The sequence below is a fragment of the Eretmochelys imbricata genome, chromosome 3 (genome assembly GCF_965152235.1).
Source record: "Eretmochelys imbricata isolate rEreImb1 chromosome 3, rEreImb1.hap1, whole genome shotgun sequence".
Taxonomy (NCBI): Eukaryota; Metazoa; Chordata; order Testudines; family Cheloniidae; genus Eretmochelys; species Eretmochelys imbricata.
Window position 1 is genome coordinate 148764213 of NC_135574.1, and position 69146 is coordinate 148833358.

General features: G+C 53.4%; 4 protein-coding genes and 1 long non-coding RNA gene across 10 annotated transcripts in view; 3 read left to right on the top strand and 2 right to left on the bottom strand.

Moving 5' to 3' along the window:
* Positions 1-4289, top strand: part of HSP90AB1 (heat shock protein 90 alpha family class B member 1) — a 9358-nt gene extending 5069 nt beyond the window's left edge. Inside the window, exons 8-12 of the mRNA XM_077813589.1 lie at positions 33-223; positions 626-773; positions 1324-1592; positions 2198-2531; positions 3715-4289. Coding sequence (XP_077669715.1) covers positions 33-223; positions 626-773; positions 1324-1592; positions 2198-2531; positions 3715-3824 — 1052 coding nt within the window. The 3' untranslated portion in view covers positions 3825-4289. The remainder of the gene's footprint in view (positions 1-32; positions 224-625; positions 774-1323; positions 1593-2197; positions 2532-3714) is intronic.
* A 3969-nt stretch (positions 4290-8258) lies between these two features.
* On the bottom strand, positions 8259-23663 carry SLC35B2 (solute carrier family 35 member B2). 6 transcript variants are annotated; one of them, XM_077813590.1, is made up of 5 exons: positions 23528-23663; positions 20307-21684; positions 12743-12936; positions 12032-12192; positions 8259-10473 (listed from the first exon to the last, which is right to left on the bottom strand). In XM_077813590.1, exons 2-5 carry the CDS (start codon positions 20399-20401, stop codon positions 9535-9537), a joined length of 1389 nt encoding a protein of 462 aa, XP_077669716.1. In that variant the 5' UTR covers positions 20402-21684; positions 23528-23663; the 3' UTR covers positions 8259-9534. The 6 variants fall into 6 exon arrangements, with proteins under 6 accessions (XP_077669716.1, XP_077669717.1, XP_077669718.1 ...); XM_077813591.1 differs by lacking the exons at positions 20307-21684; positions 23528-23663 and adding an exon at positions 18442-18549; XM_077813592.1 differs by lacking the exons at positions 20307-21684; positions 23528-23663 and adding an exon at positions 18442-18540 and having other exon boundaries at positions 12743-13713.
* Positions 21733-40132, bottom strand: NFKBIE (NFKB inhibitor epsilon). Its single transcript, XM_077813596.1, has 6 exons — positions 39316-40132; positions 26403-26505; positions 25590-25812; positions 25272-25360; positions 24617-24865; positions 21733-24250 (listed from the first exon to the last, which is right to left on the bottom strand). Exons 1-6 carry the CDS (start codon positions 39669-39671, stop codon positions 24185-24187), a joined length of 1086 nt encoding a protein of 361 aa, XP_077669722.1. The 5' UTR covers positions 39672-40132; the 3' UTR covers positions 21733-24184.
* LOC144263024 (uncharacterized) lies at positions 29345-30713 on the top strand. Its single transcript, XR_013345696.1, has 3 exons — positions 29345-29436; positions 30388-30481; positions 30624-30713. It is a non-coding gene; the product is annotated as an uncharacterized LOC144263024 (long non-coding RNA).
* Positions 40133-64490: 24358 nt separating the features above from the next.
* TMEM151B (transmembrane protein 151B) overlaps positions 64491-69146 on the top strand; it is a 13564-nt gene continuing 8908 nt past the window's right edge. The window contains exon 1 of the mRNA XM_077812183.1: positions 64491-64580. Coding sequence (XP_077668309.1) covers positions 64491-64580 — 90 coding nt within the window. The remainder of the gene's footprint in view (positions 64581-69146) is intronic.

The window sequence follows — 69146 nt, forward strand, 5'->3', positions numbered from 1 at the left end:
TCCCTGGTCCTTGGCTTCTTTCCTCCCCTCAGATTTCATCCGGGGTGTGGTGGACTCTGAGGACCTGCCTTTGAACATCTCCCGGGAGATGCTGCAGCAGAGCAAGATCCTCAAGGTTATCCGCAAGAACATTGTCAAGAAGTGCCTGGAGCTCTTCTCTGAGCTGACAGAGGACAAGGAAAGCTACAAGAAATTCTATGAAGCCTTCTCCAAGAACCTCAAGGTGAGAGACAGCCAGCTAGCCCAGCACCTGGGGGCAAAGGGGACGCTGCTCTGCCTCAACATGCTCCACAGGCAGGCACTTGAGGATCCAGAACTAGTCTATGATCTGTTCCAAGATGGTGACTTCTCTGGGTTGGGCTCAAGGCTCAAACCTGCTCTTCCTGGCTGGGCTCTGGAGCGGAGGGGCCAAACAATCTGTTGTCTTAGCAACCAAGAAGGGCAGGTGTGCCCCAGGGTGCTTGAATGGAAATGCCTCCCTAACTGCATCTGCTCCCAACCTCAGCCCTTGGGTGTGGGTGGGGTGTTTGCAGGGAGGAGCTAGATTTCCCAGCTCCTGAGGGCAGGAGAGTGTTAGTGAGCCACTTACTGGAGCCTGCATATAAATCACCTCCTCTGCCCCCAGCTTGGGATCCACGAGGACTCAACCAACCGGAAGCGCCTGTCGGAGCTGCTACGCTACCACACGTCACAGTCTGGCGACGAGGTGGCCTCCCTCTCTGAGTACGTGTCCCGCATGAAGGAGACTCAGAAAAGCATCTACTACATCACAGGTGAGGGCTGCTGGCCGGGGGGGCGAAACCTCCCTCCTCCCCCATCACCCAGGCAGAGACTGTCCCTCAGAATGGGGATCTCCTCAGCCTGCTAGATTTGGTGTAGCTAATGCAACACCAAGAGGGTTAGATTCCTGTGCGGGCCCCTCCTGTCACCCCAGAATGGACTCTTCTGCCGAGTTACTGCCTGGCTCCTCTGGTCGCTGGTGTGACACGGGGAGTTCCCCTGGCAGGTGGGCTTGTATGGAAAGGGGGAGTCTCCTCCCCAAAACTCTACTTCCTAGAGAGAGGCTCTTGTTAATCAGGTGCTTTGGGATCCTTGGCTGGGAGCTGGGTATGCAAGTTTTGTGGTCTCATTTCTCTAAGGGAATGGCTAGGCCCTATCCCTGGCACCGTGGGGCCTGTAGACCCTTGTAAGAGGTCTTCAACATCAGCCTCGCAGGGGCCATGTCTCAGCCGAAGTCTAGCCAGTCCCTACCAGGGGACTGCTGGAGACCCCAGAGTGTAGCCAGCTCCGAGCCCTGGTGACCGCTTGTTTCCCCCAGCACAGGTGAGAGTAAGGAGCAGGTGGCTAACTCCGCCTTTGTGGAGCGGGTGCGGAAGCGCGGCTTCGAGGTGGTGTACATGACGGAGCCCATCGACGAATACTGTGTGCAACAGCTCAAGGAGTTTGATGGCAAGAGCCTGGTGTCAGTCACCAAGGAGGGGCTGGAGCTGCCCGAGGATGAGGACGAGAAGAAGAAGATGGAGGAAAGCAAAGCGAAGTTTGAGAACCTCTGCAAGCTCATGAAGGAGATCCTGGATAAGAAGGTTGAGAAGGTAACTAGGGGTGGGGTGAGGATCCCAGCCCAGGGCCAAGTCCTGGCTCAATGGGGAAGGAGAGTGGGGCCTCACTGAATGCAGACAAGGATTGGACCCTGGCTTAGTGCATGGCCTCTGGCCTCCCTTGTCTCCAGCAGAGGATCAGCTGAAGGAGACTACAAGTCCCAGCATGCACTGCAGCATCTTGCTCTAAGCTTTTGGGCTGCAGGTGAGGGGCACTGACCCAAAACTTTGATTGTAGGGGTAGTGCTTTGGGAATGTGTACTGGGTACAAGGGGTTGGCTGAGCTGCTGGAGCTGTTCCAGGCAGTGTTCCTGAAGCTGGCTGAGAGATCCCTATTTGCTTCGGGGCTGTCTGTCCTCTGGATATGGTGGTGACGATGTGGCCAAGCCAGAGGGAAGGTGCTGTGCTGTGGAGAGCATCTGTGCCCTTCCCTGCAGCCAGGTCTCCACTGCCTGTGGCTCCTCCGCCATTTGTGGGTGTCTCCTGCTGAGCATGACATAAGGGCTGGAGTCCCTGCATCTGCTGTGACCAGACCCAGTCAGAAGCACTAGACCCTGCTATTTTTTGTCTGGCCTGTTAACCCTGGGGTCCCTCTGCAGGTGACTATCTCGAATCGGCTGGTCTCATCGCCATGCTGCATCGTCACCAGCACCTATGGCTGGACGGCCAACATGGAGCGTATCATGAAGGCCCAAGCGCTGCGGGACAACTCCACAATGGGCTACATGATGGCCAAGAAGCACCTGGAGATCAACCCTGACCACCCCATCGTGGAGACCCTGCGCCAGAAGGCTGAGGCTGATAAGAACGACAAAGCTGTCAAGGACCTGGTGGTGCTGCTCTTTGAGACAGCCCTGCTCTCCTCTGGCTTCTCCCTGGAAGATCCCCAGACCCACTCCAACCGCATCTACAGGATGATCAAGCTCGGCTTGGGTAAGTGCCCCAGTTGACTGGGAATCACAAAGAGTTGGCATTTGATGGTAGACACTGGGGAAGGAGCTTTTTCCAGCTCTTCAGTGTCTGGGATCCAGAGACCTGTTCATGGTGGCTTATCCTGAAAGCTAGAAGTCAGGGGCATGTTAGCCAGTTGAGCTTGTCTTTGGCTTTAGCACAGAGCAGGCCTCCTTGGGAACGAGTGGTAATAACACTTATCCTGCTCCAAGGACACTCATGCTGGCCACTAGAAGGAGCTCTGACTCCTCAGTCCTGGCTTATCCTTTTCTCAGTTTATGGAAGGAGTGGTCCCAAGGCGAGCTTTACTGACCTGGCTCACACAGGAAGTGCAGTGGAGGGAACAGCCAGCAGGAGGCACTGTTTTCTGGCATGAATCATATCCTAGTCTTAAGTCATGACAGGAGGGTGTAAAATGTGCAAGCTAGAGTGGCATGCAACCTAATCAGCATGGTAGGGCCTGTGCATTAGCCAGTGTGTGGAAGGCCAGTGGCAGGTGTTGGCAGCATGTGAGTGGAAAACTGGTTTGAAAATGGGCTTTTTTTTTTCAAGTGGAAAACTGACTCTTCAGCAAGAAATTGAAAACCCAAAACGTTCCATGGTAACTTCTGATTCAGCAATGCTGCCACCAGGGCCTCTTGGAGTTTGTAGTTTGTATGTCATGCCTCCATTTGTCTCTGTGGGTTTCACTACATCTCCCACAATGCATCGCTCTCCCATTAGCTGCTGTGGTGCATCATGGGGAATGTAATCCCTTGGCGAGTTTGGCCCATGGAGGAGAATGGGAGCAGGAGGCACCACGGCAGCATCTCTGAACTGAAGGGTGGTTTTCAGGCCATGGCTTATTGACAGGCAGTGTGCGTTTTTCCAGGGAAAGCAGACATGCTTTTGGCATGCACGAAAGAGCATTGATAGAAAGCTGGTTTTCTGCTGCAACTCGATGGGCTGGAAATGTTTTGCCCAGTCCTCCAGGAGAGGGCCCTGGCCTAGCTGCACTCTTGGCTTACTGCCCTTTTGCTGAGAAGTAGGGGCCTGTTCCTCCACTCAGACCATGTTGCTCTTGTGGCTGCCCCATCCTCTCTGGAGGTCCCCTTGCTGTGCTGTGTGTGTGATCCTGGGGGTGGCCCTCAAAGTAACCAGCCTGCACATCTCCCTCCCTCCCCAGGTATCGATGAGGATGAGGTGATTGCAGAGGAGCCCAGCGTTGCTGTCCCTGATGAGATACCCCCACTAGAGGGAGAGGAAGATGCATCCCGCATGGAGGAGGTGGACTAAAGGGGGCCATTCCCTCTCCAATCTTAGCTCCCTGCATCATCTCTGCTTGGAAGGGGCAGGGCCTGGCCTCTACAACTGCTACTGACTTCTCGGCTCCCCTAGTGTTGTGTTTCCCCACTTGTTTCCCCCTGTCAGTAGGGGGTAGGGCTGCAGGGTCCCAGCCCTGTCTGGTCCATCTGTCTTTCTGCTTGTGTTGAACCAGCTGCTTGGGGCGGCAGGTTGTGCTGATGGGTTCTGATTTTTCCCCCATGGGGGGGTCTTGTGCTGCTCCTGGGCACCAAGCACCCACCCTGCCCCAGCTGGGGTGAGCACTGAGCTTGAGGGTCCGTGCCCCCTCCCCCCCAAGCACAGCAGGGAGCCCAATACCCAACCCCCTGGCAGCTGCCTGCATCCTAGGGTAGGATGTTGTATTTTGTCGGCCGTTTGGTTTTTTGTTCTACTGAAATTAAAGTATCAAATAGAGAATGCGGTTTACACAGAGCGGCTGCCTTGTCTGTGCCAGCTCTACACAGTGTGGGGAGACTGGGCCCCAGTATTTCCCACTGGGGTGGTGCCCAGGGTCCCTGCAGCACCCAAAGGGAGTGATGGCAGGTGTGGGGGGGAGTCGTGGAGAGCAGTGCTCTGTGGAGGCTGAGTGCTGCATTCAAAACACTGCTGTGCTTGGCCCTGCTCTCTCTCGGAGAACTACTCAGACCAGTTGCAGCGTAGCCCCTACCCTTTAATGAAAGGCCCTGGAGCAGGAGCTGAGGCTGGGGTTTGTGATGCTGTTGCCCCTGCTTGGCACATGTGTATCTGGCTGCTAGGGTAGCACTTGCTAAACTTCAGGCTGTGTACCAAGTGCAGGGAACTGAGTGTGTCCCTTCAAAGGGAAGGCAGGGTTTGAGGCTGCAGCTCCTAGCCACTTCCATAGTCCTGCTCTGTTGCTTACCCTCCCACTCCCATGTGGAGGGCACCTACCTCACTTTGACAGTGTCTTCCTGAGGAGCTGGGTTAGCTCACCTCTGCCTTTTTCAGCAGTGGGCACTGCACATGTGCAAATGCTGTGGAAGGCTAAGGCAGAGGCCAGCAGGAGTCCTGCCTCTGTTGCGATTTGTGTAAGTCTTGTCCCAACAACAGAACTAATCTACACTGCCCCAAAGTCTCTGGGCAGCAACCTGTGTCCTCAGCCTGCTCTCCCCAGGAGCTTTCTTAAGATCCCATTCCAGTTTGCACAACCAGCAATGCCCTTAATGGACCTAGAATTCAGGGGCTTTCTTCCTGGGCTGACCTGGATCCTCTGAGGTGGTGGTTGAGTATCTACTGGTTAAGCTAGCAGTTGCTTTCCTTGCCTGGGCAGTCTAAAATGTACACAGTGGAAGAGTTGCTTCTGTGTTCTCCTGGGCTACCTTCTTGGCTCTGATCTTGGTCCTGGAACGCACATGTGGAGGAAGTGCCAGCTCTGACTCGACTTGCTGCCTTCAGCAGGAGGCCTGATGGAGCCAGTGTGGGATGAGTTCACCCTTCCCCCTGGGCCATGTGGCAGGCTGGAGAGCTGCTCCTGGGTTGGGAGTGTCCCTGTGCTTCTCTCCAAGGGGGTGGAAGAGGTGCAGGACTCCAACCTTGCCACTAAGTGGCACCCTCTTCCTGTCACAGCCAAGGCCCAGTGGTGGAGCCAGCACACTCCTGGGTGAGGTAGTCTTCTGGGGGTTAATTCTCTCCCCGTAAACCCTGTTGTAGCTTGCTCGGCTGCCCCTTCCTCCTTGTGGGGCAGACTGAGAGCCAGGACCTAAATCAGATGGATGGACCTTCAGGACTGAGCCAGCTTGGGGGAGGGTGCTAGTAGCTGCTGGACCTTTCTTAAGCTCTGGCCCTCAGGGCTGCTGGTGGTCAGAGGGCAGCTGTGAGGGGCTAACTGATCTAAGGTTTGCCTGGTGTGCTGAGTGGGGCGGAGTCTGGGGAAGAGTCCAGCCCTACCCTCAACAGGAGGGGTAGGAGTTTTAGCAGTAGGGGACTGGGAGTAAAAGCCTGGGTAGGGGCTGGTGGTTACCTACCCTCCACTTTATGTGGTTGTTTGCTCTCTATATCCTACCACCTGCAACTCCAGCACCTGCCTCTGCTCAGCAGGAGCCTCCCACCATTTGCTTCTGGGCTGTAGGTATAGTAGGGCTGTAAGCACCTGTCTCCTGCTTGGTCCTTCTAGTGTGGAAGTAGGGGAGCAGTGACCAGCTCACAGGTGGGAGAACTCTGTCAGGTCTGGAAGCTATAGGGAGTCTGGGTGTGGCAAGGGGTTGGCCACAGCTGCCTGCAGGTTTCTGAGGACTTAGCAGGAGCTTTGCAAGGTTTTGTCAGAGGAAGAAGTAGCACCACCAGCCACCTCTATGGTCCTCAGTGCCCAGTACACTTATACCTACCCCAGCTGCAGCCCCCAGCAACTCTGTCCACCTGAGCCAAATGCTTAGTTCGTTACTTGCCAGAAGCCACAGCCTGTGCCATACTCGCACAAAATGGAGCTATCTCCATCTTCAACACAAAGGAGCAGAGCCTACAGCTCCCAGCATGCAACAGGGCCTGTGCCCCAGAGTATAGCCCTGGGGTTGTCTGCTGCATTGCATGCTGGGAGTTGTAGTCCTCCACTTTCATAGTGGAGCACGCTCAGATGTTCAGGGGGCTTTTGCTGAACAGCAGCCCTGGCCCAACAGTTGTGGGGGGGCAGGCCCCTTTTCTTCAAACACAAAATATTTCACATGCAAAAAAAAGGATCCATTCCAAAAACAAATATCACTTCCCCCTCTTAACAAAACATCAACTTGTAACCCCCCCCTTTTTCCAGGGGCAAAGTGGAGGGGGTGAAAAGGGTGAGTCAAGGTGGGCAAACTTGGGCAAAACCACCCTGTGCCTAATTCCTCCCTTCTTCTACAGCACCTCTTGTGGGTGACTCACCAACCCAGCCTGCCACTACCCTGCAGCTTCTCTATGCCTAGGAAGGGGCACTGAGCTGGGGACAGGGATTGGTAGCCTGAAGCCACACTAAAGTGGCTGCTCTCACCTAGGCAGGCTATTACCATCAGCTGCAGGGGACATGCTCTAGTTTGCACAACTGCACTATGGCAGAGATGGCTGAGCAGGTGCAGGCCGTTGTACCTTAAGGAACAGGGGCATTCTCACACTGGATTTCTGTCTCTGACAATGGGCAGTACCAGATGCTTCAGTGGAAAAGGTAAAGAAACCAGAAAGGACAACATGCCCACAGGCAGTGGCTGGCATATGCTCTGAAGCAGGGGGCATTATAACCTTTCTATTTTTAACCGCCAGTCTGAATGGGGCAGTTCTCGTTATCCATACAAATGCCTGCTGCTTTTCTGAATTCTGCTATGCTCTTCGCCACTGTAGAACATTGTGGCAGTGAGTTCCACAAACAGTCACTACCTGAGTGTCTCCTTTTATCCAGTTTGAATTTGGCACTTTTCAGTGTCATATTGGTATTTTAACAAAGGCTGAAGAGCAATGCCCAACCTACCTTCTATAGACCACTCACGTCCTCGCTTTTCATCTTTCCAATAAAACAGCCCTGTGTTTTTCAGTCTTTCCTGCCTTGGAAATCTCACCCAGTCTCTCGAGTATTCTTGTCACCCAGCTCTGACCACCTGCCTCTCTGGCTGCTTAATCTTTTCTGAGAGCAGGCAACCACAAGTGAACAGAGTCATCTGAGCACTTTATGGAACAGTGTTAGCCTAGCAGAGAGGCTCTTCCCTGGCTCTTCAAACAGCTTCCCACTCTGCTGGCTCTTGACTAACTGCTCCCCACAGCAGGAGGGACTACACTCCACACACCTTCCTCCTCTAGGGTGGAGGGTCTGAAGCTGGGGTTTGGCACAGAACACAGCTCCATGAAGGCTTTACTCCCTTACAGACTGTTACAACAATGGAGACTCTGGGTGGCAGGTGCTCAGCAGGGCTTCAAGTGGCCCCTACCCAGTTGTGGAAGGCAGAGCTAGAAGAGGCCAGGGCTGAGCAGAGCATACTGCCCAAGAACAAGACATTCATGCAGCCAGACTCAGGGCACAGAGAGCTAACAGCTGCCCTCCCATCCTACAGAATCCCTGCACCAGCCACACAAACAGGGACAGTGAGCAGCCAGCGTGAGCAGAGGGCTCAGGTTGGAACACAGTGCAAGCCCAAACCCGGCTCTGCCTACAACGGAGGGAGGATGGCCTTATGGGTAAGGCCCTAGACTAGTCTAGGTTCAGTACCAAGGTCCACCCCACCATTCCTGGGTGACCTCAGGCAATGCCCTGGGGCTAATAATGCTACCCGGCCTCCCCGGGGGAGGTGGTGAGACAGTCAGTGTGCCCGCCGCTCAGCCACAACAGCATCCAAGTCCCCAGCCAGAGAGCGCCCAGGAGCAGTGCCTTTCCCCCCGTGCGTTCAGACCCCAACATTCCACCCCGGGACACCGTTTGCAGCAGCTTTTTAATTTAGTAAAATAAAAAGAGACCAAGTTGCATTTTAAAAGTACCCAAACCATTCCCCTAGCAAATGGGGGGGCCCGGTCTGTTTGGAGACAAAACAGTTACTGCCTCAAACCCAGGTTCCCGAGGTGTAGCCAGGGCAAGTGGCTCCCTGCACCCAGGATTGAGAGCAGCCCCGTGCAGGGAAAAGGAACCTGGCTGGGCTTTGTCCTGTCTCTGGGATCGCTGCATATCACATAGCCCTCGCCAGGCTGCTGAGTGGGCTGATGCTGGCACCTCCTGCTTGCAGGAAAAGGAGAAACAAGGAGGGATATTTCAGGAAGGGGATCTTTGTGCTTTTCTAAACGGTAGCAGCCAATTCCAAATTCCCAAAGCCAGAGAGCAGAAAGCACTCTCAGGGGATCCTGGGCGTTCTAGTTCAAACCCATGACAAGAGTAAACGTAAACGAGAAAGGAAAAGCAGCACAAAATGCAAACAGAATGGAGCCTGCGTGCATCACAGCGTAAGAGCCGGGCCAGGAGACAGAAATGGAGAAGGCTCCCAGCAGGGACAGCGTAGTGCACTGACCTGCCACAAATCCAGACTGTTATACAGCAGCTCTTTTACCAGCCCTGGAATGGGATGTGGCTAGGGAGGCCCCACGCTCCTGCCCCATTCCCTACAGTGCCTCCTGTTGGAAAGGCTGGGACTGACGTAGCTGGGAGCCCCCCCCGCATCCAGCCAGCACTCCTGCCTCACTCCCTACACCACCTGCTGCTGGGGCAGGCTGAGACTGGAGCTTCCATCCCAATCATACATATTTGTAAAGAAAAATGATAGTGTTTTCTTGCCGTTCCCTGCTATCGGCTCTGTAGTGAGGAAAGAAATGGGGAGTGAAGCTGGAGACAAGAAAGTGCCAGGGAATAAAGCTCCGTTGTTCATAAATAATCTTAAAGAGAAGCCCCAAGTACCAGATGGAGCTAGGGCAGGAGTTAACCCCCCTGCACTCCTGGGAACTAGACCTGCCCCTGCTCCCTTCCTGGGGCCATCTCAGGGAATTGAAATACTCAGACCTATTAAGGCAACAGGAGAAAGGTGCGGTGGAGGCCCGGAAAGCACCTCGCTTTCTCCAAGCCCACTCCAGCTCCTTGTCCAGGAAAAGCAGTTGGCAAAAGGAGTCATTGTTTCTCCCCCACTCCTCAGTAGGTTCATGAAGAGAAGAGAAATAAAGCAAGTGCCCTGCAGTGGGAGAGGGGAGGAGGGCACAGTCTGTGCCACGGCCCCTAAACCTTCTGTACTGGGACCTCGCTGGCGGGCAGCTTCTTGCTACGCTTCTTCATGCGGCTGCGAGCATAGACACGCAGGAAGAGAGCCATAAAGACCACGGCCACGCCCAGCCCACCCACCACGGTGATGGCGTGCCCGTAGATGAGGCAGGAGAGCAGAATGGCAAAAGCTTGGCGCAGCGTCATGATGATGGTGAAGACGGCCGCCCCGAACTGATTGATGGTGTAGAAGATGAAGAGCTGGCCAAAGGCGGAGCAGATGGACAGCAGCACGGCGTGGACTGCGAACTCGGAGTGGCGGGCCATGAAGCGGGCTGATTCCAGCAGGGCGCCCTGCTCCAGCAGCGAGCCCATCGTGAAGAGGCAGGAGAAGACGTTCACCCCAAACATCATCTGCACCGGGGACATCTTGTAGGTGAAGAGGGCGTCCTGCCAGTTGGAGGTGAAGCTGTCGAAGATAATGTAGCCAGCCAGGAGGACCACGCCTGAGAAGGTGGTGACGGTGGAGAGGTGCTTGTCGGGGGCGCTGGAGAGCAGGAACATGCTGACCCCCACCGAGATAAGCACCGCCGTTAGGTACTCCCAGTACTCATAGCTCTTGCGCGACACCAGCTTGCCCATCAGCATGACTGGGATCACCTTGGAGGCCTTGGCCAGCACCTGGGTAGGGAAGCTGATGTACTTGAGTGCCTCGTATTGGCACCAGCTGCTGAGGATGTTGGAGAGTGAGGCAAAAGAATACTTGTACATGGGGGCGCCGTGGCGCGGCTGCTTGGTCAGGGCACAATACAGGCCTGCTACGGTGAAGGCCAGGATCCGGTTCATGAAGACCAGGAACTGGGAGTCTTTGAACTTCTCGCCAGGATTGGTCTCAGTGGCCCCATACGTCCGGGTCATGACACGCTCCTGGAGGACACCCCACGTCAGGTAGGAAGCCTGCAAGGCACAAAGAGCAGAGGGTGAGTGAGGAGTAGGGATGGCAGCCAGCAGCCACCACATGCAGGGAGGAACAGGCCTGTCTGAGCATCTCTCCATTTGCAGCCAGCAGGGACCTGGCCCCCCCACTGCATACCCAATGCACCCAGCAAGGAGATGGTGCCTGCCGCCACCATCACGTCAGCAGTGAACCAGCCTGCCCAGCTACTTCATCCTCACTCCCACTGCCCCGACCAGAGAGCCAGGGGAGAAGTCAGCCTGGCTCCTGCCCAGCTGTGTGCAGAGGGATCAATGGGCAGCATTTCATTACGCACAGATCTGGAGAGCACTCTCCACCCAAGGGCAGCTCCCCCTACAGTTAAGGCTATAAATACCCAGTGAAAAACCTGTTCTGGCTCTCCAGTGCACAGCCACAAACTCAAACAACACAGGAAGTGACAAAGCAAGCATCCCAGCTGTCGCATTAACTCTGCCCTTGTACACTTTATGGGATACACTTCACAAGATAAACAGTTCTGTATTAAGCTGGCCGTTTAACCAGAAAAACAGGAACAGACAACATGGCAAAGACGTGCCCAAGATCCTGATGTCAGTGGAACCTTCACGCTGCAGTTCCTGCTCTTTAACTCTGTAGCCTCGGTGGTGTATTAACACAGGTTTTTGCAGGTTTTGTATTAACACAGGTTTTCCTAGGTCATTTCTTAAATAAAAACCAATTCTAATTGCAAACCCAGCAGAGGAAACTGCCCTCCATGACGGCTATCATCTGTCCATCGATGTACTTACATGGCCCTGCTGCCACAGTATCGGAGCTCCTCACAGACATAATGGAGTTATTCTCCTACCTCCCACTGTACCGCTAGGAAACTGACATACAGAGAGATAAAGTGACTTGCCCTAAATCACACAGCGAGTCTGTGACAGAACCAGGAACTGAACGTTGATCTCCTGAGTCCCCATCCAGTGCCTTCACCACGAGGCAGTTCCTCCTCTCATTGTTCAGGCGGCATTTTGGGCATTTTTCCCGTAGCTGTGACTCAGAGAAGCAGGATCACAGTTTCCTATTCATCTCAGCTGAACTCAAACACCAGAGAGATTTTTTTCAGTTTCCTAATAAAATCTACCTGTGGGCAGAACCTGAGCTTAGGACATTCCAGTCCCAGAGGTGAGAACACGGGTTAAACTGTGTAGTGCTCTGATGCATGAAGCACAGTGCGGGGGGCCAAACAGCATTCAAAAACCACTTCTAAATGGCAGCAGCTCACCCATCCAGGTGTGTGGAGAGCAGATAGACAATAACTTCCAACCCACCCGACGCTGGCTGAATGGTTCTCCAAGACACCCAAAGGGCCACGCTGGCAACCAGCCTGGAGCACACAAAAAAGGAGTGCCCCACAGAGACTCCGTGTCCCAGCATGCAATGCTGCCAGGCAAAACTCCATGAGAACACTGGATGCTGGGACTCAGTCTCTTGAGGCCACCAACTGGCAACCTGTGCCAGGTCATAGCTCCATCTCCGCCCCATGGCAGGATGGCCATGAACACGTCAGGGCTCTACCTGGAGGCCAGCAGCACAGAAGAGCAGCTTGAGGACCTGCTGGGCCGTTGAGGACTCCATGGTCTCATTCCGGGCTGCCAAGGAGACATCATCTGGGTGTGCGGACTTGGCCTCGCTGCCAAAGACGCATGACTTGATGATGGGGAAGCAAATGCCACGGCCTGGAAAGTTGAGAGAACCAGGGAGGTCACGTTAACTCAGGAGGAAGGCTTTCTTCCCACCCACCCACCAACCTGTCTGGGCTGTCGCAAGGTAGAGCCTGGGGCCTTCTGTGGGCTGCATCTATAAAGCACCTTCAATTGGCTTGCTCACCCCCCCCCCGCAATCCTCCTTTGCCAACAGGGCCCTTCCCAGCTGAGAACAGACACTAGGCAGGTGCCCAGAGCCGAGAGCTCACCCATTCGCAGATCTGAGGGGCTCTGCACATTACCCACAGTGCTCTATGTTGGTTGCCTTTAACAGATTCCAGAATATCTAACAGGAAACAGCCACAGTTGAGATAAAGCCATGCAGATGAGCTAGATGAGTTTAGCCGTCTCCGGGTAGCCCCTAGCTGGCACTGAAGCAGCGAGAGAGCTCTGCAAGGGGCTCAGGGCTGGAACAACAGAGAGGTAGAGAAGCTGGGGTTTGGAACTGAGGTGCATTGGCGGAGGTCTGAGGCGAGCCCAGGGGGACAGAGGCTGGAATTGAGGTGCATTGGACCCCTCTTACCTGTCTCCAGGTAATTCTTTCTCTTGAAGTACTGGATGAGCAGAAACCCTGGTACCATGATGCTCGCATAGCCCGCAGCATTGAGGAAGAACCGGAAGAGCCAGAAGTCCCCCCACGAGTCCTGTAGGGCGGCTGATACGACGTCACTGGCAGCCATGGTGGGGACAGCAGTCAGCACGACAGCCAGGCACAACCTGCCAAGAGATGGCAATCTGGGCGGGGAGCTGCAGGGGGGGCCACTGGCCCAGCCAAAAACACTCAGAATGTGCCACAGCACATGCGGCCTGTGGCAGATTTCCCCACCCCCTACGGCTCAGGAGCCATTCAGCACACCAACGAACACAGAGATCAGCACTTTCCTATGGCTTTGCGAGGATTCCTACCACCTTCCCAGTCACCATGTCAGCAGCAAGCTGGGAGTGTAAGATCCCCTTCCCCTGCTTTGAGAGTTACCCAGGTGCACCTTCAACACGGGACACTGTGATCAAAGTTCACCCCAAATGGAACATTGGTGTAAGTCACCAGGGAACACGGGAAACTTCTCAGTTTAAATGTGTCCTGGCTAAATTCCATTCAGCCTCCCCAGTTTCAGCTGGGCACAAGAGTCTTCCTCCCTTCTCATTCGGTGTTGCTGTGAGCCTGCCAAACAGTTGTTGCGTCCACCACCAGGGCGACGTTTTGGGGTGGGTGAAGCAATTCCAGTGTGCAGGGCGCTTGGAGGTCAAGGGCACAAGAGAAAGGAATGTTGTTTGCTCAGGATTTCGGAGCCAGGATGTTTGCACCTCTGAACATTCAGGCTCTCGGAGTGTCTGGGATGGTGCTAGTGACATGGCTTTAGACACACACTAGCTCCAAATACTTTTCCTCTTTGGGGCTCTCACTGGCAGGTGTTTCATCTTCAGCCAATCTTTTATTGGGAGGAAAGGGGGAAGCCAGGAAATGGAAGCAGCAGCTCCTGTTTCAGCACCTTCCTGTAAAGCAAACAACAGCTGTGGCTCAGGGGAGGGCCCAGCTGGGAGTTCCCCCTCACACATCCTGCTGCAGCAGATGGAGGTGGGACTGGGAGGGGGAAGAACTTCTGGGGCTCTCAGGGGACAAGGGGAGAGCGGTGACCGGACACACACAGCTTAGAACGTGCAAGGCCATTCACTAGAGCTGAAATCACCAAGGCTCATCCTCAACGCCAGAGAGAGCGTCTGGGCATCTGGGCTCAGGAACTTTCCCATAGGCATCTGGGGTGGGGATTTTAACACCACCCTCCTTGGGAGTATCCAGCGTTCACACAACACTGGCTTAGCCACTAATCTGCCACCATTAACACAGTCGGGGTCCACAGGGACCGACTGGGGTTCTCCCCTCAACAGGATAGGCCCAGTATTGCCCTCACCTCTAACTCATATCCTGGGACAGCGTTACATTACAAGAACAGGAACAAGGCCTGCATGGAAGGTGGGGATCTGGGTCAGCGGATGCTGGGGTCGCTGCATCCCCAAAACGATGACTTTCTATATACACATCTGCCCATGGCAATTAGACTGGGTCATAGCCACCTACTAACTGAGATCAGGGCACTGGAGGGTCAGGACTCCTGGGTTCTATTCCTGGCAATTGCTGACTCAATCTATGGCCTTGGGCAAGTCCCTTCCCCGGTTCACGCCTCAGTTTCCCTGGTTGTAAAACAGAGATGATGATAGTCTCTTCCCTCAGGGGCTGCAAGCCTGAATTAATGTCTCAACTGCTGCAAGGTCCTCTCATGGAAGGGGCCAGAGAAGGGTAAAGTGTTCATTATAACAGAAGTGCATTGACGGGTCCCCTAGGGAGCCTCCTTAGAGGACACTGCAGTATCAGGGCTATGGGGATCATGGATATAAATTTAACCCTTAGCAGCCTAGAGGAAAGACAGGAAAGAAAGTTGCCTTTGACATCCCACCACCTACAACCCCTCCCTTCCCTCTCAGGGAAAGACCTGTGTGGCATTTCCCTTCCCCAAACAGCCTTGGGAAAAACAATGAGGAGTCCTTGTGGCACCTTAGAGACTTAACAAATTTATTTGGGCTAGAACCCACTTCCCAAACTGTAAGGACCTTGTCAAGATAGACACCACAATTTGCACAGAAAATTCCCTTCCTCATGTGACTAACAATACAGAAACTCTCAACCCAGAGAGAAGTTCAAACCACTGCTCCTCTCTGGGACTGCCTGGTTCACATACATTAGCACAAGCTGCAACAGCTGGGTGCTGACAACAGGGGGACAGTTCGATAACCCTGGTTTCCCTAAGGAAGAGGGCCCTGAGAACATTTCTGTGCAGGCTGGGTTCTCGCTAGTGACACTGAGGGCATCACTGACTTAGCACCATCCCACAGAAATCCCACCTCTGCTCCCCTCATTAGCATCTCCTGCAGCAAAGGACACAGACACATGGGGTTCTTGTAATTTAACCCCTGGGCCCAACCGTAGACATGGGGTGAAAGTACATATACACCCCCACCTGATTTGTCTGAATTGTCCTCATTCAAAATTAAATCCTCATTGATCACAGTGGCCCTGGTACTGTGGGCACTGGAGCGGGGCCAGCAGGAGAAGTGCCCCCTGCTTCATTGAGGTCAGATTTAAACTAGATTGAACTGCAGGATTGGGGTCAGGGCTAGCAGACATGGTGTGCCCCTCCCACCTGATACTTGGCCCAGCAGCTGTGCTGAGGACAGCAGGAGGGGTCAGCTGGGGCGAGAGCTAAGGTCAGCCTCCACCACTGGTAATCCCTAGGACTGGGGAGATTTCAGAGAGGGCGAGTGATAAATGGTTTGGTTGTTGGGTGGTGCCTGCTGATGCCTCCCTGGCCCCATCCAGGCCCCCGTGGGAGGAGTAACAGCTCTGGTATCCCAGGCCCACAGCCAAGGGGTGGGTGCAGCCGGACAATGGCTCGCTCTATCCCTGCAGCTAGCAGGCCCCACCAGACAATTCCACACACCAGGTCCCTCCCCTCTCCAACAGGGTGGCTAGTGTTACAGGTAGCACCACACAGCCGCAGCTCGACAGCACTCACCAGGCATGAAAGGAGCTTTCATAGGCTCAGGCCCACAGAGCAGCCAGGAAATTGGGCGGACAAACTCAGCTACTGTTCCCCTTCCCAGAGACGGGGCAGCTTTCTGACGCACAATCCCAGAGCCAGGGCGGGACAGAGCCCCTGACCCTCCCCTCCCGCTGGAGTTTCTAACTTAGCCTTTCAGGCACCTCAGTACTTGGGCCCTGGACTAGGAGTGCAGAGTAAAATGCACCTAACCTAGCTCAGCTCTAAGACCACAGGGAAGGGGAGAGAGGAACCCTTAGAACATAACAAATCCCCTTGCCCCATGGGCTCCTCAGTCACAACCTGCAGGCCCCACCCTGCTGTTCCAGCCCTGGGTTCCTCCCACCCCCAGCTCAGCCAGTGCTCCATAATCCTGACCCACAGCCTCCTACTATCCCCATGCTGGGCTCCTCACATGCAGCTCCACCCATGCTCCTCACTCCTGACCACCCCATGCCTGACACAGCTGCTGATGCCTATTTAGAGAGGCCAAACCAGATGTGAGTGCCATTTGCAGTGACTTTTCTTCAATTCCTTGTGGAGTGGGAGATCTCATGACCGGTTATGTTCATCCGCCCAGTGGGAGTTCCCATCCCACCCAACGGATGAGCCATAGCCCCTGGATTCCTTCAGCTGACTGGCCTTGGCAGTGCCTGATCTGCCAGCAGCACGGAGCCTGGAGTGAGGGGGTGCATGGGCTGCAACAAGTCTCTCCCTCAGCAGCCTTCAGGGCCATGGTGAGCTTGGCAGACCTTATCTAGCTCCCTGTGCAGAGTATTACCAGCAGGACACTCTTGCGGTGGTGGAACAGAGGGTGTCAACATCACTCAGTCAACAAGGGAAGGGCCTGGCTCCAGGAGACCTTGGGCTTCTCTGGCCTGTGAGGGGGCACTCTGATCTGGGGGGACCATTTCTTGCTTCAAAGGTTTTAAGGGGGTTTTAGGCTTCCCCCCCCAGAACTAACAGGTGGTGCCAAGTTACCAGCATTCTCCCTTTTTTGATTTGTCTAGTAGGGCCAGATTTTCCAAGAGAGCTCAGTGCTCTATAGAAAATCAGGCCATGAGCATCACAGTGGGAACGGAGTGCTACAGAAAATATGCTCCTGACTCTGGTGCCTCAGTGGGAACTGAGCACTTGACAATCTGGCCCCGAATGAGCATGCTGAGCTCTTTTGAAAAGAGCTGCCCCTCTGCAGTGATCAGGCCTGGGACAGTCCTAGCCAGGCCATGGGGACTCTGGAGAACACCTTAGGGGAAGGGAAAAGCTTAGAAACTAAGGGCTGTGACTGGCGGCTGAGCCCAGGGAAATCTAGTTCCAGCCAACCCTGATCTAAGTGTCACATACCACCAGAGGACCCATTCTCAGGGGGATCCCCTGAATTACTCCTTCCTCCAGCAGAAGGGTTCTCAACCTTTTCCTTTCTGAGGCCCCCCCCCCCCAACATGCTATACAAACTCCATGTCCCACCTGTGCCACAACAACTGGTTTTCTGCATATAAATGCCAAGACCAGCATAAGGGAGTGGCAAGCAGGGTGACTGCCCAGGGCCCCGTGCCACCAGGGACACCATGAAGCTAAGCTGCTCAAGGATTTGGCTTTAGCCCTGGGTGGTAGGGCTTGGTGCCCTGGGCTGCAGTCCTGTGCAGCGGGGCGTTGGCTTTCTGTCGTGGGTCCTAGTGAGTCTAAGACCGGCCCTGCTTGGCAGACTCCCTGAAACCAGTTGGCGGCCTCCCAAGGGGGCCCAGACCCCTCATTGAGAATCACTGCTCCAGCATACTGGAGACATTGGTCAATTTGCCCAGTGAGACCCAGACCCCGCAGACACCGAGCACCCCTAGAAAGCATGGAACCTACCCCCCACGCACACACACACAGGCAACTTCCAGGGAAAAACCTCTTCACTGGCTCAATCCCACCAGCCTCTGGGGGCTCTACCCCAAAACCAGAGCCCTCCTTAGGGACTGCTGCTAATAAAGGCCTCGTCCTGAACACACATGGCCACAAGGACCCTGCAGGCCAGAGGCAGATGCCCTGCGCTGTTCCCACCACGCCACAAACGGAGATGTCACCACAAGCAAGGCATGGCTGCCCACTTCCCCAATTCAGGCTTGGGCCAAGACGTGGCTCAGGGAAAGGGCCCGCAGGGGCTAATCTAGTCGCCGGCTCCTCTAGGCAAGTGCCAGCCCTGCCTCGGGCAGCTGCCCAACCACCCACCTGTGGCCTGGGCAGGCAGCAGCGCTCGGGGCCCGCTCCCGCCCCAGGGGCTGCTGTACGGGGACACGCTGGGAGGGTGACAGCCAGGCTGAGCGCCCCGCTCCAGCACGGACTCGGGTCTGCCCAGCCCCCTGGAGCCGCCCAGCCCTGCAGCAGGGGCCAGCCCGGGCCCGGATCGGGACCTCCCCGGGGAGCCTGCCCCCGACCCCGGGCTGAGCCCCGCTGCAGGAGGCGGCTGCCCCACAGCCCTCCCCAAACCGGCTCCGCACCGTGGCCAGTGGGGCTCCAGCCGGGGCCGGCCGCTCCCCACACAGAGGCCCCCACAGCCGCTGCCCCCCGCCCCGGCGGGGCCCGGGCGCGGAGCCAGCGCTGCGGCCGGCGGGATCCAAGCTCCCCCCGGAGCCCCCGCCCCCACCTGCGGCCCAAGCTGCCGGCCGGGCCGGTGCGCGCGGCTCCGCGGCCGCCCCGCGCGCCCATGAGCTCCCCGCGGCGGCTGCGTCCAGTCCGGCGTGCGGCGGCGGCGGCGGCAGAGACAGGGACCGCGCCGCTCGGCCCAGAGCGCAGCCGCGCCGCTCCCCACAGCGCCGCCCGGCGGCCGGGAGGGGCCCCGAGGGCAGGAGCCTCGGGGGAGTGACCCAGCCCGTGCCTCGGCCAGCGAAGGGGAAACGGCTTGGGGGGCAGAGCGGGGCAGCAGGGGGCTGTGGCTGGGGGTCGAGGGGCAGCAGCGGGGAAGGGGTAGTGGGGGGCAGCAGGGGGCTGTGGGTGAGGGTTGAGGGGCACAGTGGGGGGGCAGCAGGGGGCTGTGGGTGAGGGTCAAGGGGCATCAGTGGGGGTGGGCAGAGTGGGGCAGCAGGTGCGGTCGAGGGGCATCAGTGGGGGGGGGAAAGAGTGGGGCAGCAGGGGGCTGTGGGAGGGGGGTCCAAGGGCCTGATCAGTGCTGCGGGGGACAAAGTGAGGTAGCAGGGTACTGAGTAGAAGCAGGTTTAATTTTATTGGGGCCCAGGACACAGAACATTTGGGTCCCCCATACCCAGGGCCCCCGCGCACAGGCCACATGGGCCCCTGTGTTAATCCATCACTGCATAACTGCAACTCGCACAGCTGCTGGTGTCTCCCTCTGGGTGCAGGCTTCAGGAGCAGGAACAGCCTCCTGCTGCCTCCCAGCACCGGGAGTGGCTCCTTCACGCTACTAGCACAAGCTGCTTGGGGCTTGGCAGCGCCGACAAGCTCATGAGTCAGAAGCAGCCGCAGTTAGGCCAGAAGATTGCCGGTCACCCCCATTCAGTAGCTTTAGTGGCCTTGCAGCCAGAGCGAGCCCCTCAGGGGCAGAGACTGCCTCCAGCCCCCCCAGGCCCTCGAGGGAGCACTGAGGCATGCAGGGAACATGGAGATAAAGTTCAGTCCAGAGCCTCCTGCACTGGGATTCAAGCTCCAGTGCCCACCACAGCTCCAGGAGGCGGCAAGCATGGGATCTCTTACAATGGGGGCTCATGCCTGGGGCAGGGAGCGGCTTTCAGTTCAGTCACACACCTTTCACCAGAGAGCTGGGCTGCAGGCAGCGGCTGCCCCAGAAGGCACATGGAAGCCCGCCCTGGGAACAGCATAGCCTGCGCCCAACCTTGGCCCAGCAGCCTGGGGCAGCAGCCCAGGGCCAACAGAGCTCAACTGGGGTAAGGTCACACGCTGAAGTGGATTTGCCTTAGAGAGGCACTCGGATCTCTCCCCCCATGTGCCTGTGCCTCCCTCCACAGCCCCCTGGGGCTGCTCCCTGAAGGACAGTCCCAGTCTGTTGGAGACAAAGCAGGGCTTCCAGGAGGTTGTAACCCATCACTTGCTCCCTCCTCCTCCCGGGACAGTGAGTCCCATCTCCACACACTGCTGTAGCCAGTGCAGCTTGGTGTCAGCTATCCACCAATCCCTGCCCCATGGGAAAGCGGGGAGATCAATCTCTATGTGCCACTCAGTTCCTGGCTCCCAATTTGTCAGCAGTGAGGCCAATCAGTGCCCCTGGGGATGGGAACCTCAGGGAATAGGACCCTCCCTGCCCTTCCCAAACAAATTTCAATTAGGCCACCAAAACAGCACCAGATCCCACTCTGGTTTCAAACCCATGGCCTAGAGATGAAATGCACCACAGAAGAAAAAGCCTTTGCCCTTTCCTAGCCCAATCACAGGATTCCAGGGTGCTTTACCCACTCCACTTCAGGAGGGGGAGGGCGTCCATCGGTCTCCCCATTGTATAGAATAGGATGCTGAGGCACCGAGGAGGAATTTACTCACCTAGGAACATCATAAAGTAGTTGCAGAGATAACTGAGGGATAGAGGCCTGAAGCCCTGGCTGCCAGTCTCCTCCCCTAGCCATCAGAATGGCCATTCTGGGTCAGACCAATGGTCCATCTAGCCCAGTATCCTGTCTTCCAATGGTGGCTGGTGCCAGATACTTCAAAGGGAAGGAACAGAAGGCAACTATCAAGCGATCCATCCAGTCAACCAGTCCCAGCTTCTGGCAGTCAGAGGCCTGGGGACACCCAGAGCATGGGGTTGTGTCCATGACCACCTTAGCTAACAGCTAGTGATGGACCTAGCCTTCCATGAATTTATCAAATTCTTTTTTAAACCCTATTACAGTGTTGGCTTTCGCAACACGCCCTCAACAAGTTCCACAGTGTGACTGCGTTGTGAGAAGTACGGTCCTTTTGTTTTAAACACGGTGCCTGTTCATTTCATTGGGTAAATAACACTTTCTTGTTTTCTCCACACCATTCATGATGTTATAGACCTTTATCATAACCCCCTTAGGCGACTCTTTTCCAAGCTGAAAAGTCCTAGTCTTTTTAATCTCTCCTCCTAGGGAAGCTGTTCCATACCCTTAACTATTGTGTTGTCCTTCTCTGTAACTTTTCCATTTCTAATATATCTTTTTTGAGATGGGGCGACCAGAACCACACACCGTATTCAAGATGTGGGCATACCATGGAGTTATAGAGGCATTGTGGTATTTTCTAATTTATCTATCCCTTTCCTAATGGTTCCTAACATTGTTAACTTTTTTTGATGGCCGCTGCACATTGAGCAGACGTTGTCTGACAGCTATCCACAGTGACTCTACCATCTCTTTCTTGAGTAGTAACAGCTAATTTAGACCCCATCATTTTATATGTATAGTTGAGATTATGTTTTCCAATGTGCATTTCTTCGCATTAGCAACACTGAATTTCATCTGCCATTTTGTTGCCCAGTCACCCAGTTTTGTGAGACACCAGTCCACACTCCCCTCCTGCAGTTGAGAATAGAGCCCAAAAGCGTTGACTGCCAGGCCTCTGCTCTCACCACTTCGGTCCTCTGAGCCACACAAGGTCCTGCAGAAAGCTGTTTGGAATGATCCAAGTGCAACTCGGCCAACGAAGGCCCCAGTTTGTTTGTTTGCCTTTGGGACAAGGACCGAATGGGCAGCGCTCCAGCCTGGCACCCAGAATTCTCCAGGCCCTGTCCTAGCACACTGGTGGTCAGCCTCCACCAACAGGCTCAGGGCACATGTACTTCCAGAACCACAGCTCCAGCGCTTGCACCATCCTGCTGCCATGACTTCACCCCAGCTCCCAGAGCGCCTCCTTTGGGGGCTGAGTAGTGGCAGCCCCCCTGGGCTGGCTGCTTCCTCTGCACAGAGCCATGAGAGGGGGAAGAAGAGTGGTATCAATACCGAGATAATTTTCTACAGGATTGATCCCTTTATTCTTTAAATAACATTTGAATGCCCCCTCCCTAACCACCGGCAACAGCTCAGGCCATAAGTGCTTCCCTAGCATGACACCAGAGCTCCCCCGTCACCAGAGCATCCAGCAAACCACACCTTGCCAGGGGCTCAGGACTGAGAGACCTAGCCACGCAAGGAGCGCTGGCAAAACACCAACGTGGGGAGGTGCTGCAATACCATCAACAGCCACAAGGGGGCAGCACAGAACAGATTATTACTTTTTTCCTGAGACCTTGTTTTAAAAAGGGAAACCAGAGTATTTTAAAAGGCTCTTACATCCCACCCCCTACACTGTTCTAGTCCTGGGCCTTTCCTGGGCAGACCCCACCAATCACATCAAAATGAAGATGGAGCTAGTTTGAGCAGCTCCAGAGCCATTGCCACTAGATTTTGGCTGAGGCCTTTAAACTCAACTCATTTGTGACCACATCAGGGTGTAAGTCCTAAAATACCCGGGGGGGGGGGGGGAGAAGAGGAGGGAGAGAGATAAAGACAGCCAATGATTTGAGCTGCCCAGAGGAGCCGCAGAGGCTGCGGCTAGGCTCACGAAGTGTTTGCTAAGAAGTTTTGCAGCTTTTCCTGGCAAAACTATTGCAGCTGCCCTTCCAAGAATTCAGGAAAAGGGAACAGGCTCTCCAGAGCATCCCAGGCGATTGCGCCATCCAGGACTTGCCCCCCACACAATAAACAGCCATTCCAAAGCGGTGAGAATGTCACCAGCTTACATGGGGTCACAGGCACCATGGCTCCCCCCCTGGCTCCCAAATGCTACACTAGCTACACCAGGGGTGGCCAACCTGAACCTGAGAAGGAGCCAGAATTTACTAATGTACATTGCCAAAGAGCCAAAGTAATACATCAGCAGCCCCCCAGCAGCTCCCCCTGCCCCCAGCACCTCCCACCTACTGGCAGCCCCACCGATCAGTGCCTCCCCCTCCCGATCAGCTGTTTTGTGGCCTGCAGGAGGCTCTGGGAGGGGAGAGGGAGGAGTGAGGACACGGCAGGCTCAGGGGAGGGGGTGGGAAGGGGTGGAGTGGATACAGGGCCTGTGGCAGAGCCAGGGGTTGAGCAGTGAGCACCCCCCGGCACATTGGCAAGTTGGCACCTGTAGCTCCAGCCCCAGAGTCGGTGCCTATACCAGGAGCCGCGTATTAACTTCTGAAGAGCCGCATGTGGCTCCGGAGCCAGAGGTTGGCAACCCCTGATCTACACACCTGCCACAGGGAGGCAGCCATGCTGGGGGTGGGGTGGGGACACACATGGCAGCCCGAAGAGGGGAAGTGGCTAATCATCAGGGGAAGAACCCTGGGCCCCTCTCCAGCCTCTTCCATTGGAGAATCTCCAGGTCCTTTACTGATGTCAGTGGATTAAGCTCCTCACACACAAGCGTGTGTGCACTGCTCTGCAGGGTGGGTCGGTGTTGTTAAACCCTTTCAGAGAGGGAAACTGAGGCACAAGGAAGGGAAAGGCACTTTGTCCAGGGTGATGCAGCCACTCAGTAGCAGAGCTGGGGATAAAACACCAGGTCTCCCAGCCCCTCCCTCCTCTGAGTCTAGCTACAACTGCAGCTGGGAGTGCAAGTTGCCTGGACGGAACTGCCCAAGCAGGGAGCAGCATTAGCTAAGCTGGGCTCACATAGGGAGACAGACAGGGAATCTCAGGGAGCAGGGTATGGGATTTCCTTGGGAAGAGGCAGAGGGGCCCCTGCACTGGGTTCTGCGCCCCTCTCCAGAAGGAAACCTGTACCTCCCATCCAGCTCCACCCACAGGAGGAGGGCTCCCTCCTCTTCATCTTCATGTCCAGTCTGGCCCCGCTCCCTCCTGGTTGGGGAGGGGCTGGCTGGGGTACAGGGCAATTCTGCTCATGGGGGTGCTGAAGCCTTCAAGCGGCAAGAAGTCAGAGCGTACAGCCCCCAGTGGTCACTGAGGGAATCACGAGGTCCTGATCTTGAGTGTACAGAAGAAGGGTTTATGGGAGTCTGCGTCTCCTGGGGAAGGGCAGTGGGAGCCCCTGCAACTGCTCCAGCAGCGTCTGGAGGTGTGGGGGAGAAGCACTCCCTACTGCACAGTCTGGGACCAGGAAACACCCCCTCCCAGCTGCTCCTCCATGCAGTCTGAGACCAGAGCCCCCTGCTGGCCACTCCCATTGCAGGCAGGGGAAAGAGCAGCAGCAGCCCCGACGCATCATCCGAGGGTCCCATGCAGCGCATGCAACTTCCTCCAACTTCCACCTGCTCAGGGAAGGGTGTTTGGGTGGAGAGTTGGGGGCCACTGAGCCCACTACAAGGGGAAAGATTTCCTGAGCCGGCTCCACTCCTGCAGCTGTAGTGCCATGGCTGGGTGAGTCGGGTCCCATCGGGCATAGGGAGCCAGGGGCGGACCCCTCAGTCAGAGTCTGGTCGCTCAGTCGGAGAACACCACCAGCTTCCCCGAGATCTTCAGGTCATCGAAAGGCAGGAGGGCGAGGAGCTGCCAAGGCAACAGGCATGGAGAGGTCAGGGTTAGTGCCAGAGAGGCCAAAGGAGAGCAGGTTCCCTGGGGACTGAATGCATCTGGAGCCAGGGCCAACACAGCCCAGCCATCCCACGCACCCCAGGGGAAATGCACAACTAATGGCGAGTTAGCGCTGATGAGAGTACACAGCACACTGCCATGCCCCTCTAAGCAGGGTGGGGAGAGATAGGGCAACTGCACACTCCCCCTGAGAGCCCTATGGCGCCTCCTGCTGGACTGGAGCAGCCACCGTCTCCAGCATTCCTGTCCCAGGGCCACGGCCTCCTCCCTGGACACCCCATCACATGTTTCCCCCACAGCGGAGCACACGGACAGACTCACATCATCATTGCCGTCGGCCAGGTCCTGGGCAGTCTCATCTTCCATGTTCCTCAGCAGGGTGTCAGCCCCTGAGTGGTACAGTATGGCCGCCATGGCAGCATCCTTCCTGCCCACGGCCAGGTGTAGCGGGGTGCAGCCGTTGTACATCAGGGCATCCACGTGGGCCCCCTTGCTGAGCAGGTACTGAACTGCCTCACGGTCACGGCTCTCCACTGCCAGGTGCAGGGGCGTCTTTCCACTTGTGCCGTCCTGGAAACGGCAGTGCCCAGTGTGTTAGAATGGGTTCACACTTTGTCCCGCCCCTGCAGCTGCCAGTGTAGGGCCCAGGGCGAGGGGATGGAACCCCAATGGGGCGCACAGACTGTATCACAATGGGCACCTGCCACCAGCCTGAAGGGGACCTGCTGGCCCTGCCCTCTGCCTGCCACCAGGCAGATCTGGAGAGGCTTCGGCATGGAGCTGGGAACGTCCATTTGGGAGTTTGGTGCCCGCCAGGGCCCATGCCCCATCTAACCTGCAGCCGCCTGGGGAACCAGCTTCCAGAAACCGGGAGGGTACAGAGACTCCTCAGGACACTGATCTGGGGAAGGTGCACAGAGCAATACAGCTGGCAGTGCCAAGGCCAGCTGCCCTCACCCACCAGCCCGTGTACTACCTGGACGTTAATGTCAGCTCCACTCCGCAGCAGCAGTCCCATCAGCTGCAGATTCCCCTTCAAAGTGCTGATGTGCAGACAGGCTAAGCCTGGGGAGGAGAGAGACCCAGAGGCAGCTATTATTGTACTGTATTCCTGTAGCACCAAGGAGCCCCAGTCGCGGACCAGAGCCCCATTATCTATTGCCTAGCACAAACACTGCACAGAGAGACGGTCTCTGCCTAGGGCATCTCAGCGTGGACCCTAGCACCCATCACACGCCTACCCTGCAGCTATGGAGCTGGGCACCGCCTCTGACACCCCTGCCTTGCTTCTCACCTTGCCAGTTCTGGAGCTGCAGGTCCTGCAGGCTCCTTCGAGGCTCTGTGCTCGCCCCCAGCTCCTGCAGCAGCTGCTCGGCGCACTCCAGGTTCTGCTGCTCGCAGGCTACGTGCAGAGGGGTGTTGCCATTGCGGTCCTGCAGGTCCAGGCTGACCCCATTGTGGATCAGCGCCCTCACCACGTCGGGCTGCTCAAGGTACACGGCCAGGTGAAGTGGGGTCTGTGGGCAGCAAGACAGTGAAGGGTCAGGGGTAGCATCGGGAGGGCACAGGGGCCCCACAGGTTGGGGCAGTTGGCAAGGGATGACAGCAGTGGGCCACCCCAGGCAGGGCCCACGGAAGTAGTACAAGCTACCAACCGCCACAGCCTCTCCTGGGTGAGGGAAGTGGAAACACCGCAGTCCTCACTCCGGGTGGGTTGGGGGGAGATCCAGGCAGCTCCACCCCCAGGGGTGCTCATGTTGGCTTGGGGCCTCTGATAACTATGGGGCTGCATACAGTGCCGGCCTGAGTGTCTGCATTTTCAGGGTCCTATCTGGGTACCCCACACACCAGCCAAAGGCTGCTGTCTGCATAACTTGCTTCAACTAAGGCACCCCAAATACCTACAGCGTTGACCTGGGGGGTGAGAGCATCACAGATCCTCAGGGGGCCAAGACACTAGCCTTGGGGGCATGAGGAACAAGGCCAGGGCCTGGGGGAATGGGGGTGTGGGGAATGGCTAATCTGGACAGGTCCACCTGCTAGGCCATTCCTGAGGGCTGACGGGGGATCACCTGGATTGGAGCACCCTCCTCCCCCAAGTACATACCTGGAACAAGTCATTCTGGATCTCCAGCACCTCCGTGGGCAGGTGGGTGATGCAGAAGAATGCCAGTGCTGGGAAGCTATGGATGATTGCCAGGTGCAGCAGCCTGCAGAGGAGGAGATGGGTCAGTGCTGCGGTTCCCACACGGCGCCCAGCCTGTCGCTCCCACACCACTACCCCACAGAGACACAAACGCTTCCATGCCCCCAGCCCTGGAATTGGGAGAGGAACCCCTCAATGCCCATGCCACATCAGCCTGGCACAGACATACCCACCCAGCCAGGGGAGCAGATCCCCAAGGTGCCCAATTCCTGGTGTCGGGCAGAAGGGAACAGAGCAGCTCCCTGCCAACATGGGCCACTTAGAGAAACAGGTTCAGTGACGGTGGGTTCACTGGCCTCCACCCACTCTCCAAACAGGTTCTCCCGAGCACAGGCAGGGTGGGCAGAGCTGCCTTGCACAGGCTAGGCCCAGGTCCAGCTAGGGGTGGTTCTATGGCCCATTTGCAGGGGTGTTACCAGGTGACCCCAACTCACTCACTTCTACCCCCTAGCATTCCCCACCTGAGCTCAGGACAGTCACCCCCACTGCAGCCAGCCCGAGCATCCCATGTGGACAGTCTCGACGGGCATGCAGATTGGGGCCCACAGAGAGGCAGCCTGAGACAGATCATGGGCAGAAGGGACCCCATTCATCCTAGGAGTCCAAAGAGCCTCACAAATAATAGAGGTCCCCCCACCCCTTGCCAGCTCAGCAGCCAACAGAGAGGTGGCTAAGGAGGCCAGAGCGAATGCCAAGTCCTATTAGCAACATGAGGGGATCCTTATGCCTCTGCAGAGCCCATGAGAGCTTGGCCCTCCAGCTCCTGTCCGAGACCCAAACCGAGCAACCCAGACAGACTCTCAGAGGCAGGAAGGGTAGAGTCGTTCCTGCTAGGACACAAACCCTAGGGAGCCTGGAATACATCCCCCGGACCCAGGGAGATGCGGCAGCAAGGGAACCACGACCTAGTGCTGGCCAGCAGCTCCTAGGGGAATTCCACTCCCTCCCCCTCCCTGCAGCCACAGCACTTCTGCTTTCCTGACTCAAGGGCAGGCAGCAGGGGCGTGGGATACAGTGTGGGAGGGATCCAGGAGATTAGCTGAAGACCACCTGCCATTCTCTGGAGTCCCCTCATCCACCGAGACAGAGTGGGTTGCCCCAGCTCAGACTGGTCTGGGAATGAACTGGGCCAGGGTCCGCAGGAGAAGAGAGAAAAATCAGAACTGGATTACCAGACCCCTCCCCCCAACCCCATGGGACCACCAGTGCTGGGTTAGGGGGCACGGCTGACCAGATGGAAATATATCTACCAAGACTAAGCACCCGCCACTGTCTGCTGGAGCCCGCAGCCCCACCTGGGCCCAACTCTCAGCCCCCACAGAAATCTGCACAGAAGACTGGAGCCCAAGGCCCCAGACACCAAGAGACACGTGTGAGAGCCCACGAGCCGCACTCGTGCGAGTTTCACACCAGTCCTTGTCGCACCCTGAGCAGTCAGAACAAGAGTGAGAAATCTGAAGGGAATTTCCAGTCCCGCACAGAACGTCTGTCATTACTTCAGCGCCAAAAGCCACCCCCAAGCAGAGCTATGAACCCCTCCTGAACTCCCTCTCTAGCCAGACCTGTCTCCCATCTCCCCTGAGCATCTCCAAGGCCTCTAAAGATAGAAACAGTAACGCCACTCTAGCTTCAAGGACCCACTCCCAGGCTGCGGGACAGAGAGCTGGGTTAGCATGTACTGCGCGGGAGGGGGTGAAAATGAGGGGGTGGTTGCATGTGTGCTACAGGCTAAGCCAGAGGCAAGTTTTGCATTTTGTTCTGATCACAGTGAGGTCTCTGATCTCCTGTGGGAGTCTGTTCCAGCCTCAGGCCACCTCCTGCGAGAACTCTGGCTCCCACATGGTGCGGGACGGCCCAGTGGTGAAGGGAAAGCTGATTGCCAGGGGAGGTAGGCCCAACCTCAGGGAAGGCTCTGAACACCACCACAGCGTCCTTGAACTGGACTCGGCATTCACTGCAGAGCAAAGCACCAGGCTGATGCAATGGTGGGGATGGTGGCTTTGTTAGGGACATACTGCTCTCAGGGCAGGTGGCATCATAGTGTGTTGCAGTAACAGTGCCGGGAGGCCAGGGACAGGTGAGGCAGCATGGCCAGCTTGGGGTCTCACTGGAAAGGACACAATCTTCTGGCAGGTTGCAGGTGGGAGTGAGGGGGGAGACACTGGGGCACTAACAACACTGAGGAGTCCTGAAGCCACAGGGGGAAGTTATAGAGGAGGTGCGCCTGGGCTCAGCTTTCACCAGCTGCTCCCTGTCCAGGTGTCAACACGGGCCAGGCATGGAGAAGCTGCTGTTCACAAGTAAGATAAGGAGTGCTGCTCATTTACTTCATTTACTCGGCAGCTCCCCAAGGTGACTACTGCAGCGTAAAGGCTGGAGTGCTGGGGGGCCCCCAGGGGAGGGCATGAAAGGTGGAGGGCCAGGTGTCCTGGATGGCACACTGGGCCTGGTGGCCGATGTGACTGGTAGTCTCTTGAAGGGGGATGGAGAGAGGGACTAGTTCGGTCTGGAGGAGTTCTACATGGGGCGACTTTGGTGCCTTCTTCTGGGCCATGCTGGAAGCTTATCCCGACCTCATTGCTGAGCAGGAACAGCAGCTCAGGTCTGTCAGCAGCCAGGATCCAGGGGACCCCAAGCTGGTCCCCTTCAGGCAGAAGGAGCAGCAGGAAGAGCCAAACCAAGCCTCTGTGCCTTACTGCATTGTCCCGGGGGAAGCCCCAGGTCACATGGGCATGGGGAATTCCCCGGCTGCACTGGAGGGAGTGGCCACCCACAGTTTGAGCAACAAATGGGGGTGGGGGAGGGGGCCCCTTGCACAGCTAAAGCTCCCAGCGTAGGGGGAAGAGCAACTGACAGCTGTGCGTATGGGGCATTCAGCAAGGAAAATACCTACTGGAACCAGCCTCTGGTTGTCGGGGGGAAAGAGAGAAGCAAGGTTTCCACTGGAGGGTACTAGGGGAAGGGGGGCTGTGGGGGCTGCTGGTCAGGACAGAGGGGCATTGGCAGAGCTGTGTGTAGCTCAGCGGGCATGGCAGTAAAAGCATCTGGGCCCCATTTACCTAGCAATTGCACCATTACCAACACCAGGGAAAAGACACTGGGAGACTACCAGACAACCTCAGCATAGACAAGGTCCTTGGTGGCTCCTGCAGCTGGGCCTCCCTCCCCATTTACCAGGGACAGCCCCTGTTTCTATAAGCCAGCTCCCACTGAGTCCCTCCCAGTCCCCCTGCCAGCAGGGCTATAGGCGTGGCCTTGCTTCTCAGCCCCTATGCATTAGATAAGAAGTCTTAGCAGATGGGACTTTCCAGGGCAATTCTGACTGAACTTTAAACTTCTGCTGCTTTCACTTTTCGGAGCCAAACAGCTCCCAGGAGACTGAGGCCAGGCCCAGCATGAAAGTACATGGAGCCCTCTGTAATTCCTACCAAGCCAGTCCCCACCCTCAGGAATCCCCCACCCCCCAACACACGCACCACATCATACCCAGAACTGGTAGTCGGGGAAAGGTGGGCCAGTCACACGCTTAAGGCTGAAAACCCAAGTCTGTCAATCCGCCCCCAGCTCTCAGTAGAACGGTTTTGGTTTAAGGTGACTGCGCTGCATGACCCTGGCCGAGTGAGGGGACTCACCTTCCCTGCCTGTAAAAACAGAGGGAATATGACTGCCCCACCTTTAAAGCCCTGTAGAGCTCTTTGAGGACCGGCATGTAAAGGCACCAGGGACTAGCAACCCACTGCATGTCTTGCTGAATCAGTGCCTGGGACTTTCACCGGGAAGTTGGTGCCATCTAGGCCATGCCTTGTTGGGAGTATTTCCCCTGCCCCTGCACTCTGTCTCCCACCAGTCTCATTTCCGCATTTGTTCCCCCTGTATCATGTGGCAGTCCTTCACTTCCTGAAACAGGCATAGAGATCCCAACTGTCTCAAGTTCTCCGCGTGCAGAACCAGAGCTGAGGGATGAGCCAGCGGCATGAAAGGTTGGTGCCTCGGCCCCATTACAGAGCAGGGCATCATGATGATGCAAGCGAGGGATCAGGATTATCTTGTGCCAAAGCGGGAACCCCCTGACCCTGCAAAGCATGAGGCACAGAGGCCTCAGCCTTCTTTACTCTTTCCTAGGCCTCAATATTGCCAATGATGACCATACAGCTCCAAGAATACCACTGGTCTGGCCAGCTGCCTCACCCCACAGCAAAGAGGACAACACCCAAACTCACACCTGAGGAAGAACTCTATGTAGCTGGAAAGCCTGTCTCTCTACCTAACAGAAGTTGGTCCAATAAAAGATATTTCCTCACACACCTTGTCTCTCTAATACCTTGGGACGGACATGACTACCACCACAATTATTAACATAAAAAAGGCTTTGTTGCCAAGCAGTTGAGGTTGCCACACACACACACATTTAACACAAACCCCCAAAATCAAGGAAATGGACAGGCAAGCCACCAAGCAAAATATACCCTCTACTCCTTCACCTGCAATCATATGCCTTCCCATTGCCACAGCTACCATACACCACCGACCACACACCACACCCTTAACTCAGCCCCTCTTTCACAGCTACCGTACACCACCGACCACACACCACACCCTTAACTCAGCCCCTCTTTCACCCCTAACAACTGCTAGTGTTCGGGGGAACTAAGCTGGTGGGACAACTGAGGTAGTAGGCTGTTGCGTTGGGAGAGGGGAGCTTGGGAAAGGGGTGTGTGCAGAAGGACAGTTAAGGGGGGTGATGGAACTGCAAAGGGCGATGGTAGTGTGGCCCTGTGGATAGGTCATTTGATTGGCATTCAGACCTGCCACCAGTATGCTGGGTGATCTCGGGCAAGGGGACCCTTCCCCTTCCTCAGCCTCCATTTCCTCTCACACCATTTGTCTCCCTTGTCTATTGAAATAGCCAGCTCTGTGTTTGTCCTGGGGCCCTGTTGTATTAGGCACAATCTCAGCTGGGGCCTCTATGTTCTATTGTAGCAGAAATAATAATATTGTAATGAACTAGTCAGACAGGCAAAGAGAGAACGCAGATGCAAACATACATTCACCACCTTCTGTTGCATGGAATCCAGAGCCCTCACCTGTGGGTCATAGCATCTGTACTGCTCCCCTGTGGGGATTTGAACCCATGAGCAGCTAATGGAGATTATTTTTAGCTTAACTGGGAGAGACCCAGTTGGAGCAGGAGGGTCAGAGTTCTATTCCTGAGAATGTCCCAGTGGGCTCACCATGCAGCACAGTCACAGCTGTGACATCTTGGATGGTCCTGGATTAATTACAACTTTATACAGAGCTTTGGATGGTTCTACACCCTGCTCCAAGCAGCTCATGTACTTGAAAGAGGGGGAAAGCAGAGGAGAGGATGACTCGAGAACTATGGCTTCTACACTTGGGGGTTAATCCCAATCACATGGCAAGAGAAGCTTTAGCATCACCACAGATTCATTGAGGTTAGAGTAAGGGACTAGGATCCTGGGCTCTATTCCCACTTCTGCCACTGACTTGCTATCAGACCTTGGGGAAACACTTAGGCTTTGTGCCTCAGTCTCTCCCCTTCAAGAAATGGGGTTGGTAATACAGATCCCGATCTGGGAGGGGCTGGGAATCTTAATTGATTCCCATTCGTAAAGGGCTTTGAGATCCCTAGTCAGGCAGCATTGCCCTACAGTCCCATCCACCCACTCAGCCTACAAGTATCCAGAACAAGGGATCAAACATCGGACATGATTTGTTCTATATAACTGCCATCCTCACCCCCCTTCCTGCCCACATGTTAAAGAGAAAATTCACACTCTTCTCCCTGCTCTCTCCCAGGAGAGGCATGGGAAATCATGCAAATATCAGTGTTTGCAGTAAACACTTGATCATTCATGGGAGGAAAGGAGGAAATAGAGCTAGTAGAGGGAGGATTTGGAAAACAGAGAGCACACATTCCTGAGGAGAGCAGCACAGGAATTCCAGTTATCCTGTTTTCCCTTTTAACATTCCCTGCTAACCCCTTCCTCAGAAAACAAACTGACCAGCAGGAACCTTTACCACACAACTGGGCCAATGCATCTCACACCTGACCTACAGCATCTCTGCTATTGCAGTCCTGAGCTCCCCACCCACAGCTCTGATGGCCTACCTCACTTCTGACCCACAGCCTCCGCCCTCCCCACTATTCCAGCCCTGGGCTCCCCACACACATTTCTGCCAATGTCCTCCAACCATTAACCTGCAGTTTCAACAGCAGGAGGTGGTTTGGGGTGAGAGAAGACAAGCCTGGGATAAAGGTGACTGGAAAGTTCCCTGCTAGAGACAGGGGCCAGGCATGAAAAATCCACTCACCCAGGCAAGTGGGAATCTCTCCTGGGCGAGTGCTTCAATCGCTGCACAGTCTGAACTACCATTAAAAAAAAAAAACCACATCTCCAGCTTTTACGGCTGTGACATGTGACCAATGCAATGACATCTGCAGAGAGACAACGCCAATGCTCCTGCTGGTAGGGGCATTGCCACCCTGGCTGGCACCTGGAGGCCAAACCACCATGGCATAAGGCTCTTTGTGTATGAGTGGGTCCTGTAGGAAAGGCCACGCACTCCAGAGTCCTCTGCTCACTGTTTTCAGGCAGGCAACGTTCTGATTCAGGAGAAGAAGAAACTCAGCCCCCATCTCTCATGCCATCCCGACAGACGGCTCTGTTTCTGGAGCCAGCATAAATTGATTTAGTGAGGCAGGTGAGGCTACCAAGAACTCATCTATTGTGTGTGTAGTGGGAGGTGGAAGCAATTGTTTTCTGGAGGGGTGGCCTCGCACAGATTGACTGATTTGATGGTGGAGTTTAGCCGGCAGGAGACTGGCATCTTCAGGCCCCAAAGTAGTTGGGGTACCCAACCACTAGGAGACCAGGCAGGAGGAGCTGTGGCTCAGGGCACGGATGTATTTCAGACTGGCTCATAGGCTTAGTTCAGGGTGTATTTTTCCAGGCCTGGGGCTGTGTGAGCACATACCCCAAGCCACCTTTCCCTGCAGTCTTTTGGCCTGCCGTTGGGAAGAGCATCTCCAGCTTGGTACATTCCAGGAAGCAGGAAAATGGAAACAGGAGGCCTCTTTATGGCCTTCTTATGGGGAATAGGATCTCTCCCTTCTACCATCCCAAACCCCACACAGGGACAGACTTTTTAAGGCCATTACAATCAATGGGAGGGGGGAGCACCCCAGAATAATGGAGGAGAAAAGGAGTGAAAAATGGATGTACAAGCACCACAGGCTCAGACTGGGCTAACCTTCCTCATACTGAATGGTACCCTACTTTGTGGGCAGCCCCACTGAAATCAACAGGATGACCCAAGCGTGAGATACTACCCAACATAAGGGTGGCATAATCTGGCCCAGGGAAGCCCCTTTAGATCCCATCCGGGATTGTTCCCTGTTGCAGATTTACTAACATTTTGTTTGGTTTTCAGCCTAGTTAAGCCTAGAACTGGGAGTGTGCCTTCTAAACAAGAGCAGCTGGACTCTTGAATATGCTACACGTGCAGCCCAGAACACATGAAGCAGCAGTGGAATGTGCAGTCCAGTGATACCCTAGGTGAATGAGTTAGCTGGACATGTGGTTGGCCTCATATAAAAAGACACTGGCACCTCTGGCTCGAAACGAGAGAAAGTTACATTTACAAAGCCAAACTCCACCTGAAGGAGATATTCTGTGTTCCATCCGACCAGCCGAAGAGTTAGCGGTTAGAATCATAGATGGTAGAGGTGGAAAGCCCTGTTTGACCATCCAGTCCTGCAGGGGCCAGGGAAGGATTGGTCTCTAATATTCATTTACTACAGTTTGATCTTGAGCTATTGGGGCTTCTAAACCTTCCCTTGTGAGCCAATCTCAGCCTAATATGTCTCAGTGCCTGGAAGCTTTTCTGAGATTCAGTTTAAATCTCCATTTGCTTAATTCCATCCCATCCCCTCCTGGGCAGCAAATTCACACTTCTTCCCCCAGTCATCCCTTCGCCAGGCTTTTTTAATCTTTCCCCTTAACTCAGCCTGCCTGACCCCTCTTTTACTTGCCCTTCTTTGAACTGCATCTAGCTTGCCCAGGGTTCTCCCAGCGCCAGTGATTCTTTTCCCTCTTTTGCACATACAGTGATGTGAAACTGAATGGCATAATCAGCACTATGAACGCCCTCCTGGAGGGGATGAGTGAGCGATAGTGTGTAGGAGCAGTGACTTTGAATGTGCACAATCTCAGCCTTGCTGCTGCAAGAACACTGCTTCAGGACAGCACAATAGGTCAGGTGCTGGCAGCTGGTCTCTTGACTTCAGTTACTGTGGGGAGCTGCTGACCTTGCCTGCAACTCTTGAGACACTCAGTGGGGGGCATAGGGCACAGTAATTACTGAATAGTTGCAAGCAGGCCAGAGCAAAGCAAGAAAAATGCCCATCAGCGTTAGCCACCACAGCCTCCAGTTACCACCACACAGAGAGAAGACTAAAACTGCATCTCCTTGGGGACCAGGACCTGCATTAACTCATGAACCCACCCTGATCCCTGATTATCAGCCCTCAGTCCCCCAAGTCACCAGCACGTGATTTCCCATCAGCAGGCACGACACTAACTGCACTTCGGGGGAGGAAGTGAGGCTTCCCCTCCTCCTCTGAGACACCACAGACAGACCTTGGCGCTACCAAAATAGCTCTGGCCCCATTTCCATACGAAGGAACCAATGAGACTGTTTCCCAGGCAGCGGGCTAAGCTGGGGACCCCCAAGCTTTGCCCAAGTGAGGAGGCTGCAGATGCCACACCCCTACTTTGAAGACAGTGGCTGCCATATGCCCCCGCATATGGAGGTGAACCCTGTGAGCACTAGGGCCCCCATCATGCAATGGGGCCTGGTTACTCAGGGCAAGATGGAGCATTGCATGCTGGGATATGTAGTCTACTCATCCAAACGTAGTTGGAGATTTCCAGTAAACCCATCAGTGTTGGAGGTATAGGCCTCAGCCTGGTGGAACTTCAGGGGCCATGCTTTGGCTGCCCTGGAGTATTAGCCCAAGAAGGTGAGAGCAGGAAGAGGAAATACCTTTGACTTGGAACACATGGGGGAAACCGAGGCACAACCTCCATGCCAGCAGTCAGCAACACTTTATCAGTGGTGGTGACGGCGGTGTGGGGGTTGCCCAGAGCAGGAATGTGAATGAAAATCCTATCCCATCCCCCCTCAAAAGCAACAATGGGCAGCTTGCTCCACCTCCCTGCTGCAGGTCCCTGGCGAGGGCAAGAGGCAGGGAGTTTCTCCAAGTCACTCCCTAAAAAGAGGGTGAGTTCATTAGGAGCCCAGGACACAAATCAAGCATTACTCTCTGGCCTGCCCAGAGCCAGCCAGACCTTTCCCAGGCTGGAAAACCCCTCTCCAACTTCCACAGAGAGTCATTCCCCTCGGATCCAATTTAGCAGAGACAAACTGTCAGTTCAAGAGGAGAAGCTGGACATTACCAGGCAGAGGATAACGTTGGCATGCCTGGGAGCAGCCCACCATTGGAGCACGTCTCCTGCCATGTCAAACAACTCCCAGCTAGAACTCAGCCAAAGTATCTCTGTCCTGGCTGGTAGCCCCCTGCTATTCCAGAGGTTAGACTCGATCTCATCCACCCAGTTCTGCCAACACATCTCAACCCTGACCCACAATCCTCCTTGGCATTCCTCATTCCTGACTGCACTACTTCCTGCTAGTCCAGTCCTTGAATACTCCCACCCCACAACTTTGCTGATCCCGCACTCCTGACCTGCAGCATTCCTACTATTCCAGCTCTGCCAATATAACTCAGCCATGACATGCAGCCCCCCTGCTATTCTAGTCCTGGTATCTCCAAACCAGAAACTGCCAATCACACAGCAGATTGTGTAACTCAATCAAATATCCGCCAAGGATGAGGCAGAGGCCTAACTCTTTTCACTTGTGATCAGACCCATTTCTCCAGGACAGGTGGGCTAATACATTAACCCCTCCTGCACCATCAGAGCCCCTTTTTGTTTTCAGAGCAGAGCTGGTTCAGTTCTGCAGACACAGTTTTGGCTCAGCTGCCCCAATCTACATCAATTACACCCACTCCTTTGAAGCAGGTTTCCATGGGAGGCTCCTGATGGGATTTCAAGTGGCTGGTAACAAGCTCATCTCTGTCTCCACTGATGAACTTTCATCACAAGTGTCAGACTGAGGACAGAGCTCCCAATGACACAGAATCTCAGGCAAGCCCATAGGAAACTGCATCACAGGTTGGGCAGCCAAAAAAGGTACTGGGCACCCACAGCACATTCTACCCCCACCAGATCATGGATGGTTTGCCCACTCAGGATCAGGGACTGAATCAACCCAGACAGCTCACGAAACAGGAACTACTAGCTCTAAGCCCAGGACTTTTGTGTTCATAATTAGAATGGTTACAAGGAAGTGCTATTGCTCAATGAACCTTCTGAGAAATAATCAGCTTGAGGTTCTAATACTAGCCCAGGCTCTGCTTCACAGGATGAATTCAAGCAAGGCACATGATGGGACAATTGCAATTCTCCTCTTGCTGCTCCTGGGCAATCTACAATCAGAAACAGAAGAGGCCTATTGGGTCATCTTTTCTGCCTCCCTAGAATAACTCTGGCCCCTCTCTGGCCCCTTTCATTCATTCATTCAGCCTTGTAAGTATTATTAGCCTAATTTTACAGACAGAAAAACTGAGAACGCAAGGGAGGTGCTGAGCACTTGTACCCCCACTGAGTTCCACTGGAATTGTGAGTGCTCAGCACTTCTGCACGCTATTCCTGACCCACCTGGGCCTAGACATTTTCAGGAATCCAGCCTCACTGCTCTAAGGACTACAACACACTCCCTCCCAGAGTTAGGGTCCAGGGATATAACCCAGGAGTTCGGACTCACTCCCACTTCTCTAAGCACTAACTCACAAAGGCCTGGCCATAAGTAGCAGACGTTTTTCCCCCTCACTCTTTGAAGATTTCCTGTTTTAAATTGCACCTGAAAGGGGAGAGAGCGCATGCAAGCAGTAGCACAGCTGCAGCCATTTGCAGAGCCCTGGAAAGCTGCCTCCTGTGGGGAGGGAGTGAAAAGTGCCACCGGGAGTTAATTGCTTCTCCAGTTAGTGGAAGGCTTATGATAGGGTCTGATCATGCCAGTGTGACAAGCAACAGGTTCAGGCACCTTACAAGATGGAACCAGATAAATGAGCAGAAGACTCTCCAATAGACTCCATCTCCTAGACACAGTGGGGAAGGGAAAACAATGATCCCCTGGCACACACCAAAGTCACAGCACTTAGGGCTTGTCTAGAGGAGGAAATCTTCCATCGACCTAGTACTGTCTACACCCACGATTAGATCAAACTTACTACGGTGCTCAGAGCGCGAAATTTTTCACAGCCCTGTGTGACACGTCAATCTGATTTGTAAGTGTAAACTAGGCCTTAGAGAGGCTAATAGCACCTAAAGCTGTAACAGAGGAGTAGAAGGGATGCAGGATTAGGCCACTGCCTCTTTAGACACACAAAAATCCCTTACTAACTGAATCAGCTTCAGCCACAGAACCTGCAAAGGCATTTTAGGTCCAGGAATATGACCCACATGTTATGTTAGGTTTCAGAGTAGCAGCCGTGTTAGTCTGTATTCGCAAAAAGAAAAGGAGTACTAGTGGCACCTTAGAGACTAACCAATTTATCTGAGCATAAGCTTTCGTGAGCTACAGCTCACTTCATCGGATGCATTCCGATGCATCCGATGAAGTGAGCTGTAGCTCACGAAAGCTTATGCTCAGATAAATTGGTTAGTCTCTAAAGTGCCACTAGTACTCCTTTTCTTTTCACATGTTATGCTGTAGCCAGTTTACCCCTATACCCCCCCCCAACATGGTTCTATCCAGCAGCACAGAAGGAACTAAAGTGTTTTGTAATCAGGTCTTCTCCAACATAGCGGATTTGGACAGGTGGCTACAACCTAAAGCAGCCTATGCAGGTGAGTCATCTCTCTTGCTGCCAGAGCTTTGTGCTTTGGAGTTTTCACAGGTGAAAAGAGCAGATTTTTGTCCAGGGAACCTGCCTCCCATTTTCCTGGCAGCCACAAAACAAGAAGAAACTCAGCTTCTCACTGGCACATCACGTGTATTTCTGTATCATTCTGACCACACGTCCTATTCAGACCCCTAACTCCATCCACGTGTCCCACTGCTCAGACCTGAAAAGTAAATGGATCTGCACAATTTCTTTTTCTCTCTGCTAGTTCCATTTGATCTCGCCCAATCTTAGATTAATTGTTAAATACCCAGCCCATTTCATTGGGGCTGAGCACCTACATGTGACTCCGAAGAAGAAAAAAGTATGGCTCTGGGAGATGGGACATGGATTCTTCTACTGACAGTCCCCCCAGTTACAATCTGACTCCGAAGTTTTGGTGGGCACTGGCTATCTCTAAAGACATGCAGCTTCTTATCTTTGTGGTGTCAGACTCAACCAGTCCCAGGTGACGGGGAAGGCTGGGTAGGGAATGGGACACAGAACCACTCACCTCTGAGGCACTGGTGTCAATGTGACTGCAGAACAGCAGTGGCTGGAAGTCATTTGCATTTAATGGCTGTTTGGTGGCCCTGTGTGAGATGAGCTGCTCAGTTCCCAAGGGACAAGTGTCCACATCACAGCCACAACCACAAGCAGGACTAACTGCATCCCTTGCCTTTAGAAACCAAGGACGGATGGGGCCACAGAAACTAGGCTCCCCTCCCTGTGGTGTCCCTCCCGGGCCCGGGGGAGAGCAGCACTAGCCACAAGGTCACTCACGTGTCGCCATCCTCCGAGATGTAGGTGAGTGCCTCCAGCGGCTGTTGGCTGAGCCCCTCCAGGGTTTCTGCTTCCTCCTCGGGGAGCTGCCCCAGGTCGGCCAGGTGCTCGGTTAGGGAGGACGAGCTATAGGTAGAGTCGATCCTCTCCTCCACTTCCAGGGCGTCTGTTCCCTCTTTGCCCAGGGGGCCGGCGTCCTTCTCCCGCAGCGTGTCCCCGAGGCCCCGGGGGTGCTCCCCATCCCCCGGCGGGCCGGGCAGGGAGCGGATGGAGTGGATCGAGAAGATGCCCGAGTCACATTGCCCTTCTTCCAGCTCCGAGCTCTCCTTCCTCTCCGAGCCCCGCGGCCCAGACATGGTGCGAGGGCAGCGGGCGCGTAGTGGGGCCGCTCAGCCCCCAAGCACCCGGCAGGCCGGCGGAGGGGGCAAAGAGAGGGCGGGGGGGGGGGTCTAGATCTCAGACAGGAACCGAGGGGGGAAGCCGAGCTGGGGCAGGGGCCACAAACGGGGAGCCGGGCTGGGGCAGCAGGGGGTGCAAAGGGGGGGAATCTGCAGCAGGGGAGGAGGGCCCAGGAAGGGGGCGCTTAGAGGCCTGGCCGGGGCAGGGTCCTTGGCCGGAAGGCAAGCGGGGGCCGCGGCGGCCTCATGCCCGGCGAGCGGCCTGGAGCCGGAGCTGGAGCCGGAGCGGAATGGAGAGCCTACCGGGGCCGAGCGCAAACCTAGCTCAGCCTGAGACCCGAGCCCCGCCTCCCCGAACGCGGAAGGCGCTTCCGCCCGCTGCCATTGTCAGCCTGCGCCACGCCTCGCTGGCACCGGCTGCGGCCGGGATTCCCCCGCCACCGGCACGCCCCCTTGCAGCCTGGCACGCCCCCGCAGCTCCTGGCGCCAGCCCCGGCGCTGGGCACCGCCCCCTGAGCCAGCGGGATCTCCCCGCGCTGCGAGGAGCCAAGCTGCTAACATCCTTCTCCCGCTCCCGCTCGCAGGGCTGGTTCCATGCGAAGGTTCACGCGGGGCGGGAGGAGGCGTCCTTTGTGAATCTGGGCCAGTGTCTGTCCCTGGCTTGGGACATGGCTGGCTCCAGGGGCAGCACAGCTTAGCACCCAGCCCCTTCAGGGGAAGGGCAAAACAAACACTTAGAAAGCTTCGGCTTGCGGCCTTCCCCCGCCCCGCTGCCTAGTTTGCGTGTGTGCGGCTATGGGTGAGAGAAAATCCGTGTGAGTGTGAAAGAGATGGTCTGTGTGAGCCCCAGATGTTTGCCCGGCCAATTCCCAGCTGTGGCTTGTGTTTGTTCAGGTGGTCTGGGCCTGCCTCCTCCCTCTGGTGGTGATTTCGGGCTGCGGTAGAAGTGAGCAGGGAGCTGGCTAGGCTAGGCTGTGTGGGTGACAAGGCTGGTGTACGCTAGTGTGTGCCAGAAATTAGACTGAATGAGCCTCTTACCAATGACAGTGGTAGGAACGAACAAGATTTGCTTTACAGACATGCACGTTTTAACCAATTTAGTCCTATGGGACCTGTGCCGCCTATGTAATGGGATGCGGCAGCCAACATTACACATAGGTGGTGCCTATAATCTCCATCTAGCTGTATAGAATTATCCTAGTTTACAGGTACAGAGGCTAAAGCACAGAGAGGTGAAGTGGTTAACCCAAAGTCGCACGTTAGTGACAGCGCTGGAAATAGAATTGGGAGTCCTGGCTCCTAGACCTGTGCCTGTCTAGACCAGAGCTATAACCACTGTATAACACTGTCTCTCAATGCTGCACATCATTTTAGGTACAGAGGAGATCTCCAAGGTCCAAACTAGGCCATCCCCCTCACGAGGGCCGCCCAGAGGATTCAGGAGGCCTGGGGTCTTCGGCGGCGGGGGTTCTTCCACTCCGGGTCTTCAGGGCACTTTGCCGAAGACATGGAGCGGGAGGACCCCCGCCGCCAAATTGCCGCCAAAAACTCTTGGGGGGGGCCCTGAAAACTCTCATGGGGGCCCCTGCAGGGCCCGGGGCCTGGGACAAATTGCTCCACTTGCTCCCCCCTCTGGGCGGCCTGGCCCCTAACCACAGCCATTACAGGATTATTCCCTACTATGGATTTGCCCAGACTTTGTCCAGTTACATTTTCAGGGCTTCAAACAATGGGGCTTCCACCCCTTTCCTTGGAAGAGAGTTGGAGATTCAGCCTGTTTTGCTTTTCTCAGTTGCATCCGTAACTCCTAGATCTTCTGTGTTGGAGATCACAATGCATCTCTTTCCCTCTTGCGGGTTTACACCTCTCTGGTGCCCATAGGCAGTTAATTCCAAAAGGAAGGCATGTGTCCTACCACAGAAGGGAGGAAAGCTGAAGACACAGGAAATTCAATAGGGAGATCTCTATGTCAGTCTAATTTACCTGGGAAGCACTTGGACCCAGATCCTAAAAGATGTTTAGGCTCCTAACTTTCATCAATCAATGGAAGCCAATGGAAATTAGGAGCCTAAATACTTTTGAGGATCTGGTTCCTAGATACCATGGTGAGGGGTGCTAGGGAAAGCCTAGATCAGATTGCTCACAAAGCTCAAGCAACTTCCCCCTGCAGTGCTGCAGCTGTTGCTTTGGACTGATGGGAGCCTGCGTCACAGTAGCTCACACCTGCCATTCATGCATTTACTCCCAGCCCCCACTGTGTATTAACTACTGTAGAAACAGTGCCCACAGAGGTGGTGGAGGGAGAAGGGGAGGGTGGAGGGCAAGTGCAGGAAGTCACTGGAGCTGTCAATAATTTAAGGTCACAAGTTTTCCCCTAGCTCATGTGATCAATTCCACTCTCTGGATCACTGTCTCTGACCTTTAGATCAGGAGTTCTTGCAACAAATTTTTGGGTGTCCTCAGAGTGCGACCACCAACGCGTGCTGGTGGCCGCTCTGACAATTTTTCCTAAAAGACTTAATTAACTTTAGGAAAAACAAATAATTATGCGCAAAAACACGTCCAAATCATTGTAATTTATTTATGGAGGGTTTTGTTGTTGTTTTTTGCCAGCTCAATAATTTAAAATAATGTATAGTTGTCTATTCATTACTGGGCCTAAACAGAACAGCAACACAAATAAGGTGCTTTGCATGTTTTGCTTTTTTTGGTTGCGTTTGTTTTTTTTTTTTAGACTTGCTACCTTGTAAATCTGCTGTGAAAAGTGACCTTTTGTATATTTGTTAATATCACTTTTCACAGCAGACTTGCTAGCTAGCTGGGAGGCTGTGAAAAAAGGGATATTAACAATATCATTTTTCACAGCAGACTTACTCAGCCCTGGCAAGCTTGGATGGGGAAGTGGGCAGGGAGCCAAGGGGTGATAGGGGGATAGATGGGAGGCAGCAGGAGTCAGGGGAGATGAAGGAGGTGAGCCCAGAGCAAGAGCCTGGGGCCCTGGTACACAGATGGGGACTGGAGGAGGCAGTAAGGGCCAGGGGCGATGTGCAAGGGTTGAGCCCGGAGCCCTGCGGCTGGGGGATGGAGCCTGCTGCCGCACGGCCAGAGCCTGTCACCCACCACCCCAGGGCTTAAGCCTGAAGCCCGAGCCCCACCGTCTCCAGGAAGGTGGGGAGCTCACGCTGGCCACCTGCTCCTACAGTGTTTGTGGCTCCAGAAGGGGACAGAGACCAGCCCCTGCTGGCTGCCCTGGGGGAGGGTTACTCCCCGGCCCCCTCCCCATCATCACCTGGGAGGCTGTGGCCACAAGGAAAGCCCCTGGTGACCGCATGCAGCCACGGTGGCCACATTTGAGAAATGCTGCTTTAGATTGTTCTGTTCCTTTACACCATGGTTCTGCTTGGATGTATCTGCAGCTGACATTTCTCTCTCTCTGGATGCAAAGGTAGACAAATCTTGATGTTCCAGCTCTGGGACACAGCCTTGCTGAGCTCTTGACTAGAGCCTGGATCTTCACCCTGAAGGAGGAGAAGCCTGTGCAGGCTTCTCTCACCATCATGTCCAGCACACCCTGCAGCATAGCAGTGGCTGAGCCAATGGGTTCCAGGAATGGCCAGATGGCAGAGGAAGAACAGGAAACTCTGCGGTCCTAAGAGCATGCTGTGTCGTCCCATGGTCTGAGGTAGTAACTGGGAATTCCTACCTTCCTCTGCCGCAGGCAGCAGTGCATGCCCGTGCCTTTCAGGGGATTCTCATCACTGATGTCTGGCACATGTTTGCCTTCCAGAGGATGGCTTCCAATCACTGAGCACAAGGGGAGCTTCCCAAGAGGCTCTTGGGGAATCTGATCCATGAGTCAATAAGACAGGCCAGTAAATGCACAAGGGTGACCTCCTTTTCCCTCCTCTCCCTGAATTTATACTCTAATAGACATTCCCCATTGGCTCTGGTCACCTCCCCAAGTGCCCTTGCTTTTTGCATTCCACCTGTACCCTGCTCTAGCCCCATTGTGGTGGATGTCACCGTGTTGCTGGAACCTACTGTCCTGGGTTAGAGACTGATCCCTCCCCTTCACCCTGCCCAGAGGTGCAGCAATGAGCACTGACTTCTGTCTAAGGCCCCAGATGTGTGCATGTGATATTCATTATGGGAAGCAAACTCATAGCTCTCAGGCCATGTCTTACAAAGCACGTCAGCCAGCCCAGTCCTGGACTGATTTATTAGTGATTTTAGCACTGGTGAGAGAGGCTGGATAGACAGCCCCTGAAGAGTGATGGCTTCTGGAAGGGCCTCTTCTAGTGAGTGTGGAGAGTTAGATCTCTATGACCTATCTGCTGCTTGGCTTTTATGCCAGTTAGAGACAAAGTTAATAGTGGGTTTTGCTATGTAAACACTTTCCCATCAGAAACTGAGATCCATGAACTCATTGTACACATGGGCCATCAAACAGCCACTGGAGGATAACACTTCTCCACTGCTAACCAGTAACCTTAGAGCCTTCCCATGACCAATCCACTGAGCCAGTCAGCATTTGCCTTTGACTGTCAGTGTGGTTGATCTGCTGCTGCAGCTCTGTTTCTAGTTGATTGTTGTGCCAAATATAACTCCCCCGTCCCACCCCCGTTCTGCAGAACAAAGTGAGACTGAGGGGCAGCCAAACCCACACAGTCTGGTCAATATCAGCCACACAAATGTGACTGGCTGTCTCAGGGGCCTTTCATTCTGCAGGAGGTCATTGGTTTGTGTCAGTCCAGGCTGACAGTGACATGAGGTGTGAAGTGAGTCTGGAGGGATGCCTCAGCCCAGCTTCAGGTAAGGTATCCACATCATAGAGTCCACCACCATAACTAGTTGTTGCCCCTCTTGGGGGACTCACAGCAAGGTCAAGAATTGAATAGGCCATAGAGACAGAAATACCCTCCCATTCTCCAAGTCATGGGTGAACTCAGCATATCACACCCCACACTGCCCCTGCTGATCCAGCACCTTCTGCCGGTTTTACCTTCACTGCATACAACGGAACAGCTCCGTGATAGGACGTCTACCCCAGGCAGTGCCTGGCTCGGTAAAAAGGGCCAATTAACCCTGTGACTGGGTTGATGAAGCCCAACTGGGGGAGGAGCTAGGATAGGCATAAAGAGAGGAAGTTGGTGGTAAGAGAAGGCTGCAGGGAGGAACTCTGCAGTGACTCCTTAGGGATGTGGGAGATGGCAACAGACAAGGGAGAGTAGGCCCTGAGATCCTGCCTTGGGATACAGACTCTGGCAAAAACCTGAGAGTGGTGAGACAGCTATAGGGAGCAGAGGAAGCTCCACTGGTAACCCAAGCGTGAGCTAGAAGAGTGGATGGAAAGGTAGGAATTTGCCCAGGGTGTGGACACTGGGCATAGGGTCCGTGGCCTGGAACCTGGAGTAGAGGATGGGCCCAGGTTCCCTTACCCGCCACTGGAAGTGAAGTGGCACAGACTGGGCAGTGGAGCAAAGGCCGCCTAAGTCAGTTTATCCAGTAGGATTTTAATACTGTCTCGAGGGGAAAACTACAGTGATGTAGCCAGAGGGTGAAGCCACCAAGAGAGATTAATTTAACTCCAAAGAGAGAGAGACCCTAGGAGAGAAACCACAGGAGTGGGTAGGCATTAAGCTGCTCCTGAGCTAATTCCTGGCTGAGTCACAAGGCAGCTCTGTAGCGTTGAGTCATGAGCCCCACGACAAGCCCCACAACCTCACATCAAGTTATTAGTATTTACCACAGTGAACCCTGTCAGGATCAGGGATCCATTGGGCTGGGTGCCATACAAACACAGACTGCTGCAGAGAGCTTACACTCTAGGATTGAGCCAGTACCCTTTAGCTCTTCAAGCTGATGCTCTCCCAACTCAGCTAATTCTCTGCTTTTAGCGCTGGGGCTGCCAGACCTCCTGGGCTGGGAAAGGAAGACCAGCGCTTGTTTGGAATTGGTTTCCTCTGCAGCCATAAAGGAATCTCCCATCTTGGCTGGTACAATGCTGGGATTTCCCATGAACAGGGCTAGGCCCCAAGACCAGACAGTGAAGGCTCTGAGTGTGGAATGCTGCTCTGCACCATCCTGCTCACCCTGCTAGGCAACAGGGATCATGGCCCCAGGGAAGGGTTGGCCAGGAGGGAGGAAATCCTGCTGGGAGTTGTGGGGGTGGGAGCTGAGAGCAGACCAGAACGTGCATGACCCAGTCTCCCGGAGGCTCTCAGCCGCAATTTGTGTTGCTGCTGCAGCAGGATTCTTCCAGCCAAGAGAGTGAACAGTGAACCCCCTGCTCGTGCCTTCTGTTCTGGCTGTTGGGATTTGCTGGGATTCAAAGGCTTTGGAAGGGTGTGATGTTTTGGGAACTCAGACCAGTAAGGGATTCAGTCTGTCACTGCCTGCCCTGTAACTCTGGGGGCCTTTCTGCTGTGCAGCTATGGTTCAGATCCCTGACACCAGTAGCCAGCTCACAAGCAACAAGGTCTTCTGCTAGTTTTCACCAGCTTAGTTATTCTTTGCAGTTACTCTTTTGCTTTGTGACTTTGTTTTCAGCCACAACTATTTCAGATTTGGGGACAATATATACCTTCAAGTCAGCAGCACTGCTATGGGTACCTGCATGGCCCCACAGTATGCCAACATTTTTATGGCTGTCCTAGAACAACGCTTCCTCAGCTCTCATCACCTAGCGCCCCTACTCTACTTGCGCGACATTGATGACATCTTTATCCTCTGGACCCATGGGAAGGAGGCCCTTGAGGAATTCCACCATGATTTCAACTATTTCCACCCCATCATCAACCTCAGCCTGGACCAGTCCACACAAGAAATCCACTTCCTAGACACTACAGTGCAAATAAGCGATGGTCACATAAACACCACCCTACACTGGAAACCTACGGACCGCTATTCTTACCTACATGCCTCCAGCTTCCATCCAGACCACACCACATGATCTGTTGTCTACAGTCAAGCTGTAAGATACAACCACATTTGCTCCAATCCCTCAGACAGAGACAAACACCTACAGGATCTCTATCAAGCATTCTTAAAACTACAATACCCACCTGGGGAAGTGAAGAAACAGATTGGCAGAGCCAGACGGCTACCCAGAAGTCACCTACTATAGGACAGGTCCAACAAAGAAAGTAACAGAATGCTACTAGCCATCACCTACAGCCCCCAATTAAAACCTCTCCAGCGCATCATCAAGGATCTACAACCTATCCTGAAGGACGATCCCCCACTCTAACAAACCTTGGGACACAGGCCAGTCCTCGCTTACAGACAGCCCCGCAACCTGAAGCAAATACTCATCAGCAACTACACACCACACAACAGAAACACTAACCCAGGAGCCAAACCCTGTAACAAACCACATTGCCAACTCTGTCTGCATATCTATTCAAGGGACACTATCATAGGACCTAACCACATCAGCCATATCTTCAGGGGCTCGTTCACCTGCACATCTACCAATGTGATATATGCCATCATGTGCCAGCAATGCCCCTCTGCCATGTACATTGGACAAACCGGACAGTCTCTACGCAACCAAATAAATGGACACAAATCAGACATCAAGAATTGTAACATTCAAAAACCAGTAGGAGAACACTTCAACCTCTCTGGACACACAACAACAGACTTAAAAGTGGCAATTCTTCAACAAAAAAACTTCAAAAACAGACTTCAACGAGAAACTGCACAACTGGAATTAATTTGCAAACTTGACACCATCAAATTAGGCCTGAATAAAGACTGGGAGTGGCTGGGTCACTACAAAAAATAATTTTCCCTCTGTTGATACTCACACCTCCTTGTCAACTGTTAAAAATGGGCCACATCCGCCCTAATTGAATTGGCCTCCTTAGCACTGACCCCCCACTCAGTAAGGCAACTCCCATCTTTTCATGTACTGTGTATTTATACCTGCCTACTGTATTTTCCACTCCATGCAGCTGATGAAGTGAGCTGTAGCCCATGAAAGCTTATGCCCAAATTAATGTGCTAGTCTCTAAGGTGCCACAAGGACTCCTCATTGTTTTTGTTGATACAGACTAACACAGCTACTCGTCTGAAATGTTGGCAGGGTGACACCAACATCCCTTCCAGTCCTGGGTCTTCCCACATCCTTCCCGAGTTCTTTATTACCAGACACTTGGACTGTTCCCCTCTAGTTCACCATCCGGGCAGGCACAAAATCAGCTCCCCTAGTTATCAGCTTGCTTTGGTGCTCACACTCCACACAGTCTGCACACTAGAGACCTGCCTGGGATAAAAATAAACCAAAAGTTTAATAGAAAAAACACAGATTCAAAGGTGGAATAGTGAGGGAGATGGTACAAGTTACACAGAAAATAAATATGAAGACACAACCTCAGGCTTTACACTTCTATGTTAGATAAAATCCCTTTCCTAATGAAAGTTACCTATTACCTTAAAACTACTCCTCAGAGTATCGAGCAGCTATAGGAGGGATCCAGTGTTCACAGACAGCCTCCTTCCTCAAGACTGTCCCCCAAGTTTTGGATGATCTTCAGTTCAAACCCTTTCCATTTTAAAAGGATCTGCAGTTTTTTTCCCCTTTCAGTCCCTATAGATATTAAATGTGGGGAAAACTCCCTCCCTTTCTTATTTTTTGAAGACTGGGTCCCCCCCACCCCTCCAGTTTCAAGCTGTTCCTATTTGCTTTGATGGTTCCTCATTCATTGTGCTTTCCTGGGCTGGCTTGGTGCCTGAAGCCAGTCTCATCTGGTTGGGGAGGTAACCCCTCCTTGCTTGACTGCTTCACTGCCCTCTTGTGAGGTGATGCTGAAGTCACATGACAGATACAATTACAGTTTTCTACATATATATAGATCACATACATTCATAACCATAACCTGTATACACATCTCCTGACTACTAAGTTCAGTGCATTACAAGCTTCCATAAAAAATATTACTTGAGAAACTCATATAGCAAAATAACATAGTATACAGACAGTTGGTTTAACTCCTTATTTTGGGAGTTTACGCCATCTGTTCTCTCCTTGTGGTGTCTGGTCCCCCATTGTCACAGAGGGAGTATAGTTGTTACATCAGGGGGCTGGGAAGGTTTTGCCACTGACTTATGATCTTGGGCAAATTCCTTCCCTTTTATTTGCCTCAGTTTCCCCTGCTGTAACAGTGGGCTAATGCTCACTTCCCTGTTCACTTCCCAAGGGGGCTGTGAGGGTCATGTAATTAATGGGTGTGAAATGTTTTGAGAGCCTTGAATGGAGGTCTCTAAAAAGAGTGAAAGGGGGGAAAGTGACAAAGTCACTCCGTGAGTCAGATAGAACCCAGGAATTCTGGCTCTTAGTCCCCTGTTCTAATTATTACAGTCCAGCACCAGGAGCACTGTCAAGATCAACAATCATATATTTAGAGGATGTCCTTTGTGTGTTTTTCTATTATCTCTTAAGCATATGCAGATGGAAAGAGCTTTAACCATGAACTTTGCTCACCCCCTCCAGATGTTTAATTGCTTTTTGCCCTTCACTAAGCTATCTAGGTGGGGTCAGTTTCACTTTCTCTTCCAAGCCAGCTGGATTTTCAAGTCCCCAAGCTATAGTGTGTTTGGGTCTCCAGCATTTCAGCAGAAAGCTTCAATCCAGATCAAGCAATATTTTTTTAAAAAATCAGGGAAATATTTCTATTCTTATTTGTTTTTGTAGATTTAAACCAGGGAGTCTCAAACGGGGGGGTCAGGACCCCTCAGGGGGTCGCGAGGTTATTACATGGCAAGCTGTCAGCTTCCACCCCAAACCCCGCTTTGCCTCCAGCATTTATAATGGTGTTAAATATATTTAAAAGTGTTTTTAATTTATAAGCGGGGGGGGGGGGGTCGCACTCAGAGGCTTGCTGTGTGAAAGGGGTCACCAGTACAAAAGTTTGAGAACCACTGATTTAAACAAGTTTCAGAGTGGCAGCCGTGTTAGTCTGTATCCGCAAAAAGAAAAGGAGGACTTGAGTCACCTCAGAGACTAACCAATTTATTTGTTATTCATCCGATGAAGTGGGCTGTAGCTCACAAAAGCTTATGCTCAAATAAATTTGTTAGTCTCCAAGGTGCCACAAGTCCTCCTTGATTTAAACAAGAAGTTCTGGGCCATAAAATACTTTCAGCTTCCTTTACAAATTACACTGCTAGTGTTTCCATTACACTCAACAGAGCAATCACGGAAAATTCTCCTTTGCTGCCCCTAGGCGTCAGTAGCAATCCACATTGCTGCTATCTAGCCTGTAATGCAGATACACAGCGCTGCTGGTCACTGCGAAATGGAAACTTCACGAATGAGTCCGTTATGCCAGAAATGTGCTAGAAACTTAGATTATCTTCCCAACTCAGGGAGGAGATTTCACAACCCAGCTGACTGCTCAGCACCAGCACTAGGAGTAGATCCAGTTCCTATCAAAGGAGCCCCAGAAAACCAAAGGCTACCTAACCCTTCTCTCCTCCTGCTCCCTAGTGTGGATCACAAATCTCTGCCCCTGCCCTGCAGATTCAAACTTTGTGCCCACAGAGGTGCCATCCAGGCCAGAGTCTGCATTCATGGATCCTGCTTCTATCCACCCCACTCAGCATTCCATAAACTCTGTTTTTATGATTATACATTGATTCTGTGGTAAAACGTTAAGTAGCATGGGGGACTAGCTGGCTCCAGGGACTGGAAATGGACTATGGAGGCTTTCAGCACTGGGTCAGCACTGGGAATGAGCATCTGTTGGGTGAGATGACTTTGCTGGATCTCAGTCCAGTTCCCAGAGGACGGGCATCCACATCACAACAGGCACTATCTCCACTGGTACCGATGAAGTGAGCTGTAGCCCACGAAAGCTTATGCTCAAATAAATTGGTTAGTCTTTAAGGTGCCACAAGTCCTCCTTTTCTTTTCACTGGTACTAAGTGGCCCACTGTCTCTCCATAGGTGAGCTATGGATTGGAGAAGCCAGAGGGACTGAAGTCTGCTCTCATGGCGGTGCAGAGGGTGAGGTGTAGTGGTGATGGTAATGGGCAAGGGAGTTTACACCCAGACTGTAGTTGATCTATAGACAAGTAGAGGCCTTCAATCAACAGATCATCCTGTACCATTAACCTGCACTAGACTGACCTAAGGGAAGACTTGGACTGTGGAAGAGGAAAAGGAGTGACTGATGGCACCTCCTGTGAGATCCGTACTGCAGCTCCTGATTCAGGGATGGTAGCCGCCGCCTCTTGGTTAGTCTGATCCAAACTAAAGCCAGAGGAGAAGGATGGCCATCCTGCTCTGTAGGGGAATACACACACTTTGGGCTATTGGCAATGGCTGGGGTCCCAGGAGAAATGCACCGCTCCCCAAAGGTGAATCAGGGGTGCAAATTGCTTGGAGTGAGCAAAATCACAGGGCTGGCTCAAACCCAGTCTCGGGAGGGTGCTGAGAAAACTTTCTGGGGGCTGCTGAGCATAAGACTTGCTCTGCCTTCGTCCATGTTGGTAGTTGCCTGTTCTATTGTCTCAGCCTCAGGATGGAATCCTCCCCCATGCTCAGGGCCAGCACACAGCCTACACACCTCTTGTGGCCCACTCAAGCACAGAACGGTTATGCTCTCTGGGGAGTGGGGCCTCCCTTCTCTCCTGTCTCCATCTACACAGCTGGAAGCACAAGCCAACCCTAATGGGGAGACTCTATCTGAGGAATTGGTGGAAAAGGCCCCTAACATTCAGTCAGACAGAGGAAGGGACCCCTCACGAGGGGTGGACTGAGTGCTTCTGATACCATTAGAATTGCCCCAAACTTCTCCCTAAACTCCAGCTCAAGCTCAGTCCTTAGGGTAGCTGCCTCTGTTCTGCTAGGCTCTGGCTGGGATCTGAGGCCCAAGGTTCCATAGGAGAGGCTGTTCTATGGGGTTTTTAGCTGGACTAGAAACACGATGTCCCAGATCTCACCAGAAACCAGATCTATGGTCTGAATTCCACACCACAGAGGTAGAGATAAGCCCCTAGAAAAAGGTAGAAATATAGGTACATAAGGACAGATTTCCTAAAAACTCTCAACACCCTCACTATGGGCCAGATTTCCAAAGGAGCTCAGCAGATTGGGTGCTAAATGAGCTCTTGTGAAAAGTTGGCCGAGAATCCTGACAGAATCCTGGTGGTAGCTCTAATGATCTACTACTTAGTACAGGAAATACCTATTGGCTTCCATTACTCAGAATCCTTCCCAGGAGACTGGGAATTGTGACGAAGTGGGACTGTTCTTAATATTTCGTCTGAATACTGTAGGGGTGCCTCAGTTTCCCCTATGCATTTCTTATGTCTCTAGGTGGTGGGATAAGGCAGGGGGTGTAATTGTTGCAGAGCAAAGGGCCAGTGTACGTAAATGACCGACACCCTGTTTCCTGGCAACTGATGGCCTGGCCCTTCCCCCCTGCAAGGTGAGAGCTAAAGGGTTGGAGAACAAAGGAATCAGGTGACCTCCTGGCCTGGGAAAGGGCAAAGCCCAGAGGAGGAGAGCCTGGAGGGTGAGTCAGTTGTGGGCTAGCGGGGGATGAGGAGTGAAGTGGGATAGCTCAGTGGTTTGAGCATTGGCCTGCTAAACCCAGGGTTGTGAGCTCAATCCTTGAGGGGGCCATTTAGGGATCTGGGGCAAAAATTGGGGATTGGTCCTGCTTTAGGCAGGCAGTTGGACTAGATGACGTCCTGAGATTCCTTCCAACCTTGGTATTCTATGATTCAGACGTGGTTGTCTGGCTCACTGGCCCCCAAAATGGACCTGGCTGAGGGGTCCTGTTCTCTGTACCTACAAACTCTGTTTTAGACCGTGTTCCTGTCATCTAATAAACCTCTGTTTTACTGGCTGGCTGAGAGTCACATCTGACTGCGAAGTTGTGGTGCGGGACCCTCTGGCTTCCCCAGGACCCCTCCAGGGCAGACTCGCTGTGGGAAGTGCACGGAGGGGCAGAGGATGCTGAATACTCTGAGGTCAGACCCAGGAAGGTGGAAGCTGTGTAAGCTTCTTGCCCTGCAGACAGTCTGTTCACAGAGAGGAGTGTTACGAATTACACCTGGTAGGACACGCACACAACTGCTGCGAATTATACCTGATAGGACACGCACACAACTGCTACGAATTATACCTGATAGGACACGCACACAACTGCTACGAATTACAACTGGTAGGACACGCACAGAACTGCTGCGAATTATACCTGATAGGACACGCACACAAATGCTACGAATTACACCTGGTAGGACACGCACAGTTCGAATCTAGGCTGAGGCACATAAACAAAGTCCACAACTGCAGAGTTCCCAAAAAAACACCAAGTTTATTACGCTCGAGCGTGGTGCCCCCCTGCTAGCCAGGAGGGGACCCTGAATACAGATTATACAAAGGTTATATACTTTTTAGCAAAGCATGTTGCCCTCGTGCATCGGAAACCTTAGCCAATAAGCAACCCTTTTCTTATCTACCACCTATCCCTGCTTGGTGCATTCCTCGTGCTAAACCAGTATGTTAATTACACAGCATGGTCCTAAAGCCATGCATCAGTAACTTTTATTATCAGGATGGGAGGCCTCACATCAAGGCCAAGAGACAGGGAGTTAGAGACTGACAAAAACCAGATACTGGGAGTCAAGGCAGGCTGGAGACAAGGAGGAGGATTTTCACAGGGATTCAGTATCTAAGGATCACTCCTCCTGGTGTATGATGTGCTGGCATTTAAACAATGGTGGGCCCCAAACCAAAATGGAGTCACATGTGCTAACTTTTCCTTAACAGGAGACTTCTCCAGAGTCCTGACTGGCTTCATAGGGAGCAATTTCAGAGCATCACCCAGGGACTCTGTGACAGGGATGTCTGCATTTGAGGAGAGGAAAATGAAGATGGTGCGTTGTTATGAGCAAAGCTCACAGTCCTGACAAAAGAGGCAATCCCAAATGTTCCCAATATATCACAGAGGGTGAAGGAGCTTATCCGAACCACATTAGTCCCTCATCATTGTTCTTTTTAGAGGGTCACTATCTGAGCAGAGTCACCTCCAAATGCAGAGTTTGTAAGAAATAGGCTCTCGTTAAATCCTTAACCCACTAATAAAAAAAAAAAGTAATCCAATGGACATGGTGGGCTTGGTTCTCCTCTCGCATCAGTGTGACTCCATTGACTTCGACAGGTTTATCCCCAATTTACACCAGTATAAGTGAAAGGAGAATTGGGCTCAGTGCTTTTTAAAAAAACAAACCTTTCCCTGCTATAACTGCCTCCCAAACACTGCAGTGTGGGATAGTGCATGAGAGCCTGAAACTAACTAGAAACCAAAGGGAAACTGACCAGTCTGTTTTCACTGTCCAGGAGGAGACAAATGCAGAGGATGGACAAACATCATGAAAGGGGGAAAGGAAATGGAATGTTTAAGACTTTTTTCAACTATAGGCCCTAATCCTGGAATAGGATCCAGGCAAGCACAGCCCTGCACCTGTGGGACTCCCTAATGGTGTTCCCCGGGGGCCCACCCATGCTGATCCTAATCATGGGATAAGGGTCTTAATGACCTCCGTTGTTATTCACATTATAGGAGAACCGATTTTTTTAAAACCTGGCCATGTCCTTTTAACTAGAAGAGTTTCTTCTTGCCTGTGGAACAGAGGTAAGTGCAAGGTCCAGCAGGGGGAGCTCCAAACTAGCAGAACTAAGGGGGAGACTTGGCAGGGATCAGTGACCCACAGTCACCATTGGAGAGTAGAGGACAGAATAAGGCTTGTCATGGTCCAGCCACAGATGCATACATTCTGGTAGGAAAGAGCTCTTTGCCCTGCACCCACCACTTGGGATTGGGAGTCATCTCCCCAGAGGTGCCAGTTAGAAGGAGGGATTGGTCCATCTTTGGCCTTGATTCCTTGGCTTCTTGCTACTCCTTGCTTACACACATAGGAGGATGGAGCACCCAGAGCCTCACCAGCCCAGGTCCTTTCAGATTCACCCCCTGAGTGAGTTTGGTGCTTGCAAAAGTGAGGGACTGATAACAGCATGAGCACACAGTGCTGGCAGGAGATGTACAAGATCCCCACACGCAGCTGTGATGATGCCCCTCACTCCAGACCCCCTGCTATTCCAGCCCTTTGTTTCTTCTGAGCTTAGGGGATGGCATTTGTAGTGACCTCTTTCCAGCCCTAATATAAGGATAGATACCAATTCAGTTCAGTGACAAGCTAGATAAATGTCGAGTTAGTTGTATGGGGTTGACCGTGGTAAGCCTGTGAGCTGTTAGTGTAAATTAGGGTCTAGACTCTCCTCTCAGTTCCGGCGGTGTAAATTGGGAGTAACCTGGATGGAATCCATGGAGGAGTCACACTGGCGTAAGTGAGCGGGGAATAAGTCCCTGGCTGTTTCCAGAAGTCCAAACAGACTCAGGCTGAGCTGAGCACTTGCACAACTAATAACAGTGCCAGGCCTTCTCCCCTGCAAAATCTGTCTCCTTACTGCCCACTAAACCTCACAGACACTGGCTATGATGTGAGCATAACTGGATCCACAGCCAGCCCCCACCCCCTGGCATGGATTCATCTTCTGTCCTTGGATTTAATGTCCAAGGAGCTCAACACTGGGGGTTAGAGAAGGGTTAATCAACATAGGGAAAGTGGGAAGAGCTGGATCTGGGCTGCAGGGTCTAGCAGGTGGGAGTGAGCAAGTGGTTCTCCTGTTGAAATATTCAGCTGATGAGTGGGAGAGTGGAGCTGTGCAAAGGGCAGGTGGCTCTACCCAGGGAAGAGGGGACTAGGTCCAGTGCTCCATGAATAAGTGATGAGCATTGCTCAGGTAACCAGCTGCTTCTGGTGCTGATCACATGTAAAGTGTCTTCTGCACTCAGTGGTCATTTCCAGTGGGTGCAACGGCACAGTGGCAGTAGTAATGCGGGCAAATGGAAGGAGGCCAGGCACTGTGGTGGGCTCTATCCCCATTCCCACAACTGGCTTGTCTCTTCTACCTGCCTGGCCAGCTTTTTCCTTTGGGAGAACTAGATCAGTGAGGGACGACTCACCATGGCTTCTGCTAGCTCAGCCACAATAGGTGACTCCAGCTCAGTATAGCTCCTACCAGATTAGCCACAGAGAGGCAAGTCCCAGTGAAGACTTCTTCCAACCAGCCTCCCATAGGGGAGACAATTTGCATTCAATTCTGGCTCAGCTTGTCTCCTACTGGCTCAAGCAGGAAGAGGTGACTCCCAGTTTGAGAGCAGCTCAGCTCCTATCTGGAGGCCAAACCCCCTGTGGTGCATGGTCCTTTCTGCTTCCCTGATTAATTCCCATCAGGGGATGCTGGGCCCAGCAGCACCGCCAGGGGACGAGGAGGAGGTATTTGGCTCAGATACTGGGCATGTGTGGGAGGTGCTGTAACCACATTACTTATGACGGAAGTTTCTTATTAACAGTCAAAAGGCAATGTGAAGCAGCCTATGCCTGTGACTCACACCTGTGAATCTGGGGAGCTATATGAAGGTACCAGAAGGCCATGTGAGGCATGGACTGCTGCAGAGAGGGAACTGACAACTGTAACCTGAGCCAGAGACAGCAGTGGAGCCAGGGAAATGAATACAATGATGATAACTTGAGGTCTCCTGGAGAGCGAGCAGACAGTCCCCATGGCACTATATTGGAAAGAGAAGGATCAGAGTATAGGAATCAAAGAGTTTCCAACATGCTACATGTGCCCTATAGCATGAGCCAAGGAACTGGCTGTGTGACAAAAGCCACTAATGCCCGGATGCATTGGTACAGCAACTGCTGTGCAAATGGCTTCAGCGCAGTAAATACAGCCAGTGGGCAATGGCAAAGGGGGATCCTTTAAACTGGGTACTGTAGAACAATGCAGTGCCATTGCACTGAAAATAAAGGATATTTTCAATAAGAAACTGTAGATTCAGGACACAAAATACCAACACAAGGGCAGGGAACTCTGATACTCTGATTTAAAACACAGCTTCACACAATATTTACCACTTGGGTACAAACTGAAAACCTGCCTAGCCATGAAGTGACATAAAAAGCTCTTTGCTATAAATACTGCAGATGTGGGCACAGAGGCTCTGATTCTTCCCTGGGCTGGCACCTTATGGAGTCTTTGACACCACTGAAAAGTCAGTGTAAAGCACTACTATTCTGATCTGAGAGCATTTTACATCCACTCTCTGCGGGTGTAAGTGATTCCATGAGGTGTCAACCTTGGGGAACCAGGCACAGGGGGTCTGGAAGGAGACGACCACACAGATACATCAATAAGAGACCACCTTCATCCCAGCTGCCATGTCTTCTTAAAAACTCTCCCACCTGACCACCTGATGCTAGAAAAAGTTGCACCTGCTACCAACCTGGTACCCCAGAAGAGCACCCTGCCTCCATCTCTAAATCTTGCAGAAAGGCAAATTAATGGATATTAAGGCAAAGATGCCACTGCTTTCTATCTCCTGGGTGTGATGCCCTCAAGAGCGGCTCTATGGTCTAGTGGTTAGGGCAGGGACTGGTCATTAGGACTCCTGGGTTCTCTCCTTGGCTCTGCTTACTGACTCAGAGTGCAGACTTGGACAAGTCGCTACCTATCTCTGTGCCTCAGTCTCGCATGTGTAATTATCCGTGGGAAGTTTCAGAGTAGCAGCCGCGTTAGTCTGTATCAGCAAAAAGAACAAGGAGTCCTTGTGGCACCTTAGAGACTAACAAATGTATTTGGGCATAAGCTTTCATGGGCTAAAACCCACTTCATCAGATGCATGCAGTGGAAAATACAGTCGGAAGATATATATATATATATATATATATGTGTATATATATATATACACAGAGAACCACAGCCACTAACATGGGACTATGTGAAAGTCCGGGACTCCTCATAACCAATAGCAAAGTGCAGACAGTATGGGATTCCTGAATGCTGGGGCCTGTATGATGCAAGGAATTACCAGCTGAGCCAACAGGTGTGACAGCTTCCGAGGGTTCTGTTTACATTTCCAGATGGAAGAACATTTAAAAACAATGAATCTAAGGAGCCTGGGAAAAGTCCTTCCAGCCCAACCAAATGTCATGTATCTTGTGTGATGCGCCTGCATTTGGCAGGTCTGTCACCCATTCCTGCATCACTGGGAAAATATCACACATTTCTATCAGCAAGAGACACCGCCCCTAACCCCTGTGCTCAGGAAACAGCTGTTAGTCTAGGGGAAGGTGCACTGAGCTGTAGGAAGCCATGTATTCTAGCCCCAGCTCTCCCACTGTCTAGTGTTCATTTTTCTGTGCACTTCCCAACACTGATTAACCAATGCCTCAGAGCCTTATCTTGGGGAGATACGAGTTGTGACATTGCACTCCATATTCTTCACAGTCATATTATGATGATATGATTATGGCATAGTTATGATGCATTTTATGCAAGATGCGTTGTGTAAGACGTCATTGAAAAGGTTATGATTTGCTGAATATGATTATCCTACTTGTTTGCATGTATCATTTTTGTATCTGAAGTTATAAATACTGACTGTGTAGCTGTACTTCAAATGTAGTTACATCTGGGTAATGCCCACTAGACAAGATGCTTTCAGGCTAGATCAGGGGTTCTCACAACCAATTTTTTGGTGACTTCAGAGTGTGGCCACCCACTCTTGCTGGTAGCTGCACTGACACTTTTTCCTGAAATTATTTATTTTTCCCAAAGTTAATAAAGTAATATGCACATATATACACCCACATCATTGTAATTTATTTATTTAAGGTTTTGGGTTTTTGTTTTTTTTTTGCAGACTCAATAATAAAAATAATGCACAGTTATCTTTATTCTTTCCTGGACCTAACAGAATAGAAACACAAATAAGGTGCTTTGCATGTTCTTACCTTTTTTATTTGGTAAAAGTGGTTGTCTGTACAACAATTCTGAAGTAAATTTAAAAATGCTTTGACATAATAGAAGTCCAAATAATAATGAAAAACATATCTGGGTGGCTTGGGTCCGGGGAGGGGAGGAGAGGGGAGAGGAGGCATGACTTTGGCTGGCCTGGGGCTCCTCCAGGCAGGTGGGGGGCTTGGAGCTTCAGCCAGCCCAGAGCTCTTCCAGCCAGGGGAGAGAGGGGGGCGCTCCGGTTTCGGCAAGCCGAGGCTCCTCCAGCCAAGGGGGTAGTGCTCAGGGCATCTCTGGGCGGTGGGCTTGTACCTCCAGCCACAGAGGGGGTGGGGGTCTCCACCTGCTGCCCATGCACCCACTGCTCGTCTTCTCACATCTCCGCCCACTGCTCACCTCCTGTGTCCCTCCTCAGTCTCCCACCCGCTGCTCGCCTCCTCTCACCCCCCCAACTGCCATTTGCCTCCTCACTCCCCTGCCACAGACACCCCCCAGCCCGCTGCAAGAACCCCCGCTCATTGGTGGCTTACTGCTCACCTCCTCACTTCCCCCACTCACAGCCAGATCCCCTGCCCGCCTCACCCTGCTGCGGGCTCGCCTCCTTACTCCCTCGCCCGCTCGCCTACCAGCCACTCGCCTCACCGCTTGCCTCCTCACCGCCCGCCAGGCTCTCCTCCCACCTCCTCGCCTTGCTCCTTAAGTGTTGTATGTCTCACCTGTGTCTCCAGAGAGGTGGCGCATGCAGGAGCAACAGGGAGGAAGGGGAGGGGCTGATGCTCCTCCAGCCCAGGAAACTGTCCTGGCCACAGGGAAACCCCATGGTGTCCGCATTTGAGAAACAGTGACCTAGATAGTTGGTAGGGAAGGGCCTATTCAGGACAATGGACCACTAGAAAGAACAATAGGCCTTAGGAGAGGCTTAATTCCCACCTGGTGACTCTTCCTGAGAACGCTACAGACAGCCTGTGAATGATGGCTGCTCTGACTCTACAAGGATAGGTGACCAGGCCACATGATGCAGGAATCCATCTTCGGAAGTCATTATTTTTTCACAGACTGGTCTGGGAACCAATGTTTGGAACAAAGGGTTTCCACCATATGCAAAAGCTATATAAGGCAGGGAGTGACATCATCTGTGGTTCTTCACTCCCCACACAAAAATAACTCCTAGAAACACCTGAGAAACAAAGACTGAACTGGGGGAAGTGCTGGACCCAGGCTAAAAGTATTTCTAGCCTGTATATGAAACACTTGGGGATTCCAAGCTGTAAAGAAAGTGCAGCTTGCCCCTTAAGAATCTGCAGCCTGCTTGTATCATCTCTTAGAGTAAGAATCTGCTAATTCATATCCAATCTATCTAGTATATTAAACTTAGTTTGTGTTTTTTGTTCATTTGCTAGGTAATCTGCTTCGATCTGTTTGCTATCCCTTAAAATCTACACTTTCCACAGTATGCATCCGATGAAGTGAGCTGTAGCTCACGAAAGCTTATGCTCAAATAAATTGGTTAGTCTCTAAGGTGCCACAAGTACTCCTTTTCTTTTTGGAAATTATTTGCAACTATGCAAATTAGCTAATTGAAATTTGCATACACAATCACACGTGGAACTGCAGAAAACTTGACAGCTATGCCCTTTGTGGCTGTCTGCACCACTCTGCCCTGGGCTGCGTGCAGGTGACTTCTCCTCAGAGGAAGAGGATCTGTCTCTTTGGGGTGTTCTGAAGGCTGTGGGATCCCAAGTCTGCCTATGGGGGAGGAAGGAATCAGCTGGGCAGCAGGCAATGAGATTAACAACAGGCTCGCCTGCTTGCTGCTGTTCCCATGGAAACACTAGGAAAGAAGAGAGGAAATCCAGCCCCAGCCCCCTTTGTAGATGAACTTCCCCACCCTTTCCCCACCAGCTGCCACACCTGTTTCCATGAGAGCCAGCAGGTCCCTCTGAGGCATTTCCCTGGTTGAGGCTCACAAGCTCTGTGAACTGCTGTTTCTCCAGCAGCCCCCAAGGGTGGGAAGAGCCGGTGCAGAGAAGAACCAACCTAAACTAACCTTACACTCAAGGCCAAGCCTCAGAGCTCAGAGGAAATCTATTTAATTTCTAAAGGGATCTGCACTTTCTCCTTTTGCCCCTGCCTGGATGGATCCAAGAGGTGCTGGAAATCTGCTCTCTTAAGGCCTTCAGCAGAGCTGGGCCCAAGATATAAAATCCAGACCTGAATTGGAGTTCAAAGAAACAGGTGTACAGGGGGTCTGAATTTCAAATCCAGGGGGTTTATTTCGGTCCCATCTCTAGAGGTTTGGTTGCTAGTCTGAAAGGACCCTCTTACCCTTCACTATGTCCAGTAGGGCAGCAGTATGCAGCTGAATGGCAGTCAAATCTGGGATGACTAGCTGTTCAGACCTGCTGGAGAACATTAATGGCTGCTGGGGTACTGTCCAAGCCAACCTTGCTTAGCTTGTGAGCTTTAAGGACTGCAGCACAAGATGGGGTTTGGCATCCTGGAAAGAGAATCCTCTTTGTTAGACATAGACACAGACAAGACCCAGGCTGAGCTTCCCCCAGATTCCAGACTAGACCACCTTGAGGTGCAGAAAAGTTTGGCCTTTTTTTAAAGCAAACTGCTTCTACTCCTCTGAGCTCCATGATTTGAGCCTGAGGAGGAAGTCTTGAAATCTAGCTGGTTCCTAGGCCCGGTGACCAGACAGCAAGAATGAAAAATCAGGATGGGGGTGGGGGGATAATAGGTGCCTATATAAGACAAAGCCCCAAATATCAGGACTGTCTCGATGAAATTGGGACATCTGGTGACCCTACTAGTTCCTGTGGTGACAGAGTTCTGATTACAATCATAGAATATCAGGGTTGGAAGGGACCTCAGGAGGTCATCTAGTCCAACCCCCTGCTCAAAGCAGGACCAATTCCCAATTTTTGCCCCAAATCCCTAAATGGCCCCCCTCAAGGATTGAACTCACAACCCTAGGTTTAGCAGGCCAATGCTCAAACCACTGAGCTATCCCTCCCAGCCAGTAACCAGAGACCTCCGGGAACAAATGGATCTTAACGGATCTGCAGCACAAAGAGGTTGGGAGCAGCTTTGGGGTTGGGGGAAGAGTCCTAACTTTCTGATGCTGTTCTGAGCTGAACTCCAGAGAGACAGGGAGAACAAGTGACAGGAAGAGAGTGACACAAAGAGAGAGAGACAGAGACATGGAGAGGGATACGCAGGAGAATGAATGTGATGGTGAACTGGGTGTTTGTGTTCATTCTCCTGAGCTGGACAGAAAGAAGAACCCACTGGGGGATTGAGGGAGCCTGCTCCCCTGTAATAGGTTGGCTTAGTGTACATGTAGGGCCCATCATTTTTGGTTTTTATTTTATTTAATCTTTCCCAGGAATTTGTTGGTGTTTATTACAACAACAAGAACAGGTGAAAATCGGTGGAAAAATGTATTAATTTTTCTGGACAAATATCAGGGTTTATTCTGGTGGACGGAAGGACAGGGGAAAAAGTATTCAGTAGATTAACGCTTCATTAATGGAATTCAATGTGGTTTGCTTCAGAACTAAAACAGAACTCAAAACACAATGCCACCTCTGAGTTTAAGAAAACAATATATCTCTAGTCCCCAAATAAAACGTTTCATTTGAATAAACAGTTTACTGTTGTAGACTTAGAACTACTAGCCTATAAATCTTTACATGTAATAATTGTGCCACATCATTTGCAGCGCAAATTTCATCCTTTTCTCCTTTTTGTATTTTTAAAACTTTTGAATACTTCCTTGTGTTCTGAAACCTATTCTGATATAGATTTTCATTTTCTTCCCATTTCAGTGTGTCAAGGCTTTAAACCGTTATCTGCTAACAGCTTGAAATGTGTATGTGGTGGGCGTGAGATTCATCACTATGTTCAGATGCGCACGCGCTTCAGAGCTTGCATGCGTGCCTGTTTGTTAATTGTGTGTATCGTCAATCTAGACTAATACACAGCCTTACTTCAACAGGCAGCTTTGCATATCCACCCAGACAAATTTATTACCGTAATACATATATCCCGTGCAATGTATTGTATTTTCCTAATAAAACAAGGGGTTTTTTATGTATATTTGGATGATGAAAAAGGAGGGTGAAAATCAGAAAATAAACAAATAATAGTTTTTGTAAAACCTGGGATTTTTTTGATAATAATCGGTTTAACCTTATGTACATGATATCATGGCATCAGTGAGTTATCAGCACCTACATAGATGGATCATGTCTCCTCTGAGTGGCTCAAACCCATGAGGATAAATGCCCGCAACTTACACTCGATAAAGAGTTTCCCCCTTAATTAACGTATATGGGACTTGTGCTTTGGGCATTGAAGGCCCCGGGGTTTGCTCCCTGCCATGGAGTCTATTTTCATGTGGCTCAGATTCATTAAACCCCTAATGGTGTCCCCTCAAAGCAGCTGCCTGTCTCAGGCATTCTCACACCTATTGAAAGTCACAACCATTCAGTGCTAAAAAAAGGCTCCAGAGTGCCAGGCCTAAGCCTAAAAATCTCTAGCCACAGAACAGGTAGCACAGCAGGTTAAATTTCCTTCACAGCCTCACCCACCAATGTATCTCAGGGCTGGCTCTAGGTTTTTTGCCTCCCCAAGCTCCCAGAGGGCAACTGCTCAAGCAACAAAAAAGAATGGCTGGAACACCGCCCCTGGAACTGTTCTGCCCCAAGCACCTGCTTGCTTTGCTGGTGCCCAGAGCCGGTCCTGCCTGGGGGAACCAACCTCCAAGGAGGAGGGGATCTCAGTCACTCTGGCCTCTTACCAGGCTGCTAGCAACGATCCAGTTCCCCGGGTTTGTGAGCTGAACACCTGCCCGCGAGGAACGGGTCTGAGACCCGCCACGCTCATTTCACTGCCTGGCGATGGGATGGGAAAGACTGTCTGGTCCCGCCCAATCTGGGGAGGGGGCACAGATTTTCCTTTCAGCCATCCGAAGTCCCCCCCACCCTGAAGTGCACCTGCCCTCCCGGCAGAGCCTTCCCCAGCCCTGCTTCTCCCTTGCACGTGGGCGGGGGTGTGGGGTGTGCCTCGCCCTCCCTGGGCTCCCCGACAGCAGCGGGAGTGGCCGGCAGCAACCCACCCAACGGTAGGGGGGGTTGTGTGCGGGGGGGGCTCCACCGCCCCGCAGCCGCCCCGCTCCCCCCCCCGCAGGGTCCCTCAGACCACGTGCCAGGCCCCGGGCACGATTCCACCTGTCGTCCCGCCCGCGCTCGCCCCAGCAGCAGCCGCGCGTCGGGGCCGGGCTGCGGCGAGCTCGGCGGCTCCCGCGCACGGCGCAGGCGGGGCGGCGCGCGGGGAAGGGGAAGGGGCGGGGGCGGGGGTCCCTCCCGCGGCGCAAAGGGAGGGAGGCAGCGCGGCGGCCGCAGCCTCAAGGTGACACTTCTCCCCGGCAGAGGGAGAGAGAGGAGCCAGGGCGGCCGCGCTCCCCGCCCCTGCCCCCTCCTCCCACCCCCGCGTGGTCCCCGCTTCTCCGCCTGCCCCCCCTTCCTCCCTCCCTCCCCTCCCCTCCCCTCCCCTCGTGCCCTCTCCCCGCCCGGCTTCCCCGCTCAGCCTCGGGGGCTGCGGCAGCCCGGGCACGGGCGAGCCCTGCGGCTGGAGCGCCCGCCGCGGCCCGGCTGAGCGCGCTGTCCATGGTGGGGCGGCTGGGCTGCGAGCTGCCGGCCGCCCGCCCAGCGCCGCGGGGCTTTGGGGCCATGCCGGGCGCGGCGGCGGCGGCGGCTCCCCGGCGTCCCCCGGCGCCCCGCCGCTCGGCGAGCGCCTGGCTGGTGGCGGGATAATGCGCCTGCCGGGCGCCAGCGCTGGCCAGCTGGGAGGCACCGCGCCGGGGGGCCGCCCGCCGCCCCGCCACCATGTCCCCCCCAGCCTCGGCGGCCGCGGCCGGCGAGAGAGGCAGCAGCACCTCGGCGCCTCCGGAGGAGGCGGAGGGGGCCCGAGAGGAGGTGAGGACAGAGCGAGGTGCCCGCCCCGCCGGGCGGCGGCTTGGGGCTCACCGGCTGCATGCGAGCGGCTTTGCATGGCACGGGCGGGGCAGCGCTTGAGGCTCCGCTCCGCGGGGTCCCGCCCCGGCTCTGACCGGGCCGGGGCTTTGCATCCAGGTACGGCAGCTTCCGCTCGCGCCAGGGGCCGGGCTGGGCTCGGGCGCCCCGAGGGGAGCAGAGAAGGGCACCCCGCAGTGCAGCCCCTTTCCGGATCCTGGCTCACTCGGGCCCGGGCCGGGGGATTCCCGCTGGCCGGGGGAGGAGAAGCTCTTATGGGCGCTGGGGGACGGGGACCAGCTGCGAGCGTTGCGGGGTGCAGACCCCCCGGGTGGGGGCGATGGCTGAGAACTAGGAAGGACGGGATGAAATTGAACAAAGGGAAACGTAGGCTGGATGGACGATGCTGGGGAATCCTCCCTCCACAAAGGGCTGGAGCCCCAGGGCCTGGCACAAGGCAGTAGAAAATAGACCTATAGGGATCCCTCCTGCTCTGGTTCCCTGGGGATGGACAGGAGGAGACCTAACGGGGCTTCCCTTGATCTAACTTGTATGGTTCAGTGGGTAGGAGATAGTTAAGACTGGCCGACGGCATGGAGCAAATTTTCTATTGGCGTAAGCATGTGCAAGTAAACTGTAGGTAATGGAGTCCTGCTTCTTATAGCAGCTGCAAATTTAGGCTGAGGGGGTCTCTGTAAGGGACTGTGCCAGAGTCCGGTGGGTAGCAGTGCGGACTTGCCACAGCTAGGGGAAGCCCTTGTCTGGCCGCTGGTCCCCCTTAACCCAGTTACCTCACACCTGACAGGGCAGGTTTAGCCAGCCTGTGGGTGCGAGAAGATCTATCTAGGTAATCACCATCCATAGGAACGATCTAGCTCTTTCCCTACCTACAATCTAAACATCCCTCTCTCCATTCTCACTCTTGTTTCATTCTGTGCGTATCACCATGGTAGGTGAGCCTGTACTGCTCTGAAGTGGAAAAAACAAACAAACACAGGGACTGAAAAGCTCTGAGGGGAGGCAGGAGATCTGAATGCGGGGGGACATGCATGGGTTAGCATGGAAGGGTTGAATGTTTTGGGAGGCAGAAGGAACAGATGAAAGCACCAGCTTGTTGTTCCTGCCAAGGGGAAAGCACTGGGCATTGACCTGAAAGGTGTTGGCTTATCGCATTAGAAGGAAGTTGTGGTGCCCAGTAAGAACATGGGAAACCCTCTTGGCAGCGTGCCGGGGGCCAGCATATAAGTGCATGATTCCCCCTAAAGGAAGTTGGACTGGCCCTGGGGAAGGGGGGTTGCAGATGCGGGGAAGCTAGAGGGATTCCCCAGCTGCTGCTCCATGGGGCGCATCATGGATTTGGGATGCAAGGGAGATGCAGCTGCTCTTCGTGGGCTTTTGCGGCAGCGGGGGGCGGGGGCGGAGATTAAATGCTGGGGAGGCATGAAGTGCAGACTAGGGCAGGCTAGGAGCCATGTGCCCCCTGGCCCCAGGAATGCTGCTGCGCTGTAGTCATCTGGATGGGCCTTCTTGCAGAGCCCAAGCATCAGAGACGGAACAGCAAGGAGCTATATGTATGTGCTGCAGGCAGCCAGAGGCACGGGGGATGCTGGGGAATCCTTTTGTTTACCAGAGAGAAGCATGTTCACTTATTAGAGTCCCCAGGAAATGAAGGGATGCTGACCAAGATGACCCACCAGTGATCTGTGGGGCAGTGCCATATTGTGAGCATCTGTCTGGGAATTAAATACTCTGGTCTTCTAGCTGTGGGGTTGGTCCTTGCCTGAGCTATCTGTTCTTGGAATACACACAGCCAGAAATGCAGTTAGTCAATACTGTGGGAGAGAGTGACTCCAGCTGTTCTTAACAGCCACAAGCTGAGTAGGGGTGCTGCTGGGAGGGTGGGGTGACAGTTGTTGGCTCCTGCATAATCCCAGTATTCTCTGCCCTCCATTTACTTGGGAGGCACACACGCACACACTTTTCTAAAAACGTGTTTAATTGTGAATGCTTTCGTGGGAGATTCGAGCACCATCTGGAGCAGGAAAAAGAGGGAAGGACAGGGAAGCTATGCAAGTGCTGCACACACAGCTCTGCTGCTGCCCTTCACTCCTGACTTGCACCCCTCCTGCTATTCCAGCCCTGGGTTCCCTGCACACAGCTGTCCTGCTGACCCACACTCCTCCTGACCACCTTGCCCCACTCCCATTCCATGACCATTAGTCTCCCAAGTCCAGGGCTTCTGTTGAGCAGATACTGAGAATTAGAGCCAACTGTGGGGTGATTTTGTATTGTAGGGAGATGCTTACCCTGGGTTGGGACAAGATCCCTCACCTCTTTAAACCTGAACAGCCAGGTCCCCAGAGGGAAGCTGACTGTGATGCTGCCTCTAAAGGAACTGAGTTGTGTGTGCGTGTGTGTTTTTAAACCAACAGTGTTGTTTTCATGTAACCATAGGGACTGGTGAATGGTGCTGGAATGAGAGCCCTGGAGAATGACAGCCTTTATGTGTAGAGCAAGTCTAACATGAGCCATGCCAGGGTTAGCATCCCTCACACATGCCGTCCCCTGCCTTGGGGACTGTGAGAAGATAGTCTAGCCTTTGATCTGTCTGCTGAGGCTGCCAACAAGGATGTCAGTATAATATAATCCAGTTCGGGCTGACAGGAGTGTTTGAGTCTGGGACCAATAGTGCTAAACGCATGAGCTACTCCACTGCTTGAGCTAAAGGAGTATTTCCCTTAGTCAGCAGCTATAGTAGGCTCTTATCTCCTTATATGGAACCTCCATTAGAGAAGGACAAAGCCCCTTACTCTCTTAGTGTGGATTACACAGCCATGCTGGCGTTTTTCATAATGTAGAAAGCTGTCCTCTGGGAACCAGGTAGAGATACCATGTGTTCATTTCACATAGGTACCAGACAGCCATCACACTGTGGTGACTTTTGATCCCTACCCATCAGGCCAGACCTGGAAAAGCAACATATCCCCTCAAATGCCCAGTCACCACAAAGGTTAGGTGGAAGCATTGCTGCCTCCATACAGAGCCTGTCCGAGGCCTCAGGTCCTGCTGGGGATGGAACATTCTTGCACTGAGATTGGCAGGACATGCTGCTGCATTCACTGTTGACAAAGACCGAGCCCCTGAGGAACATGCCCAGCTCCCAGCTGTAGGTGACCCATGGGCAGAGCCTGTTGGGGACACTGGAGAGAATGACAGGATACTGGGCAACATGGAGATGAAAGTGAGGGGAACTACAGTTGTTCTGCCCTCCTTCATTGTGCGTTGCATGGTCACATCCCATACAAGGGCACCGATTTCCCCGAAACCTGGTACAATTTAGGCCACTGCTCTGTGTAACCCCAAGGCTACCTGAGGGCTGGAGGGAATCAAAAAAATTCCTGTCTGCCATATGCAAATTGGGCTGAACCAGTACCACTTAGCCATGCAGTCCAACCAGGGATGACTTTGGCCCCTCTCCCTATCACACTAACACCCAAGCTCTCAGACTGCGGCCTGGTTCTGCAGAACCCAGTGCCATCCTATCCACGCTGATGAGGTATAAGTCAGATTGGATTCTCTCAGACATCCATTTGTGGCAATTCCAGCCTGTCCTCAACCCCAGCAAGCACTGAAGCCTGGGAATAAACTATGGGTACCTGCACCCATTCTCAAGTAACTTCTGTGGGTAGAACAAACCCTCCCCACATCCCTGTGTAATCTGGAAGCCGTGGTATCACTGCTTGAGCAGGTTCCCTGCAGGTCTCCCTCTGTCCGGGATGCACAGCCTTCCCCGTCCCTCTGCAATTGGCAGCACTGCCAGCCCTGGGTGAGCCATATGTTTCCTCTGGGAAGCACCACAGTGAGGGTGTAGGGATGTGGGGCACAGCTGCAGGGTTTGCTCAGATGTGGGCTGACACCCACACTGAGTCAGACAAGGGACAGCCAACCCAGGGGCCAGCCCATTGAAGTCAGTGGGGTTTCCCAGGTGTGACCCTGGGCAGAATGTGGCCCCTCCAAGTCTTGTTCTGGGGATTTGCTGCTGCAGGGAAGGCACAAGGCTTATTATTCTCTTATCTGATGTCAGTAAATCTGCAAGGCAGAGCCATGGAAACTGCTGCTAATGACTCCCAGCAGATTAACCTGCAATGCACTGCCCCTTTGCTCCATGCAGGAGCCACCTGAACCCCACACTGGTGCCTTGGGGCTCATGACTTCAGCATTTTGGAGCTCTGTCTCTGGGACACATAACCCCCTCAAGCCCCTGGCCAGTCCATACTTGGATGACACTGGAAAGCTGAGTGGTATAAGGTCATGGAGATGGACTGGGGGGCAGATGCATGTCCAGAGACCGAGGATGTTCTTTGCTGGTGAGATGGAGGACAGGTGGGAAATCCTTTTCCTAGCTCCCTTGCAGTTGATCTGTTTCTCCTAATGTAGCCATCACATTGGTGGGGGGAGGGCGATGTGTGTGGAGGAGGGCAGCAGCAGGGAAGAACTGTTGGTGCAGAGTTGGGCATGGGTTGGGTCCAT

Coding starts and splice junctions, on each gene's coding strand:
- SLC35B2 (XM_077813590.1), bottom strand. CDS start 20,401: ATGGCCATTCTGATGGCTAGGGGAGGAGACTGGCAGCCAGGGCTTCAG. Junction 12,937..20,306: donor CTACTTTATGATGTTCCTAG/GTGAGTAAATTC, acceptor ATCTCTTGGCAG/GTTGTGCCTGGCTGTCGTGC. Junction 10,474..12,031: donor TCTGTGCTGCTGGCCTCCAG/GTAGAGCCCTGA, acceptor TGTGCCTTGCAG/GCTTCCTACCTGACGTGGGG.
- NFKBIE (XM_077813596.1), bottom strand. CDS start 39,671: ATGTCTGGGCCGCGGGGCTCGGAGAGGAAGGAGAGCTCGGAGCTGGAA. Junction 26,506..39,315: donor ATCTCGGAGGATGGCGACAC/GTGAGTGACCTT, acceptor CCTCCTCTGCAG/GCTGCTGCACCTGGCAATCA. Junction 25,813..26,402: donor TCCAGAATGACTTGTTCCAG/GTATGTACTTGG, acceptor TGCTGCCCACAG/ACCCCACTTCACCTGGCCGT.